The 70,038-nt window shown below is 45.7% G+C and overlaps 4 protein-coding genes and 1 pseudogene across 4 annotated transcripts; 2 read left to right on the plus strand and 3 right to left on the minus strand.

Annotated features, from left to right (window-relative positions):
- The first annotated feature begins 15,995 nt into the window (after positions 1–15,995).
- Pax4 (paired box 4) lies at positions 15,996–21,014 on the plus strand. Its single transcript, XM_035451392.1, has 10 exons — positions 15,996–16,008; positions 16,351–16,481; positions 16,750–16,965; positions 17,261–17,336; positions 18,091–18,216; positions 18,437–18,519; positions 18,878–18,947; positions 19,517–19,572; positions 19,866–20,007; positions 20,878–21,014. Exons 1-10 carry the CDS (start codon positions 15,996–15,998, stop codon positions 21,012–21,014), a joined length of 1,050 nt encoding a protein of 349 aa, XP_035307283.1.
- A 6,528-nt stretch (positions 21,015–27,542) lies between these two features.
- Fscn3 (fascin actin-bundling protein 3) lies at positions 27,543–35,623 on the minus strand. Its single transcript, XM_027391304.2, has 6 exons — positions 35,054–35,623; positions 32,692–33,388; positions 31,686–31,804; positions 29,289–29,448; positions 28,127–28,297; positions 27,543–27,794 (listed from the first exon to the last, which is right to left on the minus strand). Exons 1-6 carry the CDS (start codon positions 35,195–35,197, stop codon positions 27,589–27,591), a joined length of 1,497 nt encoding a protein of 498 aa, XP_027247105.1. The 5' UTR covers positions 35,198–35,623; the 3' UTR covers positions 27,543–27,588.
- A 1,056-nt stretch (positions 35,624–36,679) lies between these two features.
- Arf5 (ADP ribosylation factor 5) lies at positions 36,680–39,694 on the minus strand. The gene is made up of 6 exons (XM_027391325.2): positions 39,530–39,694; positions 38,928–39,008; positions 38,301–38,410; positions 37,872–37,943; positions 37,296–37,421; positions 36,680–37,175 (listed from the first exon to the last, which is right to left on the minus strand). The coding sequence occupies exons 1-6, from the start codon at positions 39,594–39,596 to the stop codon at positions 37,089–37,091; spliced, it is 543 nt and encodes a 180-aa protein (XP_027247126.1). The 5' UTR covers positions 39,597–39,694; the 3' UTR covers positions 36,680–37,088.
- Positions 39,695–41,589: 1,895 nt separating this feature from the next.
- Gcc1 (GRIP and coiled-coil domain containing 1) lies at positions 41,590–46,839 on the plus strand. The gene is made up of 2 exons (XM_027391324.1): positions 41,590–43,036; positions 44,235–46,839. Exons 1-2 carry the CDS (start codon positions 42,005–42,007, stop codon positions 45,537–45,539), a joined length of 2,337 nt encoding a protein of 778 aa, XP_027247125.1. The 5' UTR covers positions 41,590–42,004; the 3' UTR covers positions 45,540–46,839.
- Positions 46,840–67,818: 20,979 nt separating this feature from the next.
- Positions 67,819–68,337, minus strand: LOC100759391 (annotated as a pseudogene).
- Between the last annotated feature and the right edge of the window lie 1,701 nt (positions 68,338–70,038).

A 70,038-nucleotide genomic window follows, 5' to 3' on the forward strand; every position in this document is an offset into this window, starting at 1 on the left:
TAATTATTGTGTGTGTGTGTGTGTGTGTGTTATGTGTGCACACACATGAGCACCTGTGTGTATGCATGCCATGGCACATATGTGGTGGTGAGAGGACACATTTGTTTCTCCATGGTTTCCAGTGATGGCGTTCAGGTCTTTGGGCTTTGTCCAACACACGCTTTGTCTGCTGCACCATCTCACCAGCCCACTCTCCTCCTCCTCCTCCTCCTCCTCCTCCTCCTTCTCCTCCTTCTTCCTCCTCCTCCTCCTCCTCCCCCTTCCTTCTCCTCCTCCTTTTTAATTTTAATAATGAAGTCTCAACAACATGGCTGCTTTATAAGACCACCCTGAATTTTCAAGACTTCAATTTAAAGGTCTCCCAAAAGATAAGAATGGATTAGGAGAGAACATAGAAACTGGGCAGGTTTTTGGAGGGCATCTTAATTTCTCTATTTTGTCCCTATCTCTTTTGCCTTTTTTTTGAGAGAGAGAGAGAGAGAGAGAGAGAGAGAGAGAGAGAGAGAGAGAGTTTCCAGTTTCCAGCATGGACAATATGCCCTTAGCTATGTAGCTAGTATTTTCTGATTCCCTTGATGATATAGTTTATTTTAAAATGTATTTAAATACATGTAATTTATTTTAAAATTTTATGTATAATATATCATGTATTTTTACTTTATGTGCATTGGTGTTTTGTTCCATGTATGTCTGTGTGAGGGTGTAAATCTCCTAGAACTGGAGCCACAGACAGTTCTGAGCAGCTATGTGGATGCTGGGAATTGAACCTGGTCCTCTGGAAGAACAGTCAGTGCTCTTAACCCTTGAACCATCTCTCCAGTACCCTCTTTTACCTTTTTGTTGTTGTTTCTTTTTCTTTTTCTACTCCCCCCACCCCCAGACAGGGTCTCTCTGTGGCTTTGGAAGCTGTCCTGGAACTAGCTCTTGCAGACCAGGCTGGTTTCGAACTCACAGAGATCCACCTGTCTCTGCCTCCGGAATGCTGGGATTAAAGGCATGCGTCACCACTGTCTGGCTCTCTTTTACCTTTTTAAATCAGGCCCAAGTTCAGGGGCATTTCCTTCTACCCTGGAAAACCTTTTATGAGGTGGAGAGCTTCCCACCATCAATGCTTAGTGGAAGTGTTGGGCGTTTCTGTGAACTGAGTGATAAATTTCTCTTGCTCGTCTTCTCCCTGGTGTCGAGATGTGTGGACTATGGTTTCTATAGATGTTTCCTTGCTTCAAAGACCAACATCTGCAGACTTGATTTCATTCTTCATCTTCCTAGGGGGACATCTTCATTATTGCCCAAGCCTCATACACGGACATCTCCCTTCTCCAAAGCGCACCAAAGCTTTCAAAAGGCTTTCGTTGTTTATTGAGATTAGGGCGAGGAGAAAGGAGGGAAGTAGAAATGTGTAAGAACTTCACTCTAAAAAATACCTTGGTGGACTGGGGATATGCCTCGGTAAAGTAGAACTATTGCCTAGTATGAGTTAAGGACTTGGATTTGATCCCCAACAAATAGCACATAAATCTACTTACGTGTTGGCCCTAAAATTGGCAAGTTCACAGAGACAGAAACTAGAATAGACACTACTAACAGTGGAAAGTGGAGGTCGCTTTTGCTTAAAGAGCACAAATTTCTGTTTGAGGTAATGAAAAAGTTGTAGCGATAAAGAGTGCTGGTATTCATATAGCACTGTGACTGCACCTAATTGTACCCTTAAAGTATGGCAATCGCCCTATACGGTGATCACCATAATTAAAAAGGAAATAAAGTTCCAGAGGTAAAAATGTGCATCCTTTACTACTCATCAAACATAATCACTACATTCCCTGGGCTACTAAGATTAGCTTGTTGGGGCAATTATACTAGATAGTTTAATCGATCTTTTTAGTGCTTGTTTTGAAATGCACTCCTGTTTTCTCAAAAGATAAATCTATCCTCAAACTCAGCGTCCTCTAACTAAGCTTGTAACCCGGATGCCACACTGCTGGAGTCCGGAGCATCTTTTCAATTCCTTCCCTAGAGAAAGTCAGACGTGTGGCTGGCAAGGGATGGGTCTCTGGGGAGAAGCCGTTGTAGTCTCAGTGCTCTGTCTGTGTCTCATCTCTCATGCGACTCTCTTGTCACCTCTGTTAGGGTGCCAGATGCCTTTCTTGACACACCTCTTGCCGTCAGGGAAGGCATACAGAGGAAGAGTATGAAGGTGCTGACGTTGCCGTCCTCCCGTCAGTACGAACCGCAGGAAGACTGCAGGGGGCGCCCGGAGCTGACCCAATGCGACTGAACCAGGAGGCTGAGGTCAAGCAGCTTTGTCTCCAAATGCTGTTCAGTCGCAGCATTTGTAACTACACATTCAACTGTGATAAACTTAGGAGGAGGAGGAGGGAGGAGGAGGAGGAGGAGGAGGAGGAGGAGGAGGAGGAGGAGGAGGAGGAGGAGGAGGGGAGGAGGAGAGGAGGAGGAGGAGGAGGAGGAGGAGGAGGAGGAGGGAGGAGGGAGGAGGGAGGAGGAAGGGAAGAAGGAAAGAAAACTAAGAGAAAGAATGAAAAGGGCTGGAGACTGGAAATAACCCAGTGTATGAAGTGGAGAAAGGGTGGTCATGAAAGGTCTAAATGCTAGAGGTGCCGGGGCAGGGGGGGGGATGGGGGGATCAAAAGTCAGAGATAAAAAGCAACTTCCCTCAACATTGGTCGTCTCTGTCTCGAGGGGTGGATGGGGTGGGTGGGATAGAGCAATGCAAAATTTAGCCAGAGCTTAAAATGTTGACTTCCAGTGAGGAGAGGTGAAAGCATCGAGCTGATCTGATGTAGAGTCAAGAACATTCGAGGACTGCTAAAGTGGGAGTGAGCTGAGGATTAGGGCTAAGGGATGCCATCTGGGCTGGTAATGAAATCCATGGCAAAGGGTCATTCAAATCTGATTATTGTGTTTAATGGTGCCAAGCCAAAGGTAGTAATAAGACTTTATTTATAATTGCCTATCTTTACATAGCTCACTCTCTAAGTAGTGCAGAGCCTCTGTTAGGCTGAGCAGGTGTTGTTTTGGGGACCTTTGTGGACACAGTGAAGATGAAGAGCCCTGAATTTCTGGGACAGAAGAAGGATCCTTATCAGGAGGGAGGGAGTTCTCCTTCTCATTTCCGCAGGGTCTGGCTAAGCCGTGGAAGGTTAGCCAAGCTAGAGTACCCCAGATGGCAGATTATAAACTTGTTTTCAGTGAGGACTAAAGAAAACTAATAGAATCCACTATCGCTGTAACCTAGGCCAAAAGTCTACAATCTTCAGAGAGCACATAGACAAAACCCTTTGGATCATCAATAGATTGTGTTCCTCATCTCCTTCCTTCTTATAAACGCAAATGTAGGGGCTGAGGAGATGGTTCCCTGGTAGCTCTTGCCATGAAGCTCTTGCCATCTAAGTTGAGATCCTCTGAGCCCATAAAACCCTGGACACTGCAGGATGCACCTATAGTCACGGCACCACCACAGTGAAGTGGGAGCAGAGTCTTTCCATGAGTCTGGAAAGTTCACACAGCAATAAACAAAGAGACCCTGTCTCAAAAAAGGTGGAAGGCCTGGGACTGACACCCAAGCTTCTCTTCTGACCTCCACACTCATGCTGTAGCACGTGTGTCCGAACTCACATCTCTCTCTCTCTCTCTCTCTCTCTCTCTCTCTCTCTCTCACACACACACACACACAGAGAGAGAGAGAGAGAGAGAGAGAGAGAGAGAGAGAGAGAGAGGTGTCTTAAAATTCAACTTTTTGTAATTTCAAAGCCACCCAGACCCAGATGGATGGCGGTGGTGCACACCTTTAATCCCAACACTTGGGAGGCAGAGGCAGGTGGATCTCCATGAGTTTGAGGCCAACCTAGTCTACAGAGTGAGTTCCAGGACAGCCAAAACTGTTAACACAGAGAAACCCTGTCTTGAAAAACAAAACAAAACAAAATCTCCCCAAAACAATAACAACCAACCAAACAACGACAACAACACCCAACTATTTGCTAAGCAAGGTAACTCTGGGCCAACAAAGGGATTTCATAAGATAGGTCAGTGAACGCAGAAATCACAAGAGTCAGCTGAACAAGGAGAGAATCAGAAATGACAGGAGTATAGAGTTAGGGCAAAGAGATTGGCCTGAGAATCTCTTAGGCTAGACTGTAACTACTGAACTCAGTTAATACACAGCAACTAAACTATTGATGCATAATAGTAATAACAATAATAATTGCAAACACATAGACTGTTATTATATGTGTTAACTTATGTAATACAACAGTCCCAACGAGGCAGCCATATGCTTTTTCTTTTCTTATGTTGTTTGTTGGGAGAGGGTCTCACTCTGTGGCCTGGAATTCTCTTCATAGAGCAGGCTGGCCTTGAATTCACAGAGATCAGCCGGCGTCTGCCTCCAGAGTGCTGGGGTTAAAGGTGTGTGCCACCATGCTTGGCTCATTTTATAGATATTGGAAAAATAAACTATAGAGAGTTGTTCACTGAAACAAGAGAAGAAAGACAAAAGGCAGATGGCAAGTGTTTCGTTCTTTTTATTCACTGTTCTTTCCAGTCTGGCATGGGTTCTGTAATGATTTGCTGAAGTAACCCTTAGTAGATCCATGATCACGAGGCTGGCACAGCAGGTCTGAGCTAAAAACTGAGATGTGCTGGGTTAAGAAGTAACCACACTGTCCTAGGTACTGTTACCTGGGAAATGGCCTTGTCTGTGGTCCACTGGAGTTACATCTTCATAAGCCCTGTCCCATCCTCAAACCTGACTATCTGAGGGAACGCTTTCTAACTCACATAAATAAGGTCAGTACTACCCTATGCTGAGAGAGAAATATTGTAGGAAAGGAACAGTGCAGACATGTGTGTGAACAAATATATGAAAATCCTCAACACAGTGTGAACAAATTGAATCCAGCAGTGCAAAGAGAGCTATGCACCATGACCAAGTGGGATTTACTCCAACCAGGCAATGCTGGTTAAATATTTAATCTACCACATCAGCAAGTTAACAAAGAAAAAAATCATCAGTGTATCAAATGATATAGGGAAAGCATTTAACAAAATCCAATACCCATTCATGACAAAGAACAACAACAAAACATCAACCACCAACCTCAGAAAACTAAATAAAAGGTGAGTTTCCTCAATGGTTAAAAAAAAAAAATCCCAGGAATGGAGAGATGGCTCAGAGATTAAGAGCACCGACTGCTCTTCCAGGGGTCCTGAGTTCAATTCCCAGCAGGGATGGTGGCTCACAACCATCCGTGATGAGATCTGGTGCCCTCTTCTGGTGTGCAGATATACATGGAAGCAGAATGTTGTATACATAATAAATAAAATCTTAAAAAAGAATCCCCCAAGTCCCCACAGGCTCATCAGTTGTAGTAAGTGTACCATTCAGGTGGAGGCGCTGATAATGGCGGAGTGTGTATATGTAGCTGCAAATATAAACAGAATCTGTGTGCACTCATCTCTGTTGCGGACCTGAAACTGCTTTAAAACACAATACATCACACATACACTCAATTTTTAATTTATCCTGTCAACACATTTAACTTTTATTTTATTTATTTTGGTTTTGTAAGACAGGTTTTCTCCTTGTAGCCCTTGCTTCCTAGAACTCACGCTGTAGACCAGGCTGGCTTCGAACTCAGGGATCTGCCTACTTCTGCCTCCTAATGTGTGCCACCATGCCTGGCCACATATTTAATCTTTAAAAAGTTTTTTAAAAAGCCATAAACTGTTCAGCACAATATCAATGGAAAAGAATAAAGTTGGATAATTCACATTCTTTAACTTAAGACTTACTTTAAAGCTACATATAGCATAGTATTAGTGAAAGAATAGAGGTACAGATCGATCTCAACAACACAAAGATAAATAAATCCATACCAGTACTATCAAATATTCCTTTTCATTTTTCTAGACTTACTTATTTTATTTTATGTATATAAATATTTTACTCTCATGTATGTCTGTGTATCATGTTTGTGACTGGTGCCCACAGAGCTCAGAAGAGGGTATTGGATCCCCTGGAACTGGAGTTATGGATGGTAATGAGTCACCATAGCCATGCTGGGGAATGAAACCAGATTCTCTGCAAGAACAAGTATTCTTTTTTTTTTCTTTTTAAAGATTTTATTTATTTATTATGTATACAACATTTTGCTTCCACGTATATCTGCACACCAGAAGAGGGCAGAAAATCTCATTACAGATGGTTGTGAACCACCATGTGGTTGCTGGGAATTGAACTCATGACCTCTAGAGGAGCAGCCAGTGCTCTTAACCTCTGAGCCATCTCTCCAGCCCAAGAACAAGTATTCTTAACTGCTGAGACATCTCTCCAAGCCCCCAGTCAAGTACTCTTGATCAAGGAACAAAGGCAACACAATGGAGGAAGGATAGTCTTTTCAACAAATTTGAACAATTGGGATATTTTTAAAAATGAACATTGATATAGACTACACATTTCACAAATGTCAACTCAAAATTGGTCATGAACCTAAATGTTAAGTGCAAAACTATAAAATTTCTAACTGGCAGTGGTGGTGGATGCCTGTAATTCCAGCACTTGGGAGGTAGAAGCAAGAGAATTAGGAGCTCTAGGTCATTGTTGGCTACTTAGTGAGTTCCAAGCAAACCTGAACTTCAAGCAAACTTTGAAACCTGTTTCAAAAAAACCAAAAATGCCCGATGTGGCATCCTATGACCTCAGGAGATGGAGGTCAAGCAGATTCTGAGTTCCAGGCCATCCATGGTTACCTAGTGAGATCCTATCTTGATAAATAAATAGCCAAAACGATGCAACAAAAGAAAAATTACCACATTATCTGGGCTTGGTAGTGAATGTCTTTAATATTAGCAGTACGATTGGAAGAACCAGATGGATCGCTGTGAGTTCAAGTCCAGCCTGGTCTATGAAGTGAGTTCCAGGATAGCCAGAGCTACAAAACAGAGAGCCCCTGTCTCAAAAAACAAACATCTAAGCAGACCATAGCAATTGCTGGCAAGGATATAAAGCAACAGGCTCTGTCCTCTGCTATTGGTAGGGATGTCAAATGGGGTGGAAACATTAGAATATACTTTGGCAGGTTTTTTCAAAACTAAAAGCAGGCTCACACATGATTGAGCAATTGTGCTCCTAGTGTGTTGAAAAATTTGTGTGTACACTAAAACCTCCATGTAAGCCTGATTTACAATTGCTCAAACTATGCAACATCTCTCATTCGGTCAACAGGTAAACTGTGGTTCATCTATACAATAGATGATTAAGCAGTAGAAACAAAAGGACAACCAGGACATGAATAAATGTGAATGAATATGAAACAGACATTTGCTAACTGAAAGGGCGACATATTCCATGATTCCATTGTATGATATTCTGGAAGAAGCAAAGCTATAATAACGATAAAATTTCAGTGTTTACCAGGGGTTTAGGGAAAGGAGAAAGGTCGAACTTGGAACAACAATAATTCTTAAGTAGCAAATCTACTATTCTGTATGACATACAATACTGCTCATCTGGGATCTACAGACTGATACAACATAAAAAGTAAGCCCTAATTGTGCAATTTCAAAACCATCACGTAAGAGGTCAGAGGGACCTAACAAGGAATGCAGAATGTGTCAAGGCAAACCAGCTGCATTGGACATCTATGAACAACCCTAGCAGAAGGGGGTAGCAATAAAGTCACTACTTTGGGTGGGCGAGGGGTCTAAAATAATTAATGGCAAGAGACTTTGTATGGAGGCTGGAGATGTAGTCCAGTGATGGAGAAACTATCTAACATCGGCAGGTCCCTAGAAAAAAGCTCCAGCACTGAAATAAACAGGTGTAAATAAGCACTACACTCTGGTTGATAAGATCTTACCCAATGATGGTTGTGTAACCATTCTGATACAGCATCGGTGTGTCCTGGAACTGGAAAAATTGGAAAATAGATGGTGGGTTACATTTTACACTCAAACAGGAAAGAAACAGAAATGGTTCCTGTAATCATAGATTACAGTTAGCAACATCATGTTTATTTTACTACAGATTCAAGTGTTCACATATAGAAACATATATTTCTTTGTTCTGTCAGTCAACTGACAGAAACTAGAATCACAGACACCCCACTAGAAGCTAGCACCCTAGTGCCCAGATTTTGTTTCTCATCCCATCGTCCAATAAAAGAACCAGAGCTCCTTGGAGAAACAGCAAGTTTTAGGAGGGGAAAACAGACAAGATAAGCCTGGAGAATCTGTCTTTCAAGTGTCAGAAAGTAAGGAAGCACTGTCACAACCACTCCTAAACAAAAATCACACAAACTTACGTGGGTTTGGCCAGTGAGGTCATGCTGAAGGGACTCAGGACTAAAAGCAGCCCTGAAGCAATGAAGTAACACAATTAAGTAGTACATTTAGTTATACCCCAAAGAGTAAAATAAGTTTTCTTAGAAATAAATACATCTACATTGATACCTACAGAACTTTACATCACCAATAATATACAACAAATGAATTATTGGGCACATAAATAAGAAAGGAAACAAATTTTCACAGGAGAAGTCCAACTTGACTATGCGGACACTGTTCTCAAATAAGTGAACATAATTCCCTATCCTTTCAATGTGACTCACACACAGCAACTTCCTTTAGAAAATGACTGTGTGGCTGCCAGAGAAGCTAGTAAACAAGGAGGACCCTGAGAGAGACAGAGATGGTCCCCTGGAGAAGGGGAAAGGGACATGATCCCCTGAGCAAATTGAGAGCACAGAAAGAGAGGGGAGGGAGCTAGGAGAATGAGAAGGGAAGAGGAGGGATGCAGAGGACATGAGGGAGCAGAAAGGTTGAGTCAGGGGAAGAATAGAGGATAACAAGAATGGAGATACCATAATAGAGGGAGACATTTTAGGTTTACAGAGAAATCAGGCACTAAGGAAATGTCTGGAGATCTACAAAGATGACACCAGCCAACAATCTAAGCAACAGAGGAGAGGCCACCTTAAATGCCCTCCCCTGATAATGAGATTGATGACTGTCTTATATGCCACACGATAGCCCTCATCCAGCAGCTGGTGGAAGTAGAAGCAGACACCCACACCTAATCACTGAACTGAACTGGAACCCAGCTGCAGAGAAGAATGAGTGATGGGCAAAGGGGTCCAGACCAAGCTGGTGAAACCCACAGAAACAGCTGACCTGAACATCAGGGAACTCTTGGTCCCCAGTCTGATAGCTGGAATACCAGCATGGGACTGATCCAGACCCAAGGAACATGGGTTTCATTGAGGAAACCTCGGAAATCTACAGGACCTCCTGTAGTAGTTCAGTACTTATCCCTAGCATAGGTGTGGACTTTGGGAGCCCAATCCACATAGAGGAAAACTCCCTGAGCCCAAGACACAAGGGTGGGCCTAGGCTCTATCCCAAAGGATACGACAGAGTCTGATGACACCCTTTGGAGGTCTCTCCATCCAGGGAGAGCAGAAAGGATATGTGATAGGTAGGGTTTTAGTTGGGGAGTGGTGGTAGGGGAGGAGGGGAGGGAGAAGGGAACTGGGATTGTCATGTAAAACAATCTTGTTTCTAATTCAAATAAAAAAATCTGAAAAAAAATAAGAAAAAAGAAAGAAAATTACTGTGTGGAATGCAGGCGAGGTCATTTAACTGACACTGCTTCAGTTAGTGATCCACAGCAACAGCTACAAACCATGTTAGCTCAGGTCCCCTTACTCTGTGTGATAGAAACAAGACTGTGCCTCTTTGGTCTTCATCTCCTAAACCTAACAGTGACATGCATCTGAGAGTCAGGTGTGGTGACATATACCTGAAAAGCTCACCACTGGAGAGGTTGAGGTAGGAGTTCCAAAGATCCAAGGTCATTTTCAGCTGTATTTGAATTTGTGGCTAGCCTGGGCTACATAGGAGTCTGTCTCAAAAATCAACAAATAAACACCACATTAGAAAGGGCCCAGGAAAGGAGTGAATAAGGGGAGGTTAATCAAGGGGGCCTAAATAACAATTAGTTAGGAGCCAGAGGTCTGGAGTGCCACCATTGCACAGTCATATGTATAATGTAATGTATATTTCAAAAAAAGTAAAAAGAGAGGATTTTGAAAGTTTTCACTATGACAAAATATTAACTTTCGTGTGTGTGTGTGTGTGTGTGTGTGTGTGTGTGTGTGTGCGCGCGCGCGCGCTCGCGTGTGTGTTTCAAGACAGGGTTTCTCTGTATTGCTTTGGAGTCTGTCCTGGAACTCACTCTGTAGACCAGGCTGTCTCAAACTCACAAAGATCCGCCTACCCCTGCATCCGGAGCGTTGGGATTAAAGGCATGCACTACCAATGCCCAGCTGAAATATTAACTTTTGAGGAGATAGATATGTTTAAGCTCATTTAAAATTACACAATGGATGCATGCATCAGACATCACATGGTCCCCATAGGTATATATGATTTTATGCTTCCACATAGTGGAAAGATAAGTTAGAAGCTCTTTCAATCAAGGTGTGGTTTTTTAAAATACTTGATTCCTTAAAACCACCCCAGTTATTAAGATCAGAAGGAATCTGAGAAATAGCCTCAGGGAGCTGAAGGAAACATGATGACAAAGGTAAAGTGGTCTCCTGAATGGGATCCTGGAACTGAAAAGCGAACATCAGGGAAGAGTGGGGACATTAGGATTGAGTACAGACTTCAGGAAGAGATAACATCTATATTGCCTATTAATCACTGTAAAATGACGGGGGAACTGGATGTGGAGTATATATCAAGCCTCTGTACTATCTTCAACACTTCTCTGTCAAACATACTGTAAAACAGATAGCTGACTGTGGCTGTAGGGTCTCAGTTCCAGGAGAGTGAGGGCAGTCTTAGCAATTCCCAGGGAACCCCAGTTTGCAGGACTGGTGACTAGCACAGCATCACACTTAGATCTGTCTTACTGATTGCAGACACAGTGTTTGATGAGGGTAACCCTAGATCCATCCTTTCACACACAGTGGGCTTTCTTGTCTTGTCTCCAGTAGCTCTAGTCTCTCTCAACTTCCCGATTCTGCTGGGAGTCTGTCTTATGGAAGTACAGACTCACCACCCCAGCCGACCTACCCTAGTCTTGTAACAAACTTGGGTCAGGCTTCAGCTCAGACATAATGTGCTCGTTGTGAAAAACAGAAGAGGAAAGGATTTTTCCAGCGCCCTTACTCAAAGCGGGATGGAGGGTGCGCTTTTTGCTACCTTTCTGAGGGGAGCAGAGGAGGGACCCGGACCTTGTAGAATAGAATCTAAACTGAAGAGCAAAGGGGGTTGCAGGCAGACAGAGCTCTGACGCTGGACGAAAATCAGGTCTGAGGGAGTAGAATGACTGTACGGAATTTTGTGGGATGGAGGATACAACTTTAGCGTGACTTCTACGCTCAGGAATATCCAGGGAATTCGAAGAACTCCCATGTTTTTGCAGCAGAGGGACCGCTTGGACTTTAAAGTGAGAGGTGCCGGCTGCGGGAGAATGATTTTGGATAAGTGGCGTGTGCGCTCTGGAAAGCTGAGGGCTAGCAGGAGATGGGTCTGTCTTTAGAGAGGGAAGATGAGAACCAGGACCCCACAGCCTACACAAAGACACCATAGGGAGTAGTGAAACAGCCTGGGACTGGCATCACCCCCTCCAACAGGTGCCAAGAGCTCCCGGGAAGGTGCCAGACAAAGTCAGCCCGCCTGTGCGCCAGCCGCGCCCTGACCTCTCCAGCTTTACGCACGGGTTAGCTCGCCTTTTAGCCTCGTGAGGAAAGCAGGGAGGATCTCCAGCCTTTTCTACTAAGGATAGAACTTTTACCATAGTCACAGGCCACTAGACGAGGAGCTCCCCAAAGTCAGGATCCAACGGTCCAGGCTCTCTCTACATCCAGGTGAGGAAGGAGCTGGAATGGCCTTGGCTGGCCCAGGAGAGGGGCGCACAGCCTGGCTGGCGTGTGACAAGACCTCTGAGTTAATGTATAATTGTGAGCAGATGGCGGGGGCTGGCGGCAGCCTGGGGGCTGGGCTCAGCTAATGAGGGACAATTAGCCCCAAACACGGTGGGGGCAGCTGAGAGAGTCAGACAGTGAAGGCAGATATTTGCTCCTCAAACAGTCTGGCGCGTTAGGTAGAGGGCTGAGCAACGGAGCCTTTGGGCTTGCTAGGCCCCCCTCCAGGGCCCTTTCCCCTTTCCCCCTCTCCCTATCACCTCTGGGTCGAAAGCTTCTGTTTGTTCAGACCCAAGAGCCTGTTGTAAAGACTAAGCGAGAGGGTAGTTTATGGGGGAAGTCTCTGCCACCACCATCTGCCAGGGCTTGTCCTTTCTCCCCCCTGGCACCCCTACCTACACCCTCATGCAGCTGTCTATAGGAAAAGTCAGCCAGGGCATGAGCCTTGAGCTCCAAGACACACAAGGGCAGATCCAGAGAAAGGAATAAGGCAGGAGAGGGAGACGGAGAGCAGGGCTACCCTGTGCCTTCTTGGGGGACCTTATTTCACCAGTCATAGCTAAGTGGAGTGACCAGCAGCCCCCAGCTGCCCCTGGTGGAAGGACTCTCCTTGCCCTGGGGCTTGTGCTGTCCTGCCCATCCATGGTGCTGAAACCATCTGTTGCAGTCTTCCCTCTGCTCCAGCGCTCCAGCCCAGCCTGAAGATGCTGGAGCAGACAGGAAGAGGAGTGGAGTATGTCAGAGTAAGACTGAGAGTCCATTTCTGTAATACATTTGGCTTTGGAAGACAAGAGTTTGCAACTGCAAGCTCCAGGTTCATGTACAATAGCCACTTCTGAAACGTCACCAAACCCAAAGCATTTACCAGTGAGATCTCCTATCCTTTCCTCTGACTTCTAGGTCTAGTCTTAATGCCTTAATAAACTGGGGTTGCTTATTTGAATATCACTCCTGTGACTGAGTTACAGAATCTGAGATGGACCAAAAGGCTTTCCACATCTGCTCCTTCACACCCTTGCAAGGACCTGCCCACAACTGCAATAGCCGCAAGGCTACCAAGCACTGAAGTCTGTGTTCACGTCCTAAGGAACAACCACCTAGCCATGGCTTCCTCACCCCAGTGATGGCCCATACAATCTATGGTGTCTTTTGTGGGAACAGCAGTATCGTTTTTTTAAAAAATTTAATCTGAAAGTGCCAAATCCCAAGTAAAATAGAGTTTGAAAACATCCAGAGGTGAAAGAGGGAAGAATAAAGAGTGTGTGCCCCTAGAGAGACTGCATAATTTCCAATCATCCTCAGACACCCATGCCCACCACCCCAGCAATGTCAGTTTTCTCAGGTCCATGACGGTACTGTTTCTAGGCATGGATTCCTCCTTTGTGTCATTTCAGTCAAGGAAAAACTGAAGAATCAGTGAGAATCCTCTCTGGGGAGAACTGACATGTGACACACTCTCCTCCCTCCACTCTCCTCTCAAGACGCCAACGCAGTCTGTACTCCATCAGGCTATATATCATTTGTCTTTTGTAATAACACACATGATCTGGATGTTGACTCAAAAGCTCTGACATGTGTGTTATGGCTGGGAAACTGTATCAGTACTTCTGGAACGTTCTTTTGTGTTTCTATGCATATGAAACTTTGGGAACATAGTCTGAAGTTCTTCATCTTCCACAGTCCTCTTTCTTTTTAGGAATACCGGCCCATGCTTGGGTACACTCTGTGCTGGGAGAGCCTGTCTGGGGATGGCTCCATACTTCCTTCAGGCTAAGTAGACACAAGGTGGACTCTGAAACCCCACAGAAGGACACAGTGGGTCACTGCTTGTGGGTTGCCCTGCCTCAGGGCCAATATCAGCCGGCCCCATGCACACGTCCCTCCTCCTCCTCTGCTCATGGCCTGTGACATCACTGGCTACTCCCAGAAGGCTGCCCTCTGCTCCTGAGCACAGGCTCTGTGTTGCTCTGGCTCCCCTGGATGGACTGAAGCAGCAGCAGAGTGGAGACTGTTAGAAGACCACCAGCAACCCCTGGAGCTCGCACAGGAGCCTGAGACTGGAACTCCCACATCACTTCCTCTACCCAGGTAGCTCACCAGCAGGTTCATTGTCTGCTCTGACTCCCATATTGTCTCCATGTCTTTGTGTGGCCAAACACAACTTTCTCACTCTCCTGTCTTTACAGCTGTTCACCTTCCTGCCCCTTCAACCTCTTAACCTGCTTTCTCCTCTAATGAGTATTAGGTGTATTTTTTTCTGACAAGTTACAACAAATACTAGGAATGTGTGGGAGGCTACTGGAGATAGGGTTTCCTTTTGTGAGTTAGGGCAAGATTCATTTTGGTTTGGAGGTCTTTTAGATGTGGACATTGAACCTGCATTCCACAGTAACTCCGACCCAGGGCACTTGGGAAGATAAACTCTTATTCAAGTTTAGCTGATTGTCTAAGCCCTCATCCTCTGCCCTTTGCATCCCCAGCGCAACCTTCCCTCTACATTTCTTAAATGGCAATTGCCCAAGTATGGAGCAGGAGTGGGGACAGAGAAAGAGAATTTGATGCTTTGGAGTTAGAAATTTTTACCTCCGTCAGGAGCTGGCTTCTGAACCTTGAGTTTTATTCTCTGAGGAGGTATTGGTTTATTTTAATCTTAGTCTGTGCCTCCGTTTTCTTTGGGGCCTGGGGGAATCTGACTTTCTTACTGATTTTCTGGAATGCTGAGAGATTGAAGGGGTATGTCCTTAGACACCTAAATATAAATGAATGAAAGCCACCCTTGTTACTGAATTCAGTGGGCTCTGGATTCATTGGTGTTTTGCTCCTGTTAATTTCCTCTTCCTGTTGCATTGTATTCTCCATTTAAAGGGAAAGAATCCTATCAAGCATTCAGATGTGGCTGGGTGTTCTAAACCTGTTCCTTCTCCTGGTAATTCTTCACATGCTCAGCTTGCCTCTGTCTTTTTCCCCCCTCACTTCATCCCAAACAAACAACTGTGTGCTCATGCCTAATACCCCATCCACTAAGTAATTGCTGAGTTAACTGAGCCAAGGCAGCATGGTTATTTCAGGAAAGTTCCATGGTAAGCTGTTCCTAGAGTCACCTACAGCTCTGCCAAGATCCCAGGCACAGAAGGAGACAGCTTCAACTACCTTTCAACTGCTATTGAAAGCAGCAAAGTTACACAACTGTAGCTGTTGCTGCACAGACTCTCTTGTGCTCAAGAGGGCTTCTGCTCCTATAAGAAGACAGCATCAGCATCCCTTCCTTTCAAAATGCTATGAGGAAATGTTAGTAAAATATGCAATGTCTGGAAGGCAGCCATTGAAAATGAAGCTTCACTGTAGTAGCTAGACCTCTTCAATGTTCAAAAGAATCAACAGCTCCAAAAACCTTAGAAACTGCTATGAGGTGTGTCTTCTAGTAGAAGCCATCATCTCAGGCTTTATGTCTCTCTTTCCAGTGTGTGGGACCAGATCCCAGGGTCTGAGGGTGGAGCTGAGCCCCAAATTTACCTTCAGAGCTTCCTGGAAAACACAAAAAGCAAGGGTAAGGATTTCCTTGAAGTGCGTTGAAGGAATTGTTTGATGGGAGTTTGAAGAACTGAAGCCAGGACTTTCTGATAGCGAAACCTGAACTTGATATCCATAGTCCCTGCCTCAAGTGTGTTGATCAGGCTTACCATGGGCCAGGTACCACGTTGTCCACTTGGGGAAGAGAAAGTCTGAGCACCTCTCAGGCCCTCTTTAATAGATATGTTGAAGTTAGTTCCTACTCCCCCTCCAACCTCTTACCAGGAAAGATCCAGCCCTCAGCTGACCTGATGATGTTCATCGCATGAGATCTTAACAGCATTTTAATGTTTTAGTGTTAGCCAGCCTGCTGACCTTGTTACAAACATTCCATCCCTTGACCATTTCAAGAGACCACACATAAATAACCCTATATTGTTGCAGAACCAGATCAGAAGGGAAACTTCTAGAAGCTCCCCCTCCCAGCCTGCCAGCTGGCTTCCTGTCTTTCTGTGAGGAGGACCAGTGGGAAGCATGCAGCAGGACGGTGAGAGGTCTGGGGAAAGGTGGATGAAGGGTTCAGAGACAGAATACTGCCCAGGTCTTGGCTCGCAACAACACAACTTCATTTGTCCTTAGCCAATGCTCTGGGCATAGTTTTCTTCAGCTGCTCTCTCTCTCTGCTTTTCTCAGCTTCCTTTGGATTAGGACATAATCAGCTCCTAAAGAAAGTGGCTTGTTTTGAGGACCCTGGGAAAAGGTGGGCGCAGTCTCAGAGAAAGGCATACTGTGTGGTAGCAGACCAGGATGAAAACATGAGTGGCCTTCTGCAAGGGAGGGTGAGGACCTGGACACGTGCAGTGTGCTGAAGTTTACTTCTAATACTCAGGAATCAGCAGTGTGAATCAGCTGGGGGGTCTCTTTGTGAATGGCCGGCCTCTTCCTCTGGACACCCGGCAGCAGATCGTGCAGTTAGCAATGCGTGGGATGCGACCTTGTGACATCTCTCGGAGCCTTAAGGTAGTGCCAAACCCTTTATCCCGTGATGGAGACAAGAACCAGGCACCAAGGACCTCTCTTAAGGCAGCAGTTTGGGGCTGAACCCCCAAGGGTCTCCTCCTAGAAGACCTGCTTGGAGCTCGGGAAGTAGAGTTTTAGGTGCCTCTCAATTCCATGGCTTGATTCAGTAAATCTCTCTTTGCCTTGTAGCTTCCTTCTGTCCAAGCAGCGCTCAGCTTCCTTCTACCTATGTCTTTTATGTCCCGTTCTTGCTTCTCACCTGACCCAGGTATCGAATGGCTGTGTGAGCAAGATCCTAGGACGTTATTACCGCACAGGTATCTTAGAACCCAAGGGTATTGGAGGAAGCAAGCCACGTCTGGCCACACCGGCTGTGGTGGCTCGAATTGCTCAGCTAAAGGACGAATATCCAGCGATCTTTGCCTGGGAGATCCAACGCCAGCTTTGTGCTGAAGGGCTTTGCACCCAGGACAAGGCTCCCAGTGTAAGTGCCTTCTCCCTACCCTGGGATTTGGTAGTAGACTGTCTGGGGGAGAAGAAAACCCCCTTTTTTATTTGTAATTTTGTAATCCCAGATGGTGTTAGGGGAAGCTGGAATTAGCCTTTTGACTCCCCAATTTCTCTTCTGAAAAGTGATGTTGGTTAGGGAACTGAGGAGGAAGTTTGGGGAGACGAAGGGGGGAAGCTGGGCTTGGGAATGGCGAGTGGGGCAAAGGATCTACAGGATGCAATCCTGGGTGTATTCATCATTTTCCCAATGTGTACCTCAATACCCCTAGGTGTCCTCTATCAACAGAGTCCTCCGGGCACAACACGAGGACCAGAAGTTGCACTGGACACAACTCAGATTACCAGGTGGGTCTTAGAGTTGCCAGCAGAGAGAGCAGAGCCACATTCTTAGCATTTTCTAGCTCTTCTTTCTGCCCATCATGAGGAATTCTCTCTTTTTTCAATCACTCTTCCAACACTCCCTTTTTTATTTTATTTTATTTTGTTTTTGTTTTTTTGAGACAGGGTTCCTCTGTGGCTTTGGCGGCTGTCCTGGAACTAGCTCTTGTAGAAGAGGCTGGTCTCCAACTCACAGAGATCCACCTGCCTCTCCCTCTGCCTCTGCCTCTGCCTCTGCCTCTGCCTCTGCCTCTGCCTCTGCCTCCCGAGTGCTGGGATTAAAGGTGTGCACCACCAACACCCGGCTCCAACACTCCCTTAAAGAGGGTCTAGCAGGTGTCTTTATTCTCTCCAAGTAGAATATGGAAGTTCAGGAAAATGAAATTACTTGCTCAGTCATCAGTCAGCGGTTGGCATGTCTCAGAACAGAACCTAGATTCACACTAACTGTAAGGGCAAGGCTAGACTGGGCCTGTCACACCCTTCCTCTGCTTCCTGATTAGCTTCTCAGAACGTCATCCATATTCTATGGGGTTGTTCAAGCGTGGAGCAATTCTGTTTTCCCCGAGTAGCACCGTGATACTGAGCACATTGTATAGCAACTACCAAGGAGCTGCATACCCCTCTAAGCGTCTATGCCTGTGTTGTTGCCTAGTGAGAGGCCCCATATAACCAGAAAGTCAACATCACAAATGCCCTAAGACATTGTCCTCCTTTGCAGCTCTTTTGGCTCCAGCTCTTCCTAGTCCCCACAGTAGCTGTGAGGCTCCCCGAGGTCCCCATCCAGGGACCAGCCACAGGAATCGGACTATCTTCTCCCCAGGCCAAGCTGAGGCACTGGAGAAAGGTGCTGGGCTGGGGTGGACAGTGGAGCAGAAGGCCCTTGGTATGGCAACAAGGCTACAGTCTTGAGACTTGTGGAAAAGGCTGAAGGGTACAAGTTGTGGGTGGCTTGGCCTTGGGAAGGAGGCTTACTTGGGGTCTTTAGAGGTAGGGAGTGGGGATTGACAAGAGACCATGCCTTACTCCCTCCCTTGCCCTCACTGTGGGAGCCTCTGTCTCTACAGAGTTCCAGCGTGGGCAGTATCCAGACTCAGTGGCCCGTGGAAAGCTGGCTGCTGCCACCTCTCTGTCTGAGGACACAGTGAGGGTGAGTGATCTCTGTAACACAGTGTGAGCAAACTGTAAAGGAGAAGAATGTACTGACCAGGGTTAGGGTCTGTGAAGGGTGAAATGGCAGCAAGAAGGTGGGGAAAAAAAAACTTGTTTAGAAAAAAAAAAAAGAGATGAATTCTTCCTTGTTTTTCTGTTGATAGCTCTCGTCCTTCCCCCACCCAAGCCTTTTAAGGGAGGAAGGAGACAGAGAGCAAAGGCCAGAGCAGGGAGAGAGGGTGTCAGAGTGAAGGAAGTCTCTACTTTCTGAGTCCAGGCCAGGGACATGTGGTGAGAGCAGCTGATGCCAAGTGGCTGAAAACACAGCCAGTGATATAGTCCCTGTTCTCTCTCAGGTCTGGTTTTCCAACAGAAGAGCCAAATGGCGCAGGCAAGAGAAGCTGAAGTGGGAAACACAGCTGCCAGGTGATTTCTGTGCATATCTACCCACCCACCCACCCATTCATCCATCCACACATCCACCTATCCATCCATCCAACCATCCATCCCTCCATCCATCCATCCATACATCCATACATCCATCTACCTACCCACCCATCCACCCTCCCACCCTCCTACCCACCATCCACACATCCATCCATCCCTCCATCCATCCATCCCTCCATCCATCCATCCATCTACCTACCCACCCATCCACCCTCCCTCCCTCCCATCCATCCATCCATCCATCCATCCATCCATCCATCCATCCACATTTACATAACAATCCTCATGTGCCTGGCTCTGTACTAGATCCTGGGCAGGCACAGACCCTGTTCTAAAGGATTTCTCAGTCCCTAGGATCATCTCTTGAACTCAATTATTATGTCTAGTTTCCTAAGACCTGTTCTGGGAAAAAGACAGCCTAGTTTGTGACATCTGCCTCTCCCAAACTCTGCAGGAAGCTGCTATTTTTCCTGGCACCTTTGTCTTTTACCACTCCCTGGATCCCATGCCTATTTCTCCCTCTGAGTAGATCAACCCTCACTTTGTAGGTGCTTCTCAGGATCTGATGGTACCAAGAGTTCCCCCAGGGATCACCTCTGCACAGGTACTTGGGAAGAGAGGGGAGTTTATGAATTGGGAAGACTGAAGAGCTCACATGGCCTCTCCTATTTTTGGTGAAGGCCTGGGTAAAATGCATGGATAGCCATGGCCTTTACAGTGGATTTCTACAAAGTGCTATTCCCTGGTCTCCCACATGAATGGCATCCTCTGGACTATAAGACACAGCCTGGGGGGCAGATGGTCTCGGGGGTCATACAGTCCAATCCTGGTTCCCAGGCTTTCTGAATAGGAAGACTCACTAGCACTTGGGAAGACACTCAACTTTGCTTTCTCTAGCAGTCCCCTGGCAGTGTGCCCTCAGCAGCCCTGCCTGTGCTGGAACCACCGAGTCCTTCCTTCTGTCATCTGTGCTTGGGGATGGCACCAGACAGGTGTTTCAGTGACATCCCATCCCAAGCCTGTCTCCAGTCCTCCTGGGGTAAGAATGGAGAGCAGGGTGTGTGTGCCCAGAGCCTAGTACAGATCCTGGAGGGTGTGGGAAGGGGTAGTTGTGGGTATTCTTCACCTTCTCTGTGGGAGGGTATGGTTCTCCAGTTGGGGATACCAAAGGAATCTCTCAAAACAGCTTCCCTCATTCCTTGTGTGGCTCTTAAAGCTGGGAAGTCCATAGTAGTTCTGACACCTACAGAAGGCAAAGGAAGTGGTATTGAGATCTGAATGTATATACCCTTAGGTAAGTATGTCTCAGCCTTCCTCCTCAGTGACTTTGAGAGGCCTGAAGGACCAGTAAGTCCGACTCTTGCCAGCCAGATGCTCAGCAAGTAAAAGCACTTGCTACTGAGTCTGATCCCAGAAACTCACATGGTAGAAGGAGAGAATCGACTCCCACAAGTTGTCCTCTGGCCTCCATGTGTGCTTTGCACATGCTGTGCACATACAGGCATTTGAACACACAAATCAATGGATAAATGTGTGTGTGTGTGTGTGTGTGTGTGTGTGTGTGTGTGTGTGTGTGTGAAAACCTAAGTTCCCCTGCTTGTGCACAAACAGGCATGCTTTGAATACATACATACATACATACATACATACATACATACAAGCATGCATGCATGCATGCATGCATACATACATACATACCCACAGTGAATAAATTAATGTGGGGGAAAAGCCCAAGCTCCCAGGAGTCTTGCATGGTGTTATCCCAATTGTCACCTTTGCTCTTCCTGCCAATGGCCCTGTTGCTAGTCTGGTGCCACTAATCTGTCTGGTACCCCGCTGTTGCAAGCTTGGACTAAGGTGAGAGACCCAGAGATAGGTAGGATCTAATGCCGTTATTTTCCCCACACAGATTGCCACTCCCTTCTTCCTGTGGCTTCTTCTTCATATATGGAATTTGCCTGGCCCTGCCTCACCACCCCTCCTGTGTATCATCTGATTGGAGGGCCAGGAGAAGCAGCATCGACCCATTACTCACACTGGTCCTAACAGGCCTCCACTTGGCAGTAATAAAAACTGTTTTAAAGTTAGCAACAGTTCTTGCTATTATTATTTTTTTTCTCATGAACACCAATGTCTATCTATCTATCTATCTATCTATCTATCTATCTATCATCTATCATCTGTCTATCTCCTATTTCCTAATTATGCATTTATGCATTGTATGTATGCATTGTATCTGGTAATATTTATCTGTATAGAAATGATTCTATCAATCCCATGTATGTAGGTGTATATTGATCTATTTAGCTGTTGGGGTTACACATGCACACACATCATATTACATCATAGCACTTCATCCTTCAGTTCTCTAGCATAGGTATACAGAGAAAAAATAAATCAGAGCCTTACTTATATAACTAACCATAATAGCCATACCTAAGAAAATTTACTATAATTCTTTTATTTATTTGTTTTTACTTGTTTGATTCAGGGTCTCACTATGCAGCTCTATCTGTCCTGGAACTCACTATGTAGACCAACCAGGCTGGCCTCAAACTCATCGAAGTCTGCCTGCCTCTGCCTCCCAAGTACTGAGATTAAAGGTGTGTGCCACTACACCTGCCAAGACAATTTACTAGAGTTTTGTTTTTAATCTAAACAAATGAACATCAGTTTCCTAATTGCATATGTCTTTTTGCCATAGCATCAGAGTGAAATTGACATTTTGAGATTCTGCTTTCATGTTTATACACACTCCAGGGACACACTTGAGTCCCAAATCTTCTCGAGTGTTTCTGCAAAGAAAGTTCCAGACATCTCCTAGGTGGTCTTGGGATGTGCGGGGGGGGGGGGGGGGGGAAGAAGCTATAGAAAAGAAGCTGAATAAAGGGATATTTGTAAAGGAAGACTGGCTTGTGTTTCTAAATTCTTTGTCTCTTCCCTTTCTCCCCCTCCCTCTCTTCCCAAGTAATCCCAGCCTGGCCTTGAATTCATGATCCTCCTCCGTCGATCGCCCTAGTACTAGAATTACAGTCATGGGCTGCAAATTCCCATCCAATCCTCCCTCTTCTGAGAGGCAGAGGGTGGATAATGGTGGTGGTGATGGGAGTTGGGGTGGGGAGCAAACAAGTCTTATTAGCAAATGCCCCAAAGCTGGCTGTTGAGGAACTAGTGAGCAACCGCACATCTGTTTGCATGTAATTCACATTAAAATGAGCAATTAAAATGAACCAGCCACACTGCAAATACCACATGTGGGTTGTGGCTTCTGCTCTGGACAGAACAGATTATGGAGCATTTCCACCAACAGAGAAAGTTTTATGATGGTGTAGCCCTGGACGCCATCTGATGACTAACACTACACAGCCTGCTCCTCCCTTGACTTCTCTGCCTTAGAGATGGAGTTCTGCTTGATAGAGCGGCCCAGGAAAATACGCAAGGTTATGGGAAGACTGTACATAGCACAGTTGGAGAACTCACTTCAGCAAAAGCCCCGGTGTCAGCAATGGTCAGAGCTGTTTTATTTCAGCTGAGGCCCATGAATGAGCACAAACAAGCAAATATGAAGGGTCACTTGTGGGGAATTGGACATGATTGTGTGTGTGTGCTCATGTTTGCACAGAATATGTTTACCCCTGCACACACCTTCCTATGCTTGTGTGTGTGTGTGTGTGTGTGTGTGTGTGTGTGTGTGTGTGTGTGTATTTACAGAATGCTGAGGAAGGGCTTTTGTATTAAATGACCTGCAAGATGTCTTTCTTATCTCTTTAGACAAAACCTGTTTTGCAGCAGAGTCTCATACTGCCCAGTAGAGCCTTGAACTCTTGAGCTCAAGTAATTCTCAAGCCTTTCAGGTTGCTGGGGCTGCAGGCACACTGTCTGCCTGGCATAGGTCTGTGTTTAATGCCCTCTTGGAAAAGAGGCTTCCTACTCTCTAACACTTTCTACTTAACGTTAAATTAAAAATGAAATCTTTCATATATTTTCATGTATACTTTTTTTTTTTTTTGAGACAGGGTTTCTCTGTGTAGCATTAAAGTCTGTCCTGGAACTTGCTTTGTTGACCAACAAGGCTGTCCTTGAACTCACAGAGATCCGCCTGCCTCTGCCTTCCCAGTGCTGGGATTAAAGGTGTGCACTGCACTGCCGGGCTTCTTTCATGTATCCCGAGAAGAAATAGTGAAACCTAATGCCATTTTCCTTTGTTCAAATTGAGTATCTTTCATATTTTTTATTTCAGCTTTTCTTATCAGAGGACTTTAAAAGTAAGCATTTACTGCCATAGGGAAATTTGCCCAAAGTTGGGGACAAGGATGTTGGTTTTAGTTCTAAAACACTTCCAATCCTGATTGTATCAGGAGAAAGTTTCACCCGGGTCCATTCAGTACCCCTGTACACAGCTGCTTAACCTTAGCAAAAGGAAAGAACCGAGCTCAGTTTGGGCTGGGAGGAGAAGTCTAAACTAGGATTTCAGGGTATTGCTTTGTTTTTTTCATTGTGCTTATTTTTGTAGTCACTTTGTATTTATGGCAAGTGATTTGGGTTTTGTTTTATGACAGTGATAAAAATATTCCTTTCTAAAATGAATGTATTTAAGAATCAATGTGAATTAAACCATTAACAGGACAAGTGGTAGGTAGATAAAGGCTAAAATAACGAAGGCAGCACAAGACAGGCATACATTTCGGAAGTCCTGCTGTGATGGCAAGAACAGCAGGCACCAGTCACATTTGAGTTAGAGGCTGAGCTCTGCTGCAATGAGTTATGGGCCCTTGGCCAAGCACTCCAGCTCCCTGCAGAGGTTAGAAATGGCGAGGGAATTACTCAACTCCTTATGCCACTGCATCAAAGCCAATGATAGCTCAAAGAGACTTGGTGAACAGCCAGGGAGGTGAAAGGGAGGGCTGTGTGGACACAGATGTTAATACCTGTGCCCATGTTCATAAGATAACATTGTTTCATTTGTTCTAGACCTAAGGGCATTTTTATAATATTCTTTGTTTTCTGAAATTGTAATATGACCATGTTATTTCCACCCTTTCCTTTCCCATATACCCCCTCCCACTCTCTCAAATTCATAGCACCTTTTATTTAAATATGAGAATGGGTACAAGATTGTTTTATTTTAATTTTTTTGAAATTAATATAATCGCATCATTTCCCTTTCCCTTTTCTACTTCTAAACTCTCTCAAGTACCTCCTCCTTGCTATCTTGCAAATTCCTGACCTCTTTATTTTTTGTTTATTTATTTAGTTAGTTAGTTTGGTTTTCCGAGACAGGGTGGAACTAGCTCTTGTAGACCAGGCTGGTCTCGAATTCACAGAGATCTGCCTGCCTCTGCCTCCTGAGTGCTGGGATTAAAGGTGTGCGCCACCACTGCCTGGCTCGACCTCTTTATTCTTTAATTTCTATTTTTTATTGTTTTGTTTTGGGGGGGTGTGCGCACGCTCGGGGTGAGTGTGTGTGTGTGTGTGTGTGTGTGTGTGTGTGTGTGTGCGCGCGCGCGCACTGTGTGTGTGCACTGTGTGTGCACTGTGTGTGTGAGAGCTGTGTGTGTATTCCTACATATGTAACTACAACCTCCTCTTCATCTGCATGCTGTCACTTGTGTGTACATTTTTCATAGCAGACTATTTGGCATTAGATAACAATGGGTATGTATGTATGTGTGTGTGTATGTTGTGTATGTATGTATGTGTGTATGTATGTATGTGTACACACATTAGTTATTCTGCTCTCTCTTCTTTACTTGCATTCTCCACTTGTTCAATGCCCTCTTCCTTCCCTTCTGCTTTCACGGCACGTACATGCATGTGTGTGTATATTTAAATCCAAATTCCACATACGAGAGAAAACTTGCAACATTTGGCATTCTTCCCTGTCATTTACCCTCCCTTTCTCCTTCCCCCTCCATGTCAGCCTCTCTTCCTTCCTCATAGCCCCGTCCCTGTTTATGGCATTCATATGTATGTACATGCGCATTCTACAATGAAAATGTGACAGTCCAGACCCCATGTGTCATGAAACAGACATATATTACGTCTCCTGAGTAAGACACATAGATGGATCTTGGGGGTGGCCTGTTGTAAGGTATTGTCGCTTGAAACAGGTGTTTCTCTAAACTCGGTAGGAAAAACTGTACAACATGTATTCTTCTCTTGGATCTTGATTCTGGGTCTCCTGTACTGTTTAGTTAGAAGTTGTTCCTGGAGGCCTGAGGGATTTAGAGTCTGGCAGGCAGCATCCCATCGACCTGGAGAGGGAAGAGGGAATGGACCTTCAGCAATCCTATGACAGGAGAGAGAATAAAGTGACCAATCTCCTTCTGTATGAGGATAAACATTAAATTAGTGTGTGATTAATTTATAGGAAAAAAGCTGGATGATGGTGCTGCACGCCTTTAACCCCAGCACTTGGGAGGCAGAGGCAGGTGGATCTGAGGCCAGCCTGGTCTAAAGATCGAGTTCCAGGACAGACTTCAAAAGCTACAGAGAAACCCTGTCTTGAAAAACAAAAACAAGCTGGGGGTTGGTGGCGCACACCTTTAATCCCAGCACTAGGAGGCAGAGGCAGGTGGATCTCTGTGAGTTCCAGGCCAGCCTGGTCTCCAGAGCAAGTGCCAGGATAGGCTCCAAAGCTACACAGAGAAACACTGTCTCGGGAAAAAAAAAAAAAAAAAGAAAAAGAAAATTATAGGAAAAATACTGCGCCCCCCCCCATAAGAGTTCAGAGAAAGACTGTATAGTTAATAGGAAAGTGTTTACAAAGAACTTGTCTTTTTGTGTATTTGTTTTGTCTAGTTTTAATGCTGGCACTGTACCCAGGGCCTCCCAGCATATTAAGCACAAGCCCATTTCCTAAGAAGAAATGACTACTGACTTCTGATAGAATGAGAACATAGTAGATGCCAGCTCTCGAAGAGCAGTTACTATCTTATGTAATACTCACAATTCCCTCCAAGGTCAAAATCATACTCTTGTTTCCCTTCGAGGAGAAAGTTTTGAGTCTAGGTCTGAGCTCTTATGCCCTGCAGCACATTGTCTACCAGAATGTGGGGTTTGAAAGAGCCTGAGAAATTTATGTCAGATCAAACTCTTCATGAAATAGATACAAAAGTTGAAGCCTAATGGGATATTTCATTTTATTTTTCTCAGTTTGTGCACAATAAGATGGCTGTGTAGAGAAAATGCAGAGAAGACTGACCGTATATGGAGGATCTATATAGCTACTTTCTGATTGGCTTCTAGCCTTGATAATACCTATGACATAGATCACTTCAAGGAAACAGAGGTCTTGAAATGTGAAAGCAATTTCCCTAACGTCATAGTACTAGTTAGAAGAATACTTGCCTAGCATTTGTGAAGCCCCAGGTTCCATCTCCAACACTACATAAAACCAGGTACGGTAGAACTTGCCTGTAAGCAGCACTCACGAGGTTGAGGCAGGAGGATCCTGAATTCAAAGTCATTCCTGACTACAGAGTAAATCGAAGGCCGGCCTGGGCTATATGATAACAATAGCAGGAACAACACAAACATCAAGTACTTTTTATAAGGTTCATTTGGCCTGTGGAAGGGCCAGTTTAAGAACAACAAGTCCCCTGGGGTTCTGAACAGAAAATGGTGAAACGGCGGAGGCAGCAGGTTAAAATAAACTTGGTGTGCAGGCTGGGCCCAACACTCAGGAGGCCTCAGGTGGATCTCTGTGAGTTCGAGGCCAGCCTGGTCTACAAAGTGAGTTCCAGGACAGCCAGAGTGTTTACACAGAGAAACCCTGTCTCAGAAAACCAAAACCAAAAACCAAACCAAACAACAACAACAACAACAACAACAACAAAAAACCTTTGTGTTCAGAAGAGACTGGATTGGGCCGAATCTGGGGCCGGGGACTGTTACTGAGGGGCAATAGCAGCAGTACCTAGACTGGTGATGGTCGTCATAAAACAGAGTGCACTCTAGGGACATCCGTGGGTAGCACCCAAAAGTTTGCACAGTTCGATGAAGGCAGCCAAAAGGGGTTAGAGAGGCAGTACAGGGCCTTGACCCCGGCCATCAGAAGGACTGTAGGGTCAGGTGGGAGGGGTGGTATGGCAGAAGAGAATAGCCTCAGCAGGAGGACTATGGAGTGGAATCAGTCATGCTGATTCAGAGGGACTGGAAAGCTGAAATCAAGTCAGGTTGGAGAGAAACGAGGTTGCATTTCAGAGAAGAATCGGGATTGGAGATAAACCAAGGGGTAAGGCCTGAAATGCCCCTCCCTGTTTACATAGATCCTCAAAGTCACCCATCCCCCCACCATGGGGTAAAATTCTGCATCTAAACGAAGACATGGGGCACCCAGGACAGCTTTAGGTCCACAAGTCAGTGCGGCATAACATTAAGAAGCTCAGACATGATGCTTCATGCTTTTCTTCCCTCGCTAGAAAGACCAAGTTTAGAAGCCTGCAAGGAATGGGGCAGATTTAGAATAAATGCCTGGAGCTGGTCGGGAGCTCATTCCCACATTTTGATCTTTGCACAAGCCTCCCCCAGACCAGCACCCCTCTTCCCCCCAGACCCACCTCCATTCTCCTCTGGTGCCTCTGCTCCTGCTTCCCAGACTGACACCACTCTCCCTTACCTAAAATTCCCAGATACATTCTTTGGTAATGTCTCCGCTGTCTGCCAATAGTGTGCCACTTCGGTCGGCTCGGATGTAGAAGCCATTGGGCGCCAGCACCGTGAGCAAGTTGCTGCCCTGAAGTTCTATACAGAAGTTGAGGGCGAACTTTCCCCAAGGGCGGAAGGTGCCAAACGATGTAATTGACCAGAAGGATCCACCCTGTGCTGGGGGAGGGAAGAGCTGGGGTTGGTTGTCCATTTGGAAAGCAGTTTTCTAAGCAGTGAAACCTCCAAGCCGGGTTCCCTGAGGCATGCAACGCCCCTCCCTCATCCCTGGGGCTCATACTCTGCCTGCATTAAGTAGGTCCCTCTAGAGAAATGCAGAAGGACCACCGGGAACTTCACCCGATCCTACGCTGCTAGCCCACCCTGGAGCCTTGAAATATGAAAACCAGCTGAAACTCTGTTTTTATGTTGAGTAGTGTCTGGAGTGGCAGATCTCTGAGTCTGGCCTGGGGAGGATAAGGATCTCTGGGTGGGGAAGAGGAACCACTCACCCTGAAAGTGATAGATGCCTGGGCGGCAGGGCAATAGTTGAATAAAGTCAGGGTGATCCATGTTGCACTGCATCAGGTCACGTTCTGAGGAGGAGCCCACATACCCATACCGACCTCGTAAGACGAGGAAGGAGCGGTTGGCAAATCGAATCCCCAGTTCCTCGTTTGGGCCTAAAAGGCAGGAAGGAGTTATCTGGGTAGGCTGGCTCCCTCTAGGGCTTTCCCAGAGGGAAGCAAAGGAGCACTGAGGATGCTGGATGATGATGCCAGCGTTTTTTCTGTGTGCTTGCTTGTGTGTGTGTGTGTGTGTGTGTGTGTGTGTGTGTGTGTGTGTGTGTGTGTGTGTGTGTGTGTGTAGGTCAAGCCAGAGCAGGGTATCAGGTGTCCTGCTCCGTCACTCTCTGCCTTTTCTCTTGAAGACTGAATCTATAACTCAGGGTTTTTCACAAAGGTTGGCAGCCAGCAAGCCCCAGCAATTCTTTGGTCTCTGTCCTGCTCCTCCCGAGCACTGAGGTGACAGGCACCCACACCACATCCAGCTTTTCATGTGGGTGCTGGGGAATCAGAACTCAAGTCTTCACAATGGTATAGTGCAGCAAGCGCTTTGTTCACCGAGCTGTCAGTCACTGTAGCCCCAGTACACTGTATTTTAACTTTTACTGAACAGCTGCTGTGTGCCAGGTCTTACCACTAGGTGCTTGTGAAATGTTTGCCAGGGCACTGAGCAGAGCACGGAACACAAGAAACCTAAATATTCTTTCTTTGAGACGTGTTAGTCTATTTACTCCTCACCTCGACCCTATGAAGCAACAGAATAGAATCCTTGGTCGCAGACTTAAAACTGAAGCTCAAAGTGGGTCTGTCCCAGCAACAATGTTTGGCACCTGAACGGGATACACACAGCCAACCCTTCTGATGTCAATTCGGCGCTTCCCAAACCTTTTAAAAATGGCTCAGTGGGTGAAAGCGCTTGCCACAGAAGTCCAAGGATGGGACCCATGAAGAGAAGGGGAAACGAAGACAACAGACTCCTGAGGTCTTCTGACCGCCATATTCTTCCTCTTTCTCTCCTTGCACATGCGCTACACCATTTATGATAGAGCTCCCCTCTCACAGCATCCCTGGCTTGGGTGAGCCTGGGAGAAGAGTAGTGTCAGCTCACCTGGGATGGAGGCAGTTGCCGACATCAGGCCATTGGATGTTATGCTCAGGAAACGCCCATTGGAAGACTGAAGGATGATTTTGCCACAATTCCAGCGCACACGGAAGAAGGTTTCAGACTCCATGGGATGCCCATCAGCTATGATGGCCCTGTGGCGCCTCTGGAGAAAATGTGGGTCCAGGGACCAGGAGTAAGGTTAACAACCTCAGCTTTTCCCCCATCAATTTTAGTCCTGGACCCTGTTCCCATATCCTCCCCCTCCCCCAGCCCAGCCTCTGCAATTTTCTAGAGTATGCCTTATGCTTTCAAAAATCTTTTTTAAAAATATAATTTTCAGATTTATTTATTTGTATGAATGTTTTACTTGTATGTCTATGTACCACATGCCTGGTGCCCATGGAGCCCAGAGATGGTGTCAGATCCCCTGGAACTGAAATTACAGACAGTTGTGAGCCACCATGTTGGTGCTGGGACTGAACCCAGGTCCTCTGAAAGAGCAGCCAATGCTCTTAACCACCGAGCCATCTCTCCAGCCCCTCAAAACTTCTTCATAAGGCAAAAAAAACAACAAAAAAACAAAAAAACAAAAAACAAAACCCTCCACAAAAACAATTTATGACCTCAGCTCTCCCCCCTCCATCTGCCTGCATTGTAACCCAGTGAAAAGCATAAAACAATGGGGTCAGGATATCATAAAAGTAGAAATAAACTTTGACCCTGGCACCAAAATAATTTTGAAATGTTTAAAGTGAAAGTTATATTACAACACATCTAGAAGACATGAGAGAAAAACTTTGCAACTTGGGGTTGAGCAGTGATTTATTGGGATGGAAAAGGATTAAACATCTAAACCTTTGGCAAATTGGACTTTGTAAATGAAAAAAATTGCTTTTCAAAAATGTCATAAAAAATGCAAAGGAGTCTGAGTGCATGCCTTTAGTCCCAGCAGAGGCAGAAGGATCTCTGTGAGTCTGAGGCCAGGCTAGTCTGCATAGTGAGTTCTAGGACAGCCAGAGCTACATAGTGAGGCCCTGTCTCAAAAAAAAAAAAAAAACCCAAAAAACTAAATAAATAAATGAGAAGATGAAAAGGCATAGACTGGAGAAAGCATGAGCAGCACATAGATTTGGCAAAGGACTTGATTTTAGAGGATATTAAGATCTCATACATTTCAGGTATAAGACTATAAGCCTGGTAACGAATGGGCAAAAATGTGAAGACACCTTGCCAAGAAGACATATAATTAGCAAATAGATATGCAAAGAGATGCTTAAATAAGTACATATAAACAATATAAACACAAACTGAAGCACAGTAAGATTTTACACAGCTCCTGGAGTCGCTACATTGAAAAAGATAGGCAACAGGAGGTGCTGGCTGGTGAGGGTAGGCAACAATTAGAACCCTCCCACCCTGCTGGACAAATATAAAAGGTAGAGTCACTTTTGAAAACTTATATTTTCTGTCCTTATTTTTCTTGAATATAGGATCTTATGTAGTTTAGGTTGGCCTCAAACTTGGTATATGACCAAGTCTGGATTTGAACTCTTCATCTACCTGTCCTCTCCAGAGGCATGCAACATCACACCCAATGAAAACTGCTTAATACTTTATAGAGGTGTTCAACTCACATCTGTCATATGACCCAGTAGTTCTACTCCTAGGTGGTTATCTAAGATATAGGAAATTAAAAGCCTGCAAAAGACTTCTTATACAAATGTTCATAGCAATTTTATTCATAATAGGCCAAGTTGTAAACAGTTGTTTACAACAACAACTGAATGGATCAATAAATCATGCTTGTGAATAGTATGAGAGACTCCTGCACATTTGATGAACTGCTGATATGTGCAACAACATGGGCAGATCTTAGTAAAATTCTGCTTTTCAAAAGAAGGATAGAATAGATACCATATGTGTTTAGATGAAACCCTAGAGCAGGCAAATCTAATCTATAACGGCAGAACAAACACAGCCCAGTGCTGGGAGAAGACCCAGGACAGAGGAAAACTGATTGAGGAGTAGTTGGGAATTCGTATCTGGGCGAACTATTATCTAACTTGTGGTATGGTTGCAGGGTTATATACATTTGTGAAAGTACATTGAATTTTACACTTAAAAGTAGGTCAATTTATTTATATAACATCATTCGTATATTTATACACAGTACATATTACATATATCATATCATTTACATTTGTTGAAATTAATGCACAGTAAAATTAAATTTTTTTTCTTAAGGGAAAGAGGGCCCATTGGAGGAGAATGAATGTTTATTGGGTAAGGCCTCCAGCTCACTAATCTTCTCTGGCCATACACACTAAGGAAGAAGAAACCATGTCTAGACAGGGAGAGCTCAGTCTTTACAGTTTCTTGCATTGAAAACCAAAGTCTCACCTGGGCTAGGTAGTAGCCATTGGCTGAACGGAGTTGTAAGGTAGGGCTCTCATTGTCACATTCATACTGGAACAAGGACATCGGGGTCAAGCGCTCAGAGGCAGCACACACTTCAGCATCTGAAGAGGAAGTCCACAAAGCAGCCTTTTAGCTCAATCCCAGCCCCTTCTCCATGCTTATCGTTGGGTTTTCCTGTATTTTTCCTTCCTCAACTTATGCTAGATCATAATAATCTGGAGAAGCCCAGACGACCTTCCCTTAAAGTCCTATCTTTATCTGTTAATCTGCCCTTCAAAATGTTTTCTTGGGGGCCCAGGGTCTTTCTTACAACTAGTTTGAAAATTTCGTGCTTGTCCTGTGCTACTTAGTATTTTGTTGACTTGACACAAGCTGGAGTCATCTGGAAATAGGGGATCTTAGTTGAGAGATTGCCTGTAGGAAAGTCTGTTGGGAGCGTTTTCTTGATTAATAATTGATGTGGAAGGGCCCAGGGCCCAGCTCACTGTGGGCAGTACTACCCCTGGGCAAATGAATGGTCCTGGGTGGCATAAGAAAGCCAACTGAGCAAGTCACAGAAGCCAGCTAGTAAGCACTGTTTCTCCATGGTTCTTTCTGCTTGAGTTCCTGTCCTTACTTCCCTCAGGGCTGCACTGTGACATGGAACTTAAATAAATAAAAAACAAAACAGAACAAAACAACAAAAATCCCTCCCTCCCCAAGTAGCTTTTGAACATGGAAAACTAGAAGCCGGACTGTGGTGGCGTACTCCTTTAATCCCAGCACTTGGGAGGTAGAGGCAGGCGGATCTCTGTGAGTTTGAGACCAGCCTGGTCTACAAGAGCTACTTCCAGGACAGCCTCCAAAGCCACAGAGAAACCCTGTCTCAAAAAATAAAAAAAAAAGAAAAGGAAAAAAAAGAAAACTAGAACACAGTTTCTCCCTTTTAGCACCTTGTGCCTCTGGCCCCGCCCCACCCCCCCATGGTGGTATTTGACCCAGTACTTGCCATAGATGACTGAGATGAACCTCCTTGTCTTTGACCGCAGGGTGACCCAGGCTGGGAAGTGCTGTAGAATGAACCACTCCTCACCTCTTATAGGATTGGAGCCCAGGCCCATGAGTAGATGTGTGCCCTGTGGATATAATGTGCCTCCTTCTCCATCACACAGTGCCACAAGGCCTCTAGGCCGCACTTGCATGTAAAAAGCTGTCTGTGCTGAGCGGTGAGGGACCAGCCGGTCTACATGAGACAAGAAATGGTGTGTAGAAGTCTCCAGGTGGTAGCATCCGTCTTGGAAATGTAACAGGAAACCACACTCCTCTAGGCAGGGGACTGCTGCATCTACCCAGATTCGGCCCACAGTGTGGTCAGCTCGGGCATAGGTGCGGTAGGTGGGGCTGTAGAGGATCACATGGATATGCAGGGCTGGTCTGGGGGTCCACATATGGTAAGCTGAGAGAACCCTGGAGTTGCAGAATACATCCTCACCATGGGACTCCAGATAGCGACCAGAGACAATGCACTGGAGGGTCCATTTGCCATTTCGGTGGAAACGGAGCAGGAAGCATCCATGGTGGCTAGACCTTGGCCTGCCGTAGCACACAGTACCGTCTGATTCACACAGCAGGTAGAGGCCCTGCAAGCTCTTTAGTCGTACCACAGCCTGTGCATCATGTTCATTGCTTACCAGGAGCTCCCAGGTCTGGAGGTGTCGGGAGGAGGAGGGAAGTGAGTGCTACCAAGTTAACAACTGAAAACCAGAACCCTTGGTACCATCAGCACCTCCAGCAAGACTAGACACCCTCCCTTCCATACCTGCCTTGGCATCTCCTTGCTATAAACATTTCTACTTGCTCAATTAATATAACTTTAATTTCAGCACTCAGGAGGCAGAGGCAGAGGCAGAGGCTGAGGCAGGTGGACCTTGGTGAGTTCAAGGCCAGCCTGGTCTGCATAGCCAGCTCTATACCAACCAGGGATATACATAGTGGGAGCCTGTCTCAAAACAAAGCCAACAAAAAACACAACAACAAAAATTTTATGGGTTGCCCACTTCTAGAGTCATAGGCCATCTTAAAATCCAGTGGGGGCCAGAGAGATAGCTCAGTGTTTCAAACACCTGCCAGCCTGGGGTCTATCTTGAGAACCCACATTTAAAAAGCTAGATGCCGTCGGGTGAGATGGCTCAGTGGGTAAAGGTCCTTGTTGTCAACCCTGATGACCTGAGTTTGATCCCTGGGTCCCCCTTGTGGAAGGAGAGAAGTGACCCCTGCAGGTTGTCCTTCTACCGCCCCATGGTAGGAGGGTGTCATGGTACACCTATACGCATGAGCACACACACAAATGAATAAACAAATAAAATGCAATAATTAAAAAGAAAAGCTAGACACAGTGGCAAGCATCTGCAATCCCAGCACTCCTATGGCAAGATGGGAGATAGAGACAGGAGAATCTCCTGGAGGCTCATGGGCCAGATATCCTAGAGCACACAGTGTAGGCAAAACCAGAAGAGATCACCTCAAGGTGGAAGGAGAAAACTGACTCTAGAAAGTTGTTTCTGACCTCACATATATGGTACACACACACACACACACACACACACACACACACACACACACACACACACACACACACACGCACGGGAGCACACAATGAGAAATTCTAGATTCCCACCTCAGAGAAGTTAACCTTCCTCTCTTTCCATTGCTCCCATCCTTCAATATCTAAAAGAAAACAAACTTTGCTTTGCTTACTTCTTTCACCCTTTCCACAGACCCTGGATAGCACAGTACTCAGAACCTGCACCTTCAGGGTCCACTTCTCCAATAGAAGTTCAAGAAAGCATCCTGGCTCTAGGTATAGATGTTGAGATACAATTTTTTAGGTTCACTGTGCTCAATCTGGTTGTAAGGGAGAAGACATTGCTCCTATTTTCTCTCTAAAGCAGAGACCAAGTCAGCAAGCATTTTAAAATATTACATTATATTCTCCAGATCAGAAACATGGGTCCAGCTTCCTCTGGATGCCTGATTCTGCCTTCCAGCCTGGACTCCCCGCCTCTCCTCTTTGTGATGACACAACCACACTGTACTAGGATGGAGGGTAGGAAACCCTGAAGGCGAAACAGCAGGTCAGCACTGACACTTCATCTTACAGAAACTATTGTGAAAGGTGGAGCAATGAAGATCCATGAACAAAAGTCTGGAGTAGAAGTGTCTTCACAGAGACTATGCCAGCAGCCAGCAATTAGGACGGGAATACAACACACACACACACACACACACACACACACACACACACACACACACACACACACATGACCTCTGCCACTCAGAAAATTGGTTCTAGTCCAGGTTCGCCTTGTTACCTGTCTCCTGCCCAAACTCTTTGCAGCAGCTGTGATTGTACTCTTATATGCTTCAAAGGTGAGGTAGGTTCCTGCCCAGCTGATGAGCCCAACCCTTAGGTCCTCGGCTTTAGGATGTCTGTGTATCCAGTCCACCTCAGCCATGGGGCCAGTGCCACAGGTGATGACTCTGTCCGGCCCAGGCTTCCCCCCAGTGGTAAGGTCCCACAGGCCATATGGCCGGGAATAAGGCCCGTAGTACCCACCAGAAGCCGTTCCTAGAGGAAACTTCCCAGGCAGAGGTCTGGCCTAGGGCCCAGCACCTCTGTGACCCGGGAGCATTGTGACTGAAAAGGTTGCCTCTTATCCCACCACAGTGGGGAAAGGGCACTGTCCTAGTAGCATCAATCCATGGGCCAAGGGAAGTGGGTCCAGAGCTTTTGGCATGTCTTCCCGACCAACTCCAAGCAATGAGGTAGGACTAACCTGGGCATCAATACTGCAACCTGTGACTTTGGGCCCATCCTTCCCTTTCTTATTAACAAGATAGGAATCAACCTACTTGCTTCCCAACAAGAGGGTTCTGCTAGGTTCTCCATAGCCCAAGTTTTCTCCCTCCCTCCCTCCCTCCCTCCCTCCCTCCCTCCCTCCCTCCCTCCCTCCCTTCCTTTTCTTTTTTTTTTTTTTTTTTTTTTTTAAGTTCAAGTTCAAGTCTTTACGGACCTTGAGAAGACAAGGTCAAAATGTTTTGGAAACTACTTTGCAATGAAGGTGAGGGAAATGGATACATAACCATTGAGGATGAAATTACTCTCATAACTTCAAAGGCTCAGAAAGAATGACTTAGGTGGAGGGAACTCCAGCACTGTGCTTCACCAACCCTGGCTGTGGTACAGGTGAACCCACTGGGCAAAAAGCCAGTTCTGCCTGAAAAGATACCAGCCCCACTCCCAAAGGGCTCTGCTGGATCACTTCCGGCAAAGCTCAAGGAGAAAACCTCAGCTTAGAGCCTAGACAAACCGCAAATATGGAAAGAGGTACATAAAAAGAAACAGTGGGACAACAGGTCTTGTTTAAGCTTCGTTGGGATCCACAGGGAAAAAGGCAATCAACTTTGCTTGGAGACTAGCCCAGAGCCATGGCATTTACATGTCCTTCCTGATTCTGCATAGATGGGGTCTTCCCAGGTATAGCGTCCCAGTGGTCCCCAGCAAAGGCTCCACTGGTGTTCCGTAAAGAAAGGCTAATAGATGCTGCCCAGTGCTGGAATCATTTGGGTAATTTTAAACATGTATGTTGTTGGGGAAGGCTTCAGACCAGATCGATCATTTTTCTTAAGAGTGTCTTGGGACTAATCTTTTTAATGTCCATTTCTTCCCCGTGTACAAAGCTACCATGAAGAACTGCTACACAGCTGGGTAAGAGACAGGAAATAGTAGGCTCTGTGGTTTGTGGAATGAGGTGGACTCACACTCCTAAATAACCGTCCTCAGAATGGAGGATGAAGTTGATTTCCTCCCCTGGAAACACTACAGGGAGAAGCTTACATGTGTTGACTTCACAACTTCAGGGGCTTTAAGCCTCTCCCATATTGTCTTTTTGTACCCACAGTAACTCAGCTTTCCAACTTCCAGGCTACAGACAACACCGGGTACAAACCACAGCAAATTTATTACTCAATATCCAGTTCCACGTCATAGCACCACCCGGAGCCCTCACTTTCCTCCCCCCAAACGTGGCCCCAAGGGTACACCCAGAACAGAAAAAAAAAAAAATGAAATTAAATCCAGATCCCTGCTCCTCCCCTGGAAGAGGGGGCCTTGGCCAGGAAGCCCATCCACAGGTCCCAGCAGGCAGGAGAGCAGAGCCCTCTGTGCCCAGAGAGCGAGGCTCCAGGCTCCCACGACAAGAGAACATGCAGGCAGGAGCAGGAGCAGAGGCCTGTCTGTGGGGAGGAGGAGTGGGAAGGAAGGGCACTGCCTGAGGAGTCCGGGAGTCTGGTCATCCCGGGATGCACGCGGGAGCTTCCGGGCAGCAGGGGCCTGCCCCTGGCTGGCTAACGCTTTGACAGCTCATGGGACAGCCAGTCCAGCCCATCATACAGGCCCGTGCCTTGGGTAGCACATGTGGCCTGGACATACCACTGTAGGAAGAAAGAGAGGTAGATCAGCATCAGGGAAGACAAGGAGTACCTTTCTACCTTGGTCTAGCCTGGGGATCCTGAGAAAGACCAGACCCAGTGCAAAGGGGACAAGATCCTTACCGTGCGGCTACGCAAGTGCTGAAGCCCCAGCTTGTCAGTCAGCTCGCTCACAGGCATGGCATTGGGCATGTCCTGCTTGTTGGCAAACACCAGCAGCACGGCATCCCGAAGCTCATCCTCCTGCAGCTGAGACGGGAGAAGACAGGGTGGAACTATGGCTGCAAAGACCCTGGGCCCCCTGCTGACTATGTTGTAGCAGGGTTCCCTACACAGAGTACTATGCAGCTTATTGCTGAATAGAAGGCAGTTATAAATGAGCGCAAAGCCCCTAAATTTTACCCCTAAATTTTACCTCCAGAAAGCCTTCAAACAAAATGCAGAACATTAAAAAACAAAGAAAAACAAGAAACATGAGAGGTTGTTTCTCTTTACCACAGATAACCCCTCTTCCTCTCCCCAACTGCTTAGACTCAGACAGAAAGGGATTTAAATGAAAAAGTCCTGCCAAACTGGGTGAGGTGCAACTCATCCAGTGCCACAAAAATCTCCTATTCCCCACCCACAGAGTACTGGACTTCCATACCACCTCAGAGAACTGTTTGTCACCAAGCTCAGTTCTCTGATCTGGACACTCACCATCTTCTGCAGTTCATCAGCAGACTCCTGGACCCGCTCTCGGTCATTACTGTCTACCACGAAGATGAGGCCCTGAGTGGGAAGGAAGAAAGGAAGCAGGAGAGATCACGCCCACCTACGCCCAGCCCCAATGTGGCTTCTTCTCATTTCTCCCATCTTTAGTGGTATGAGCCTTTCTCATCCAGTACATTTCTATTAAGGATCTGTGCCCCAAAGACAGAGGGGACAAACAAAAAGATGTTCTGTTTGAGAGCTAGAGGAGGCAGCATAGCCCAGAACCCTGCCTCCCAGAATAAGATGAGGGTGAGTTCTTAAGGAGGAGTTCTTAAGGGGAGAGGGATGAGGGCCCAGGACTCAGCCAATACTTCATTCCAGGCCCGTCCCACCCTCTCCCTGGGGTTGTCCCTCTACCCTCGGTCCCCACCCCACCTGAGTGTTCTGGAAGTAGTGCCTCCACAGAGGTCGAATCTTGTCCTGGCCTCCAACATCCCAGACTGTGAAACAGATGTTCTTATATTCCACTGTTTCCACATTGAAGCCTGCAGACAATGTTTTTGGAGAGAGAGAGAGAGAGAAAAAAAGTCCTGAAAGGAACTCACTAAAACCACTTGGATCAGCTCAGCAGTGGTGGCACACCTTTAATCCCAGCACTCAGGAGGCAGAGGCAGGTGGATTGTGAGTTCGAGGCCAGCCTGGTCTACTGAGAATTCCATGACAGCCAAGGCTACAGAGAGAGACCCTGTCTTGAAAACAAACAAACAAAAACAAGAAAACAAGAAACAAACAAACAAAAAAACCCCACTCGGATCTCTACAGGCACACAAACTCAGGGGGCAATGACCAAGGCCAATGGGAATAGAATCCAGAAGGACCGGAGGTCAACAGATATGCTAGGCTCATGGTCCACGCCTCAGGCACCAGCAGGCACGCAGAGATACCGTGACCCACTTCTCAAGTAGCTGTATCTGGTGTCAGGGTCAGGAACAGATAAGGGCCTCAGCAGCACCAGGAGCAGACCCCGAGAAGGCCCGAGGCGACATTCGTTCCCGGGCTCACCTATGGTGGGAATGGTGGTGACAATCTCCCCCAATTTCAGTTTGTACAGGATGGTAGTCTTGCCAGCCGCATCCAAGCCAACTGCAACGGAGAGGGGCACAGAATGGAGACGGGAGCGAGGGAGCCCCCTAGAGACCAGGGACAGGGAGAGGACTGGCCAGCTGATGGTGATGGGGGCGGAGAGCGGGAGAGCCTCCAGGTGCGAGCCGTTCTCCACCTTCCGGGCCTTGAGGGCAGTCTGGGTGGCGAGTGCCAACTCCTGCCGCCCAAGCGGCCGAGGGGCGAGAGGGGCAGGAGAGGTGGGGGGCCCGGGAGGAAGGCCGCGTTCCTTTGAAAAGTCGTTTCCAAGGGCGGAATCCTCCCTGCTTAGCAGCCGGGCTGGGGCGGAGGAAGCGTCACCCCACCCAGGCCCCAGCTCCGGGTTCCAGGCCCGGGGCGGACACCGCAGATCCCGGCCTGCACCCGAGCGCAGCCCCAGAGGCTCGGGCGGTGGGGTGTCTCGGGGTCAGGGTACCAGGTGAGCGGGGCTGGAGGGACGCGGGGGCGGGAGGGTTGCGGCGGGGCCGGCGCCCCATCCGGGCCGCGCGCTCGATCTGCCTCACCCATGAGGATCCGCATCTGCTTCTTCCCGAAGATCCGCGAAAAGAGCGCGGACACCGTGAGGCCCATGGTGGGGCCCGGGGCGGGGGCGCGGGCAGGGACGCGGGGTGAGGGCTGGAACCGGCCGGTCGCGGGGGGATGGGGCGCAACAGCAGAAGGAGGAGGCGCCGCCGCCGCCACCGCCTCCGCGCGTCCGGGCCCGCCCGACGTCACGTGGCCACGCCCCTCCGGGCCCGCCCCAGCCCCGCCCCCAAGCACGTTTGCGGAAGAACTGAAGTCTAGCGAGGCCTGGCTACCTTTCCCTGGCCGAGGCTGGAAAGGGCGCAGTAATCCTGGGTCTTAGGACCACTGCGGGATTTTGCTATGTTCTTCGGTCATAGACTTGAATTCCTAAGAAGGCCCTGACAGGTTCGAAAAATAGCTTTAAAAGATTCTCAGAGTAGGGGCCGCAGAGACGGCTCAGAGGTTAGGAGTACTGGCTCTTCTTCCAGAGGTCCTGAGTTCAATTCCCAGCAACCACATGGTGGCTCACAGCCATCAATAATGAAATCTGGTGGCCTCTTCTGATGTGTGTATACATAATAAATAAATCTTTTAAAAAAATTCTCAGAGTAGTTTATTCTCTTTTGTTTGGAGACACTGTGCCCACTACGTCACTAGCTTTGGGTGGCCTGGGACTTGCTGTGTAGACCCGACTAATCTCGAACTCACAGAGATGCGGCTGCCTTGGCCTCCCGAGAAGATTCTTAGAACAGAAATACTCTCTTCATCCCTGTTGTCACTACTATTTCACTAGTCTCTTTTTATGCCTGAGTCTCCTCACAGGCTTCCCGCCCCCTTGGTGCCTTCACAATGTCACAGGAGCCTTGCTTTTTAGCCCCTCCCCACTTTTATTTCTCGTGTGTGTGTGTGTGTGTGTGGGGGGGGCGTGGTGTAGAAGTCAGAAGACAACCTCCTGTGGGATGTGTTTTCTTCTTCGGCCATGTGGGTTCTCTTGATAGAACTCTGGTCAGGTCGTTGGGGCTTGGTGGAAAGTGCCTTTACTGCTGAGCCATCTTACAGGCCCCACAAGAGTCTCGACGGTGTCCTCTTGAGATTAAATCTTTTAATGTGTCGACGCCCGAGATGAAATGCCTTTAAGTTGGGTCCTACCTGTTCCAGCCTCATCAGTAGCTGCGCCTCTCTCACCCCACGCTACTGTTTAGGAATGATTCTTGTAAACTTTTCCACTTTCTTTGATACTGGTTTCCCACGTTTGAATTTGCTTGGCAGTCTTTACTCATTCTTCAAATCCCAAAAATGTTCTCCCCGAGAATCCCCATCCTTCTAGACAGGCATCTTCATCTCTTTTATACCACTTTGACGATGCCCACACATTCCAGTGTGAGGGCAGGGTCTACTTGTTTGCATGTCTGGTTCCTTGCTGTGACAAGTTTCTTGGCAGCAAGACCATGTTTCTTCAGGGTGCTGCCTGGCGTGGCACTTAATACCTTGAGAAGTGGACCGAGGTAGGATTCTTAAACTTAGCAGTAGCTGAATGGCTTTGGATAAGTCACCTCTGTGCAGTGTATGCTTCCACAACTGTAAATTGGTGTTTATGATATCCTCTGAACAGAATAAACAGCAAAAACTCTTGTGAGACCCCTACCATATACCAATATTCAAGATAAACCTTATAGCTATATTAGTGTCCATCTAAAAGCAGAACTAAGGAAGCGGGCTATTTTTGCTTTATGTTAGCCAGGTGCTGGGCTTGTTTTTCTAGTATGAGTCCTGTTGCTTTTTAGGGATATATTGGACATTGCCCCAAATAGTTGTACGCTTCTTTCCAACCCGGGATTTTTGGGGCAAACGCAGTGCGACGTCGCCCCCTGTCGCTCGCTGGTGGTAGTTTGGGGGCAAAGTTAGGCATCTTCTCCAAATCACTGCTCAGGTGTCCCGGACTTGGCTTTTCCCAACCATCCCCTCTGGTTACTCCCTCTCCAGGCTGTCAGCGCACCCTGGCTGCGGAAGCCCCGCCCACCTCGCGCATCTTGGAGGCGGGGTCTGTGGCGTTTTGCTGCCGTCATTTCCAGTGGATCCGGAAGCGGTGCTGCCAGCCGGCCGGAGTTAGGAAATCGAGATGGATCGGAGCTTAGTGTAAACCCTGGGCCGATCCTGGGCGGAGGTGGGCGGGCCTGGGTTTGGTGGTCAGCGGAGCGGCTGGGGTGGAGCGGCCTCTGGGCCAGTGTTGGAGAGCCGAGGCTGAGCGCTTCTGCTGGGCCAGCGTTGCCCCGCCTCCAGGTTGGAACCGGCTTCCACCTTGGGTCCGGCTCGGCAGCGCTTTTGCCTGGCTACCGCGGCCCCTCAACCCGCCCGGACAGCTGGGTGTGCGGCCTGCGGCCAGACGGTCCTCTCTACTTCACTTGTAGATGTTTTTGAGGCTCTGTCCACGGCTGCCAGAACACTGAGGTGGAGCAAACCGCTCCAGAACCCCCATGGAGAAGTTTGGAATGAATTTCGGGGGCGGCCCAAGCAAAAAGGACCTGCTGGAGACTATAGAGACACAGAAAAAGCAGCTCCTCCAGTACCAGGCTAGACTCAAGGATGTGGTCCGGGCCTATAAAAGTCTACTGAAGGAGAAAGAGGCCCTGGAGGCCAGCATCAAAGTGCTGTCGGTATCCCATGAGGCGGATGTAGGCCTTGCAAGTGTGCAGCCTCCAGGTCTCACGCTCCCTGACTCTGTGGATGATCGTTGCTCCACTCACAGTGAGGATAGCACCGGAACTGCCACTAGCTTGGATACTGCAGCCAGTCTTACGAGTATCAAGGGTGAGTTTGGGGTCGAAGATGACAGAATGGCCCGTGGACCACTTCCTCTAAAGTCCGAAGAGGCCAGTGGGTCAGAGAGTGGCGTTAGTAGTAGCAGTGGGGATGGGCCATCTGCGGGGAGTGAGATGGACAAGAGACTACATCAGCTGAAGACTCAGTTGGCTACTTTGACTAGCTCCTTGGCTACAGTCACCCAGGAGAAGTCCCGTATGGAGGCATCTTACCTGGCAGACAAAAAGAAGATGAAACAGGACCTAGAGGATGCCAATAAAAAGGCAGAGGAAGAGAGGGACCGTCTGGTGGGAGAATTGAAGGGGCTGCAGGAGCAGATAGCAGAAACCAAAGCCCGACTTATCACACAGCAGCACGATCGCGCCCAGGAGCAGAGTGACCACGCTGTGATGCTGCGAGAGCTGCAGAAGCTGTTGCAGGAGGAAAGGACCCAGCGTCAGGACCTGGAACTTCGGTTAGAAGAGACCAGAGAAGCCCTGGCAGGGCGGGCATATGCAGCTGATCAGATAGAAGGCTTTGAACTGCAGACCAAGCAGCTGACCCGTGAGGTAGAGGAGCTGAAAGGTGAGCTGCAAGCCATTCAAGATGAGAAGAACCGACCAGACCCGCGGCTGCAAGAGCTTCAGCAAGAGGCTGCCCGTCTTAAAAGCCATTTCCAGGCCCAGCTGCAGCAAGAAATGAGGAAGGTAATTATTCTCATATCCGTCAAACCATTATTTTAACTTAACTAGGGGCAGGCGCAAGCCTTTAATCCCAGCACTCGGGAGGCAGAGGCAGGTGGATCTCTGTGAGTTCAAGGCCAGCCTGGTCTCCAGAGCGAGTGCCAGGATAGGCTCCAAAGCTACACAGAGAAACCCTGTCTCAAAAAACCAAAACAAACAAACAAAAAAAACCCAAACAACAACAACAACAACAAAAAAACCCAAAAACTTAACTAGGAAATACTAGGGTTTTATTATTGTTCTCTTTTGGCCATTAGAATAGATTCTCTCTCTCTCTCTCTCTCTCTCTCTCTCTCTCTCTCTCTCTCTCTCTCTCTCTCTCTCCCTCTCTCTCTCTCTGTGTGTTTCATGAGGCAGGGTCCCCCCATGTAATCCAGTCTGGTCTTGAACTCACAGAGATCTGCCTGCTTTTCGCTACAAAGTGCTGGGGACTTGACTAGTTGCTTTAGTCAGGATGGCCTGGTGCTTGTTGGCCTCTTGAGTGCTGGGATTGCAGTCCGGTTCCACATTCCCAGCAGGCACTCACACTCTGATGTTTGATGCCAACTGAAAAATTCCAGCAGTGCGTCCTAGGAAGTCTTGTTTTGTGTACTGTCCTTGCAACAGGATGAGGAGTTTCTGAGTATTTCTGGGTCCAAGCCAGGTAGCCTTATCTAGGCCTCTGGGTGCTGGCGCCTTACCAGCTGTGCTGTTTGAGGCAATATCGTGACAGCTGTGCAGTGAAAGGTTACGTATGTTTTGAGAAGTATGTGCTTATAGGTAGAGGGACTGAAGGAGGCAAAGGAGATTTTCCCAGAAAAAAAAAAAAAAGTATGCCTTCGTCTGAGGTTTACCTGTTTTGGAAAACTCCTGTTTCATAGTGTTTCCTTTCAGTGTAGAGAGGAAAAGGAAAAAGAAGTTACACAACTTGTTTAAATAATCCGAGAAGCACATGGTTAGTAGGAATGTACTTTGTATTCAAGCTCAATAAAAAATGGAAAGCTGTCCTAGAAACTGCACGTCCACAAGGGAACTTCAATTAAAAATCCCAGTTCCCACCACTTCCAGGACACCCTAATCCCATGACCCATGACTTCCATGTCTTGCTCCTCCACACCCAGGTGACTGTAGTAGGGTTTTGTGCCCTTTCTGGAAGCATCACCACCTGTCCTTTGCTTTGCAGACAGCCCTTGCGGAGGACCAGCTTCGCCAGCAGTGTCAGGTAGAAGAACAAAGGGTTGCAGCCCTGGAGAATCAAATCTCTGAGGTGTCTGAACTGCTGGGCACCTATGAGAAAGCCAAACAGAAAGACCAGCTGACCATCCAGAAGCTGAAGGAGCGGATTCTGCAGCTGGACCTGGAAAACAAAACACTGGCCCTCGCGGCCTCTAGCCGGTCCCCTCTCGACAGCCATGGGGATGAATCCAGTCTGGATATCAACGTCTTGAAGGATAAGATGGAAAAGCTCAAGAGGCTACTGCAGGTTGCAGCTAGGAAAAGCCAGGTGACCCTGGATGTGGAGAAGCTCTGTGACCCTGAGATAATGCCCAGCTCAGAGGCTGCTGATGGGGAAAAGGCTACTGCACTCTACTACCAACAGGAGCTGAAGCAGCTGAAGGAAGAGTTTGAGCGCTACAAGATGAGAGCCCAGGTCGTGCTCAAGAACAAGAATACCAAAGATGGGAGCCTGGCGAAGGAGCTGGAGGCAGCACAGGAACAGCTTGCTGAGCTGAAGGAGAAGTATATCTCCCTGCGGCTGTCCTGTGAGGAGCTTGAAAGCCAGCACCAGCAGGAGGCTGAGGACTGGAAGCAGGAGCTGGCCCGGCTGCAGCAGCTCCATCGGCAGGAACTGGAGCATAGCCAGCTGGACTTCAGGGACCGCACACTGAAACTGGAGGAGGAGCTGCATAAGCAGCGGGACCGGGCCCTGGCCGTGCTTGCCGAGAAGGACTTGGAGCTGGAGCAATTGCGTTCCGTGGCCTTGTCCTCTGGGTTGCCAGGGCGCAGGAGCCCTGTGGGTGGAGTGGGTGGTGGAGGTCTTGGGGACCCTGCTGACACAGCTTCCTCAGATAGCCTGACCCAAGCCTTGCAGCTCGCTGCAGCCAATGAGCCCACTTTCTTCCTTTATGCTGAGCAGTTGGCCCGAAAGGAGGTGGAGATCACCTCACTGAGGAAGCAGAAACACAGGCTGGAGATGGAGGCCCACCAGCTGCAGGAAAAGCTACTGGAGGAGGGGGAGCGGCACCGAGAGGAGGTTGGAGCACTCCAGAGCCACATTGAAAAGAACATCAGGGACCAGAGCAGGGAAGGAGCCAACCTGGAGTATCTCAAAAACATCATCTACCGCTTCCTGACCTTGCCGGACAGCCTGGGCCGCCAGCAGACGCTCACAGCCATCCTGACTATCTTACACTTCAGTCCCGAGGAGAAGCAAGTGATAATGCGGCTCCCAAGTGGCGGGGGCTGGTGGCCTTCTGGCAAGAGATGATGCCTTTTGCCAACTCCTGAGATCTCTGTGCCTCTTTTATGTGGGAAGGGCAGGCTCAGATTTTTACGCCTCGTCTCTCACATTCTCACTTATTTCTTCACTGTGTTGAACTCACAGCAGTTCAAAGTAGGATGGGGTTTTCTGCCAAGTGCCATTAATGCAACCCTATTCTTGGGCTCTAGGGATACTGCAGGTGTTGAGACAGCATCTTCTGGGGGTGTGTATGTGGAGCAGAGTAGGGAGAGAGGCTGGGGCTAAGAAGTGCAAGTTAGGGAAGTGGTGAGAGTCTTTAGGAATAAGATGTTTTATTATGCTCCTAGCTCGGAGTTAGGAGTAATGTCACTCCCAGAGGAGCTCATCTGACTTTGGAACATACACAATAACTATGTGTGTATTTCTTGTCAGAGTCTGGTCTACTTTTGTCCTAATTTTTCTGGGGACATAAAATCAAGCTAGAAAGAGACCAGGAAGTTAGAAATAGTAAAGGTTTGTCCAAAGGGCTGTGGCATGGTAGAGTTCATCCCAGAACTTGGAACCTTGGTTCCAGGGACCAGCCCACCATTCGTGACCATCCTAGAGAGGGTCCTGAGCACCGATGTGACCTCAGAGATTTCCCAAGTGATCTGATATGGGCCAGGACGGGATTAAAAAGAAACCTCTTTTGCTCAAGCTGTCTGCCTAAGGTCAGCCCGAGAGTGAGAGTCAGTGACTTTACTGTCTTTCCATCAACATTGAACTTGAATTAAGAAATGAAACCCTAGCTTCTTACAGAGCATTCAGACAGTAAGCTAGGAGCCTCCTTGGACACAAGGAATTCCTGCCATGATAAGTTCCCAGCTGTTTGCTTTTGCAGGGACAGGAAAGAGGAGGTAATTTGCTGCAGATTCCAAAAGATTGCTATGACCCTCACAGGAAAAGTGACATTCAGTTGAAATACTTTGCGCCCTGTGAGTGTTGGCAAAGGTTAATTCTCTCCTTTAAGGAAAGATAGCTCTCAGAAAACTGAGGTCAAAGCAGTATCAGTTGCCCAATTCTTTTCTTTGCTTAGTCTGCTCTTCCTGGTTATAAAGACCTTTGGACCTAAAAGACCAATGTTGGAACATTAATATGTATTTTTTTTTGTTTTTGCTATTTTTGTTATGGAGATCTATTTTGCAAAAGTTTGGGGTACAGAAGACTTCAGTTAACAATGTTTTGGATGGGCAGAGGTGACCTGATTATCTTCATGAGCAGACTTGAATGGGACAAAAGTGCTATCTTTATGGTAATACCAATGGTCATTAAACCTGAGTGACTTGAACTGTGTTTCTTTAATGGTGGTGTCTCTACATCTGAACACAAGTAGAGTATGAATGTAAATGGCGAATGAGAAGGCTAGATATATATAGTTCCTTATATTGCTCTCTGAGCTCGAACCCATATTCCATTCTGCCAATCCATGAGCTTGGCTCCAGGGACAAATACCTCAGGACTTTAACTGCCTCACATGGAACAAATTTCTTAGCCTGGTGTTGTGTGTGTGTGTGTGTGGGAGGGCACTGCAATGGAAAATCTTTTCCAGTGGGTTTAGTGTGTGGGCTTGATGTGTCCATAATTACTGCTTCATACTCTAGAAGTAATCTGTGTACGTATGCTTCTTTATCCTTAAAATAAGGCTTCATGATACCCTGCAGAGTTATCTCAGGACATTTACACTTCCTTCATTTCTTTAAAAATAGACTTCTTCCATTTCTTTACCTCGCTTTTCTAATTGTAGGATATCCTGTGATTGCTGTTATTTCTAGGTGGTTCTGGGGAGAATAGTAAGATCCATAGCTGCAGTTGCTTTTCCAGAACTAATATTTGCTGTGCTTAGATTTTTTTGTTTGTCCATTTCATGCATTTATACAATGAAAATTACTCATTTTTACCACAACTTCAATTCCTTCTGTCTTCATTCCTCTCTGTCTTCCCCTGGAACCTTCAACAAGTTCTCCTGCAACTTTCATGTTTTCTTTTGTGAGGCTCACGGAGTTTAATTTAATTAGTCTCCCTCCCTCCCCCCCCCCTCAGTTTTTTTTCTTTTGAGACAGGTTTTCTCTGTGTAGCCCCTGCTGTCCTGGAACTTGGGTCAATGCAGTATCCGTTGCCCAATTCTTTCCTTTACTTAATGTGCTATTCTTGGTTCTAGAGACCTTGGGACCTGAAAGACCCTGCATAGACCAGACTGGCCTCGAGCTCACAGAGATCTGGTTGCCTCTGCCTCCTGTGTGTTGGGATTAAAGGCATATACCACCACTACCTGAGAAGTTTTTATTTTTTTAAAATTAAAAACAAAAACAAAACAACTTTGTTTTTATGTGTAAGGATGTTTTTCTGGCAAGTTTGTCTGTTTCACGTGCAAGCCTGGTGCCCCCAGGGTTCAGAAGAGGTTGTCACATCCCCTGGAACTGAGGTTACAGGCAATAGTAAGTTCCCAAGTGGATGCTGGGAATTGAACCCAGTTACTCTAGAAGAGCAGCAATTGCTCTTAATAAGCCGTCTCTCCAACTCATTTCCCTCTCCCTCCCTCCCTCCCTCCCTCCCTCCCTTTCTCCTTCCTTCCTTCCTTCCTTCCTTCCTTCCTTCCTTCCTTCCTTCCTTTTTTCTTTCTTTTGGGACAGGGACTATGTAGTCCTAGCTGTCTTGGAGTTCTCTATGTAACCTAGTCTGGCCTTGAACTCATAGCCATCCTCCTGTCTCTGCCTCTCAAGTGCTAGAATTGAAGGCAAGTGCTACCATGGCAGGCTGAATATTAAATATCTTTAATAAAATAGTAGATTTTCATTTGGCTTTTTCATAGATTTTTAGTTTTGTTTATCCTTCCAACCCCAGACCTCCTCTTTGTCTTCCAACCCCTTTCACTATTTAGACCTTTCTGCCTCCAACCCCTTCCTTCCATTTGGCTTTCATGTCAGATGAGTTCTGTCTCCCCTGCCTGTCATGGCCTACTTCTGTCTTTCTGGCCTTTCTTTTGTTATGTTTGGACTTCTCTGTATTGTTCCAATTTTAGTATATGTGCTGCCGAAGCAAGCAAGGACTTCCAAGAAAACAATAATCAGGCCAATTTGGGGGGTAGAAACTTAAATTATTTTTGAGACAGGATCTTACTATGTAGTCCAGACTGGCCTGAAACTTATTATATAGACCAGGCTGGCCTCGAACACCCAGAGATCTTCCTGCTTCTGCCTCTGCCTCTGAGTGCTGGAATTAAATAAACCATGCCCAGCAATATTTTTATTTTAAATAAGTACCACTAGTATCATAATTAGTAATATTAATATAGTCATCCAAATTTAAGTTGTTATCTCCTATATTATGTGACTTTTTTTTTTTTTCAAGACTGGGTTTCTCTATATAACAGCTCTGGCTATCTTGGAACTTGACTTGAACTCATAGAAATCCGCCTGCCTTTGTTTCACAAGTGCTGGGATTAAAGGTGTGCACCACTGCTACCTAGCTATTTATTTATCTATTTTTTTGTTTTGTTTTGTTTTTCGAGACAGGGTTTCTCAGTATTGCTTTGGCGCCTGTCCTGGAACTCACTCTGTAGACCAGGCTGGCTTTGAACTCACAGAGATCCACCTGCCTCTGCCTCCTGAGTGCTGGGATCAAAGGCATGCACCACCAATGCCCAGCTGTTTATCTAATTTTTGTGTATGGGTGCTTTGTCTACGTGTATGTCTGTGTACCATGTGTGTGCAGTTCCCACAGAGACCAGAAAGGGTGCTGGAGCCTCTGAGTTGGTGTTGAAGATGCTTGTTACCTATCATTTTAATTCTCCTTTAACTGCTGAACCATTTCTCCAGCCCTGTTTTTGTCTTACAGAGAAAGGGTCTTGTGTAATTGACCTTGAACTTGCCATATAGCCAACGATAGTCTTTAATGCCTGATCTTCCTGCCTCTATTTCCCAAGTACTGGGATTATAGTCTATAGATTTTTGTCTGTTATTTATATTTATATTTCTTCTTTTTTCTTTTCTTTCTTTTTTCTTTTTTAAGACAAGGTATCTCTGTAGCTCTGGCTGTCCTGGACCTCACTCTGCCTCTGCCTCCTGAGTTCTGGGATTAAAGGCCTGTGCCTCCAGCAGCAAGAAGCTGCTTGCTTCTTTACGATGAAAATATTCAAGAGTCCTAGCTGTTCCCTGCATCAGAGCTTGGAGAAGAGGAGGAAGGAGCAGTGGGTTGCCAGTGCTGAGGCAGTGCTGGCTGCTCAGTTCAGTTCACAGGGATTAACCTGGGCTTGTGGGGCTTTGCCCAGGGCTGGGTTTCAGGCCTGTCTGAATAAGTTTCAGGCCAGTCTGGACTACATAGTAAGATCCTGTCTCAAAAATAATTTAAGTTTCTACCCCCCAAATTGGCCTGAAGTAAGACTAAGGTCTGGACTTCATTCCTTCTCACGTTCTCAATTTTTGAAAACTTGATTTTGTCCTTTGGCAGAATCACACGCATACGATTCCTTCTGGACATCCTCCACTCAGTAGTCTCCCATCTCTTCCCCACATTCATGACTTTGCCTTTTGTTTTGTGACCCACTGAGTTTAGCGAGGGCCATCTGTGTGACCCTGGGTTTGAGACTATCCACCAGATCTCCTGGGCTCAGCTGTAGGTGGAACTGGATGTGATTATAACAGAAGACAACGATTCCATGCCTCCTAGAGTTTGTCATAGCCCAGCAGTAAGTAGTGGCCCACAAGCCCCTCCCTCACCTACGGCTAACAGTTGGCAGGGCCGATCTTGTGCAAGCCAGGTGAGTTCATGATTGCAGTGGCTGTGCTGTACCTACAAGGTGGCATTTCACAGACTCCTCCCTATCTTGCGCCTCTTGAATTGTTTCTGCCCTCTCTTGAGCCTTGTTCCTTGAGCCTTAGAGGGGGTGATGTAAATGTCTTGATGAAGGCTAAGTCCATGAGCAGTGTGGCCTGGTCATATGTTAATTCTCTGCCGAGTGTTTTGAGCTTGACTTTGAAAGAAAATGTTCTGTGTTCTACTTTATAATTTCACCAGCAATGAATAAGGGTCTCCCTCTCTCACACCAAATCGGGATTTGCTGTCGTTAGTGTTCTTGATGTTGGGCATTCTCATTGGGTGAGATGGAATCTTTTTGTTTTTTGTTTTTGTTACTTTGTTTGTTTTTTTTCGAGACAGTGTTTCTCTGTGGCTTTGGAGGCTGTCCTGGAACTCCAGAGTGCTGGCATTAAGGCATGCGCCACCACTGCTCGGCAAGATGAAATCATTTTTTTTTTTTTTTTTTTTTTTGGGACGGGGTTTCTCAATGTAGCCCTGGCTGTCCTGGAACTCATTCTGCAGACCACATTGTCCTTGAAATCACAGAGATCTTCCTGTCTCTGCCTCCTGAGTACTGAAGTGGAAAGCATATGCCTCCATGCCCAGGTCCATGTTGAACAATTAAAGTGTTTACTGACCATTTCTATTCCTTCTTTATAGCCCACTTTTAAAATTAGGTTGTTTTGTTTTCTTGGTGTTCAAGTTTTTGAGTTCCTTGTATATTGTAGACACTAGCTTCTGTCCGAGGTAGAGTTGATAAAGGTTTTCTCCCATTCCAAGAGTCTAGTTGGTAGTTTCTTTGCTGTGCAGAGGTTTTTAATTCCACGAGATCCCATTTGTTGATTGATTGTCTTGTGCCTTTGTTCCCAGGCCCTATTCAGGAAGTCTTTACCTATGTCTGTCTAGAAGCTTTTGGGTATCTGGTTTCATTTATGGTAAGGTATCTGATCCATTCAGTGTTAAGTTTTGTGGGGGACCACATTGAAAATTATGACACAGATTCAAATGTGAACTTGAGTAGCGTTAATTCTGTTTTTCCAGGGAACCCATATCTGTTGGGTAATTTAACTATTAAAGATCTGGCAGACAGTGCAGGGAGCTCAAAACCAAAAGACATTTAGGAATTATGATCTTCAGTCTTAACAACCAACTTGACAGGATACAGGAATGTTTAGGGGATTTATAAGTTGCATGTCAGAGCATGTCTTTAACAGTGTTTGTAGAGACAGTTGGGTCACAGAGACATGGGCTTACTGAATGGATTAATGACTTGATTGATTCATAATATGACATTATAGGGAGGTGGGTCATATGTGGAGGAAGTAGGTCCCAGGGCATATCCTTGGGGTTATATGTCTTTTCACTGGCCCCTTCCAGTAGTCCTTTCTTCTCTGCTTCCTGTGAACAGCTCTGCTCTGCTATATGTTCCTGTTGCCAGAATGTTCTGACCAGGTACACAGGGCTGAATGTCCATGGACTAAAGCCCTTGAAACCATGAACCAAAAAAAAAAAAAAAAAAAAAAAAAAAAAAAAAAAAAACCCTCAAGTTAACTTTGTCAAGTATCTTGATTATCGTGGTGACTGGGCTGACATAGGTGACACAGAAGGGAACCCTCATAAAGGAAAACCTTACCCTTTGACTTGAGCAAGGAGACAAGCTCCAACCCAAGGCAGCTCTGTCTGTCCCTGTGGTCCAATAGGTACCTTTCTGGTATTCAAGAGAACAAATCTGAATACACAGCTTTACAGGAGCATGAACACTTCACTTCATGAAGATAACATTTTTTTTTTATTAACTGAGGCTGGGGGGTTTGGGGGAACCCCTGTTTCACCTGTAGTTTAACCGTTATCAGGCCCCAGTGATGAGCGTTGAGAATAGGATATCTCAGGTCCTTGTGGCCATGTCATCCTGGTCTCATATTCTGTTTGTCTTTCTGGAATGTCTTCCCCACATAGAGCCTCTCAGCCAGATGGGGTATGAGATAAGTCTGGGGCCAAACTGATTTGGTGGTGGTTTTAAATTTCTAGATCACCTACAGATGAATTTTTAAAAATTTCAAATGTAGGATTCTAGATACACTCACTGTCTCTTTCAATGTCCTTTCCTACACCCTGCCTCCGAGTATGTAAAACTCAGTGAGATGCTGCTTCCCTGTACAGACTTTTCTGGTACCCAGAGATGCTCAAGTGCTTTCACCATTCAGTTCTTAGTATTTTGTTCATGATGACCTTTGACCCAAAAGGGAACAGCCATTTTCCTTTCCTTTCCTTTCCTTTCCTTTCCTTTCCTTTCCTTTCCTTTCCTTTCCTTTTCCTTTCCTTTTCCTTTCCTTTTCCCTTCCTTCCTTCCTTCCTTCCTTCCTTCCTTCCTTCCTTCCTTCCTTCCTGGTTTTGTTTTCTAAGACAGAGTCTCAGACAACTTAGGCTTGTCTAGAACTTTCTATGTAGCCAAGGATGACCTTGCACTCCTGAACTTGCCTGTTGAGTGATGGGATTATAAGCATGCACCAACCAAGCCTGATATGTCCCCCCCCCCCCAATGTTGGTTTATTTACTGAGACAGAGTTTTGCTACATATCCTGGCTAGCCTCAAACCCATAGCAATCCTACTTCTACCTTCCAAGTCTTGGGACTGGAGGTGTGTGCAAGGACACATGGCTCCTGTCTATTTTTAGTACACTTCTGCCTTGGCTGCTATATTAGTTACTTCTTTGTTGCTGTGACAAAGTATCCCACCACAAGCAACTTAAGGAAGAAAGGCTTTCTTTTGGCTCACAGTTCCAGGTTATGGTCCATCATGACAGAAAAGACACAGGTGCAGGAGAGAGGCAGTGGTTCACATAGCACCCCAGTCAGGAAGCAGGGGAAGAAGGATGCTGGTGCTCAGCTAGCTTTCTCATTTTTATGCGTCCTTATCCATCAGCCCAGGGAATCAATAGTCAATGAAGTCTCTCATGGGCATGCCCAGAACTTAGTCTAGTTGACCTAACCCTCACATGCATGCCTGGATGCCTGGTTCTTTGGGGATTCTACCAGCAAATCCCTCCAGGTCGCATTTCACACCCCACTTTTTTGTTTTTTATGCTCTAGGAATTTTTTCTAGCTTAGTATATGGTGTCTGATAAATAACTGGATGAATGTACAAGAGACCAAAAAAACCCACTGATTTCGGGCCTTCAGAGTGAGGGATTTAATCTTCCTGGCTGTGCTCTCCACCTAGGGGCTGCTTTTTAAGACACATTGGCGGATCTGCTTTGTTCACTTGGGTCTCTAGGAGTGTGACTAGAATTGACTTCTGGTATAGTAGCCTCCTTTGGTTGTTAGAGGAGTTAGGGATCTAGACCTGGTACCATCAGTGAGTTCCCTTCTCTAGCAGGAAGACCACTGAGAAGAGGAGAACATGTATAGGCTGTGGCAACTGCTAAGGTTCAAGTGCAAACCCAAACATAGGGCCTCGGCCTTATTCTGAAGAACAATATCCTTCTCTTCAGGATGGTGTCCTTGCACTTGGAGGCTGAGTAGGAGGAAAGGAACCTCCACTTTTTGAACTTAAGGAACTTAAAAAAAATGGCCTTCTATGGTTATGGTAAAGTTCTTAGCAGAATTTTGTTCACTCTCTGATGCTTAGGCTCTAGTCATAAAAAATGTGGATTTTCAAATGAATTCATTCCTCAAACTAGCACTCAGTGTCTAGGGAGAACAAAACCCAAGATCTGCTTGCCTGGTGTGTAGCAGCAGAGTAGTACAGTCTTTTGGTGAGTGATTCTGGTGAACTGTCTGCCATTCGGTCAATACTTGTGGATGCTGGTGGCCCGTGAGTTTCCCAGGCATGGAAGGGAAGATGGTTTTCAGTGATTAGTGGGCTATCCTTTGGAGATACATTGTTGCCCTCCCACTCATCATAGGAAGCCCTATCCCATGCATGACTCAGGTCATATCTGGATGTGTGCAAGTCAGAGAGATAACCCTGTGATCCAAGGGGTGGAGGGAACCGGCCTGGCGACCAACCAGAGTGGATTTTCTACCCTGTAATGAGGCATACTGCCTGTGACCTTCTGTCTTCTTTCTCATTCCAGCACTAAATTCTGTATACGAAGAGGCAGATGACCAACGGGTCATATATGCATGAGGAGGCAGGGAAGAACAGAAATGTTAGGATGAGCAGGGCTATGAGCAATGAGCAGCTTTTCTCATACGGCTTAGGTTGTGAGAAGCACATATCACAGAGGAAAAAGACACGACCCAGAAACCTAGATTACGCAAACTCATTTAGCTTTTTGAGAGATGGTCATATTCAAGAAGGTGCTGGAAGTTAGATCTGAAAGGAATAGTAGGGCTCGTCTAAGCACATTTCACCATGCCCGCTCACCAGAAGAGGAAACCAAGAGACATACAGGACGGATTGGCATGGCCACAAATGGGATTTAGTTAAGTGAAGTGGAGCTTCTTGGAAGGATGATGAGCAGGGGCTGCATGGCAGGTGAGTGGTCACCAGATCCATGATAGATTGGTGCACTGTGGCCTTGGGCTAACGGCAGACTAGGCACAGAGGCAGGCAACAGCTGCAGCTATAAGGCTCCATGGGTGAGAGATTCTCCTCTTTCCTCTTCTTCTAGTGCTCCGAACTCTCTTACAGAGATACAAGAAGAAAAAGGTGGGGAAACCAGAAGGGTAATGCTACTTGGCACAGCCAACTAAGGGTGGCTTACTCAGAAACGCCCACCTGTGCGTGCTGTGTTTATGTACCGCAATTCAGCTAGCTTGCAAGTGAAACCCGCAACATTAGGTTAGATCACTGTTGATCTGTCCATTTAAAAAGATAGTGCTCCTATCCTAGGAACTGCACTAGGCATAGAAACGCATCTTGCCAATGTTACTCACAGGGCACAGGTTCAAAAGTAATGGCTATAGTTCGTCGTGGCGGGGTACAGGGGGACTCGAGACACTGAGCTCAGTCTGTGAGGAACCAGAGCTATGTGAAGGCGTGGGTGGAGTCGAAGAGCAGGGATCCGCCGGTCTTGTCTGCATGGGTGGGCTGCAGAGGTGAGAATGAGTGGGTATGCGTAGCACATACAGGACGTTTCATCTGACATTTGTTCTCCATTTGATGCAACTTCCCGAACTGCAGAAAGTAGTATGCTAAAAGCAATGTCAATTTCTCTTGCAACTCGGGTGCCAGAGGAAGCCAGATTCCATCAGAGGTTGGAACTGGAAGCAGAGTAAAATGGGAGAGTGGGTGGCATGCGACATTTCCATTGTTCCAGCACAACTCTGACAGGAACCAGGAGATGCTGCGTCTTCCTTGTTCCCCAGGTCATGGCAAAGGCATTTGACTTCTGGGATCTAACATAAGCAACAAGAGGGGACAGTGCCTATGTCAGAGGAGACCAGATGCCTTCAAGATGGGGAATGCTAAGTTGGGAGCACACCAGAGTCGTTATGTGTAGACACGAATTAAAAATAGTATGTGGAACTCTGCAGTTAGGAGGAGAGAGAAAGATTTGGGGCCCAGTATTTTCCTAAGTGGTTTACATTACTCTTGAATGGGTATCATACAGAATTTTCAGAGAAATGGGCCAAAGGAGACACCTTTCTCACTAAAGAAAATTTTAGAATATTACTTTCACACTAGGGACTGCTGAGATGGCTCAGCTAAAGGCACTTGCCACCAAGCCTGATGACCTAAGTTTGATCCTTAGAAGCCACATACAGGTAGAAGGAGAGAATGGACTCCCAAAAGCTATCCCCTGACTTTCTGCACACATACTGTGGCATGCATATGCTTGTACATACATAAACATATATGTGAATAAAAATATACAAACGTAATTTCACACTAACTACAAAGATTTCTGAGCAGTGCACTCATATATCTTTATCCGAACTCACCCATGATTAGGATTTTATTCCATGGGACTGAAGAGGTGGCTCAGTCATTAAAAACATGTACGGGCTCTTACAGAGGACCTATGTTCAGTTCCCAGTACCCATGCTGGGTGGCTCACAACTGCCTGTAACTGTAACTCCAGGGGATCTGACATCCACTTCTGGACACCACAGACACCTGCACACACACACACACACACACACACACACACACACACACACACACACACACACACACACACTAAATAAATACATATTGAAGGCTTATAATTATCTTTAGTTGTGTATGTGTTTATACATGTGTGCAGTTGATTGCCGAGACCGAAAGAAGCCATCAGATGCTCAGGAGCTAGCATTACAGGTGGTTGTGAGCTGCCTGATATGGGTTCGGGGAAGCAAACTTAGATCCTTTGGAATGGCAGCAAGAGCTCTTTGTCACTTAGACATCTCTCTAGTCACCAATGAATGTAAACCTTTAAAGAATTTTGTTCTATGTTCTTAGTCATTTCATATACTCTGTACAATCATATTTTTCTGAACCATTGAGAGTAAATTGCAGTATGTATCACAATCTTTACCCTTGATGGCATCAATATTTCACAAGAATGAGGCTATTTCCTTGTAGTAGTACACTTATCAAGTACAGTAAATTTAACATCTGTGTAATACCACAATCTACCATCTGCATTCCAGTTTATTAATTAGCCTAAAACATCTTTTGTATATTCCCCCTCTCTCTACTACAGAATTATATCTAGAATCATGCTGTATTTATTGTCATGTTGCTTTCATTTAACCAGGAGTATTTACCCCCCTTGTTTTTGATAATAGTTTTACATGTATTTCCGAACAATGACAGACAGAAGAAACAATGACAGAAAGTGAGATTGATTAAAGATAAAGATTAAAAACTGCATGTATACTGGCAGTCAGAGAAAGAACTGTGGGGTGGGGGGCAACCACAAGGGAATCAAAAACAATTTTCAAGCTGGGAGGTGGTGGTACATTCCTTTAATCCCAGTACTCGGGAGGCAGAGGCAGGAGGATCTCTGTGAGTCTGAGGCCAGCCTGGCCTCAGGTTAACTCCAGAACAGCCAAAGCTACAAAGAGAAACCTTGTCTTGAAAAAAACCAAACCAAACCAAAACACCATTTTTTTTTTCAAAATTGCAACATTGCTATGGAGCTCTTCCTGCATGTGTACAATATAGGAAGTAAAAGAAGCCACTCACAAATGGCCACAGAGTATATGGTTCCTCCTATATGAAATGTTTGGAATAGGCAAGTCGATAGATGAAGTCAGATTAGTAGTTGCTAGGGGCTGGGAACAAGAGAAAGGAACAGGGAATGACTGTGGGTGGGTATAGGCTTACTTTTGGAATAGTGTAAACCTTCTAGATATTAGGTGGTGTCATAATTACGAGAGACACTACGATCAAAGCTACTTATAAAAGAAAGCATTTATTTATTTATTTTTAGTCCATGCATCTTTTTATTTTATTTTATTTTATTAGTTCAAATTAGGAACAAGCTTGCTTCAGATGTCAATCCCTTCTCCCTCCCCTCCCCCCCAACATCCCACCTGCCCCTAGCCATCCCCCCTTCCACTCCCCAAGCAGGGTAAGGCCCTCAAAAGGGGCTCCCCAAAGTCTACCACATCATCCTGGGCCAGGCCTAGGCCCTTCCCCATGTGTCCAGGTCAAGAGAGCATCCCTTCACATGGGATGGGCTCTCAAAAATCCCTTCTTTTTTTTCTTTTTTTTAAAGGTCTTACATATTTAATACAGTGTGTTAACCCTGTACAAATGGAAAAAAATTAAGTTCAACATTTCTAGACCAATATGGCTGTTAATTTTTGTACAATGCCAACTCAACACGGTAAACTGGGATACTTTTTTCCAAAGTTGACAGCACAGCTAAAGTTTCCAAAAATTCAAATTATATATGTACATATATTTATATTTATATTTAAAGACCAATAATGGCAGTATGTTATGCACCAATAGTAGCAACAGCTTTTCCAGGTTCTGCAGTCATTTGAACAAAATTGTAGAGACATCCAGCACACTCCATTTAAAAAAAAAAGTAAAAAACAAAATCCCAGAAAAATAGCACAGTTCTGTTACTCTTGTGGTACCTGGCACCATTTTTTTTTTTTAAATTAGCTTCTCAGTCATCATCTGGAAGGAAACCATTCTGAGCAACAAAATTAAACATCTGATAAAGCAGTCACTACTATGTATCATAAAGCAGGTCCACATATGAGTGAGTACATATCATGTTTGTCTTTTTGTGATTGGGTTACCTCACTCAGAATGGTTTCTTCGAGTTCCATCCATTTTCCTGCAAATTTCAAGATTCCATTGTTTTTTTCTGCTGAGTAGTACTCCATTGTGTAAATGTACCACATTTTCTGTATCCATTCTTCAGTTGAGGGGCATCTAGGCTGCTTCCAGTTTCTAGCTATTACAAATAATGCTGCTATGAACATGGTTGAACAGATGTCTTTGTTATATGAATGTGCTTCTTTTGGGTATATGCCTAGGAGTGGAACTGCTGGATCTTGTGGTAGACTGATTCCCATTTTCTTGAGGAGTCGCCATTCTGATTTCCACAGTGGCTGTACAAGTTGGCACTCCCACCAGCAGTGGAGAAGTGTTCCTCTTTCTCCACATCCTCTCCAGCATAAACTCTCATTGGTATTTTTGATTTTAGCCATTCTGACAGGAGTAAGATGGTATCTCAGAGTTGTTTTGATTTGCATTTCCCTGATGGATAAGGATGTTGAACACTTTCTTATGTGTCTTTCAGCCATTTTAGATTCCTCTATTGAGAATTGTCTATTTAGTTCTGTACCCCATTTTTTAATTGGATTGTTTGGTGTTTTCGAGAATAGCTTCTTGAGTTCTTTGTATATTTTGGAGATCAGCCCTCTGTCAGATGTGGGGTTGGTGAATATCTTTTCCTAGTCTGTGGGCTGTCGTTTTGTCTTGCTGACTATGTACTTTGCCTTACAGAAGCTTCTCAGTTTCAGGAGGTCCCATTTATTAATTGTTGATCTCAGTGTCGGTGCTACTGGTGTTATGTTCAGGAATCGGTCTCCTGTACTGATTAATTCAAGGGTATTTCCCAATTTATCTTCTAGTAGGTTCAGTGTGGCTGCCTTTATGTTGAGGTCTTTGATCCATTTTGACTTAAGTTTTGTGCAGGGCGAAAGGCTTGGGTCTATCTGTAGTCTTCTACATGTTTGCATCCAGTTATGCCAATACCATTTGTTGAAGATATTTTCTTTGTTCCATCGTATATATTTGGATTGTTTGTCAAAAATCAGGTGTTCGTAGGTGTGTGGTTTAATTTCAGGGTTTTCAACTCTATTCCATTGGTCTACCTGTCTATTTTTGGGCCAATACCAAGCTGTTTTCAGGACTATAGCTCTGTAATAGAGCTCAAAGTTAGGGATGGTGATGCCTCCAGAAGTTCCTCTATTGTACAGGGTTGTTTTGGCTATCCTGGGTCTTTTGTTTTTCCACATAAAGTTGAGAATTGTTCTTTCAAGGTCAGTGAAGAAAGAACTGTGTTGGGATTTTGATGGGGATTGCATTGAATCTGTAGATTGCTTTTGGCAAGATTGCCATTTTTACTATGTTGATCTGCCTATCCAAGAGCATGGGAGATCTTTCCATTTTCTGGTATCTTCTTTAATTTCTTTCTTTAGAGACTCAAAATTCTTACAGTACAGGTCTTTCACTTTTTTGGTTAGTGTTACTCCAAGGTATTTTATGTTGTTTGTGGCAACTGTAAAGGGTGATGCTTCTCTGATTTCTTTCTCCACCAATGTGTCATCGGTATATAGTAGGGCTACAGATTTTTTTTTTGAGTTAATCTTGTATCCTGCCACTTTGCTGAAGGTGTTTATCAGCTGTAGGAGTTCCCTGGTTGAGTTTTTTGGGTCACTTATGTAGACTATCATATCATCTGCAAATAGTGAGAGTTTGACTTCTTTTCTGATTTGTATTCCCTTGATCTCCTTTTGTTGTCTTATTGCTCTAGCTAGCAATTAAGGACAATATTGAAGAGGTATGGAGAGAGTGGACAGCCTTGTCTTGTCCCTGATTTTAGAGGAATTGCATTGAGTTTCTCTCCATTTAATTTGATGTTGGCTGTTGGCTTGCTGTATATTGCTTTTATTATGTTGAGGTATGTTCCTGTTATCCCTGATTTCTCCAGGACCTTTATCATGAAGGGATGTTGGATTTTGTCAAAGGCTTTTTCGGCATCTAGTGAGATGATCATGTGATTTTTTTCCCTCAGTCTGTTTATATGGTGGATTACATTGATGGATTTTTGTATGTTGAACCATCCTTGCATCCCTGGGATGAAGCCTACTTGATCGGGATGGATGATTTCTCTGATGTGTTCTTGGATTCGATTTGCCAATATTTTATTGAGAATTTTTGCATCAATGTTCATGAGGGATATTGGTCTGTAGTTCTCTTTCTTAGTTGTGTCTTTGTGTGGCTTGGGTATCAAGGTTATTGTGGCCTCATAAAAAGAGTTTGGTAATGACCCTTCTGCTTCTATTGTGTGGAATACTTTGAGGAGAATTGGTATTAGCTGTACTTTGAATTTCTGGTAGAATTCTGCACTGAAGTCATCTGGCCCTGGGCTTTTTTTGGTTAGTGGACTTCTAATGACTGCTTCAATTTCATTAGAGGTTATAGGTCTATTTAAGTTGCTTATCTGTTCTTGATTTAATTTTGGAAAGTGAAATCTGTCCAGAAAATTGTCCATTTCCTTTAGATTTTCAAATTTTGAGGAATATAGGTTTTCAAAGTATGACCTGATGATTCTCTGGATTTCCTCTGTGTCTGTTGTTATGACCCCCCTTTTCATTCCTGATTTTATTAATTTTCATGTTCACTCTTTGTTGTTTGGTAAGTTTGGATAAAGGTTTGTTTATCTTGTTGATTTTCTCAAAGAACCAACTTTTTGTTATATTGATTCTTTTTTTGTCTCCTAGTTTCCATTTTATTGATTTCAGCCCTCAATTTGATTATTTCCTGGCATCTGCTCCTCCGGGGTGTATTGGCTTCTTTGTTTTCTAAAGCTTTCAGTTGTGCTGTTAATTCTGTAGTGTGATTATTCTCCTGTTTCTTCATGTGGGCATTTAGCGTTATGAACTTTCCTCTTAGCACTGCTTTCAGAGTATCCCATAGGTTTGGATATGTTGTGTCTGCATTCTCATTGAATTCTAGGAAATCTTTAATTTCTTTTTTTATTTCTTCCTGGACCCATGAATTGTGCAATTGGGTGTTCCTTAATTTCCATGAGATTGTAGGTTTTCTGTAGTTCTTATTCTTGTTGAATTCTAATTTTAAAGCATGGTGGTCTGATAAGACACAGGGGGTTATTTCAATTTTTTTGTACTTGTTGAGGTTTGCTATGTAGCCAAGTATGTGGTCGATTTTAGAGAAGGATCCATGTGGCGCTGAGAAGAAGGTAAATTGTTTTGTATTTGGGTGGAATGTTCTATAGATATCTGTTAAGTCCAATTGCGCCATAACTTCTATTAGTTCTTTTGTTTCTTTGTTAAGTTTCTGTCTGGTGTTCCTGTCCAGTGGTGAGAGTGGGGTGTTGAAATCTCCCACTATAAGTGTGTGCAGTTTTATGTGTGATTTGAGTTTTAGTAAAGTTTCTTTTACAAATGTGGATGCCTTTGTATTTGGGGCATAAATGTTCAGAATAGAGACTTCATCCTGATGGATTTCTCCTGTGATGAGTAGGAAATGACCTTCTTCATCTCTTTTGACTGATTTTAGTTTAAAGTCCAATTTATTGGATATTAGGATTGCTATCCCCGCTTGTTTCTTGGGTCCAATTGATTGGAAGATCTTTCCCCAACCTTTAATTCTTAGGTACCGTCTGTCTTTGAGGTTGAGGTGAGTTTCTTGTAAGCAGCAGAAGGAAGGATTCTGTCTTCTTATCCATTCTGCTAATCTGTGTCTTTTTATAGGGGAGTTAAGACCATTAATGTTGATGGATATTAATGACTATTGATTATTGTTCATTCTTGTTTGTTTTTGATTTGGTGATGGTGGCAAGATTATGTGTGGGTTTCTATCCCTTTTTTCTTTTGACAGTTGGTAAGTTGGGATTAACTATTGCCTATGTTTTTCTGGTTGTAGTTAACTTCCCTGGGGTGCAGTTTTCCTTCTAGTATTTTCTGTAGGGCTGGATTGGTGGATATGTACTGTTTGTTTGTCATGGAATATCTTGTTTTCTCCATCTGTAATGATTGAAAGCTTTGCTGGGCATAGTAGTCTGGGCCGGCATCCATGGTCTCTTAGTGTAGGTAGAATATCGATACAGGACCTTTTGGCTTTCAGAGTTTCCAAGGAAAAGTCAGGTGTGATTCTGATAGGTTTACCTTTATAGGTTACTTGACCTATTTCCTTTGCTGCTTTTAATATTTTCTCTTTGTTGTGTATGCTTGGTGTTTTGATTATTATGTGGCGAGGTGACCTTTTTTTTTTTTTTGGTTCAGTCTATTTGGTGTTCTGTAGGCTTCTTGTATTTTCATTGGCATGTCTTTCTTTAGGTTGGGAAAGTTTTCTTCTGTGATTTTGTTGAATATGTTTTCTGCACCTTTGAGTTGGATTTCTTCACCTTCTTCTATACCTATTATTCTTAGGTTTGGTCTTTTCATGGTATCCCATATTTCCTGGATATTTTGTGTTAGGGCTTTGTTGGACTTAAAATTTTCTTTGGTTGATGAATCTATTTCCACTAGTGTGTCTTCAACTCCTGAGATTCTCTCTTCCATCTTTTGTATTCTGTTGGTTATGCTTACATATGTAGTTCCTGATCGTTTACTCAGCTTTTCTATTTCCAGCATTGCCTCAGATGGTGCTTTCTTTATTGTCTCTATTTCAGTTTTTAGGTCTTGAACTGTTTCTTGTATTTTTTGGTTTGTTTTATCTTCAATTTCTTTAAGGGATTTTCTCATGTCCTCTTTGAGGTCCTCTATCATTTTCCTGAAGATGTTTTTAAGGTCATTCTCTTCTGGTTCATCTGCATTGTGATGTTGAGGTCTTACTGGTGTATGGTTCCTAGTCTCCGGTGGTGTCATATTGGGTTTTCTGTTGTTGGATGTGCTTTTACCTTGTCTTCTCATCCTTTCTTCTGTTGGGTGTAGCAAGTGTTTCTTGTTCTCCTGGTGGGTGTGGGACCACGGTTCCCTTCTGGTAGATGCAAACAGATCCAATACTCTGATGTTGGTCCTCTTCTCGTGGATGGAGTTGTCACTGTTACCTGGGTGTTGGCAGTGTTCGGGAATGCCAGGTACCGCCGGGCCAGCAGTTGGAGGCAGAGCTGTCACCGGGCCTCGGGGTGTTGGATCCCGCTGCCGAGTATGGCACTCAGGTCGCTTGCCTCAGATTAGTCCATGCATCTTTACTTGCAAATGTTCATTGCAATGAGTGAGTATTGGTCTGGTTCAAGGCCTCTGGCTTTCCATACACTATCAACACTGGGGTTCCTCTTGGATATTCTGTGTCATGGAGATTCTACAACTTTGGGTCTGCAGGACTGGCCCCTTCATGTGCTCCAGCAGATCATAGATGGCGTGGATGTTGGGATGGGCCAACCCTGGTTCTGGGCCTGTGTAGTTGCTGGGTTGGTCAGCCTGCCAACTTTCCCTCATCCTCAACACCAGGGTGAGCACTTTAGCAGCACCCAGGCTATCACCCTATGTAAGAAGCAGCAAGGGGCAGAGCCAGTTCTCCCGCTCACATGCCCTGTGGGGCTTGGCTAGCCCACACCTACGTCACCTGGGCCAGCTCTACTGTGTTGCCCAGGCAAGGTGCAGGGGCCACTCTGCCAAGTGCTGCAGCTAGTGGGAGGCAGAGCCAGCTCAAAGAAAGCATTTAATTGGGGGCTGGCTTACAGTTTCAGAGTGTGAGTCTATGATCATCATGATGAGATCCTGGCAGCAGGCAGGCAGGCAGGCATGGTGCTGGGGCAGTAGCTGAGAGCTTACATCTAATCCACAGGCAGCAGGCAGAGAGAGGGATGCTGGGCCTGGTCCCACCCCCTCATTGACACACCTCCTTCAACAAGGCTGCAGCTCCTACTCCTTCCCAAAGGGTCCCACTACCTGGGAGCCAAACATTCAAATGCATGAGCCTGTGGGGGCCATTCTATTCAAATCACCATAGGTGATGCTTGTCGAGCAGCTTTGAAAGCACAACAAAATCCCTAAAACCTACTGAACTGTACATTTTAAATGGGTGAATTGTATGTGAATCACATTTTAATGGAGTTGCTGAAAATACTAAGAGGATGAAGGAGGCAAAAAGGTTGATGACTATTATGGAGCATGAAGAAGGACCCCGCCCCCATGCTCAGTTCTCTCTCCAGAGGTCTTTACTTTCTTTCCCGCATACCAAGTCTTTCTTCCTCCCTTCTATGAGAGTCAACAGACCACTCTCTGAGGCCGACCCGAGGTGTCATGGAGCTAAAAATGGTTAACCTGCTAATATGGAGAACCAGCAGGGCTCACACCACTACGTGTGAGCTATGCCTACACGAGAGGCATCTCCCTGTAACTCACAGCACAATTCGTTTGTTTGAGGAGACTTTAGAAGTCAAGGGATAGCAGGAGCCATCCGATCCAGGAAGGCTCTTCTCCGGAACCTTCAGGAGGAGCACGGCTCTACTTACCCCTTCATTTTGCATCCATGGCCTCCAGAACTATGGAAGACAAAGTCTTTGTTGCTTCAAGCAGCTTTTTCTGTAGTTCCCCCTTTTATTGCAGCCTCCAAAATGTATACATTTGGTGAGGATGTTGGAGGGGAGTGGTGCTTCGTAAGTACCCAGCTAACCGTGACCTTAGGAGAACCTACGGTTAATGAGATTCTCATTTCCTAGACGTGTGCCAGGCGAGAAGGTGGTGCTTACACTTGTGGGTCTTGACACAATCAAAAATGAATTAATAATTAATTTAGGCGATAAGTAAGTACTGCCACCTTCCACTTCCTGCAGTGAGCGCTTCCCCAGAGGGGATTTCTCTGTGAAATCTTGCACAGAGTCCTCCTGAAAGACTTCCCCAGGTTGGTGTTTGCCTTCCCTTTCCCTTTCCCTTTCGCTTTCCCTTTCGCTTTCCCTTTCCCTTTCCCTTTCCCTTTCCCTTTCCCTTTCCCTTTCCCTTCCCTTCCCTTTCCTTCCCTTCACGTCCCTTCTTCTCTAGCTTACAGTTCACACCCTCTTCAGAATCAATGATTTCTTGGCTGCTGTGGTCCAGGACTCTATTAACTCTTCCTGAGCCTTCCTACGCATCAGCGTCTTTTTCTCCTCCTGGGATTTATCTCTTATATTTATGACTGAACTGTCTCTTTTCTATTACCCTCACTAAACCCTGATGTTTATTTAGGTAGCATATTTTGTCTTTTCTTTACACTCTACAACTCTCTTGAATAATTGTCCAGTTTCCCCAACTTTATCTGTCACCTACGGTGCTTCCCACTTCTGTTACAGTTCAGAATTCTCCCGGACTCCAGCTCCTGCATCTTGTGTAGAGCTTTTGCCTGGGATGCCAGTGACTTCCAACTTTCTTCACTCCAAGCCCTCTCCTCATTCATCATCTCTTTTGGTTGGAGTCACAGAATCCCCTGTTTCAAAGTGAAAGTTATGCAGAGGGCTTCCTCCTCCTCCTCCTCCTCCTCCTCCTCCTCCTCCCTCCTCCTCCTCCTCCTCCTCCTCCTTCTTGAGGCAGTGTCCCATATCCTTTTATTTTTGTGTATTGTTTGCTTGTTTTTGTTTTTATGACAGGGCAAACTACCCAAGCTGACCTTGAATTTGCAGCAACCTTTGGCTTCCAAGTGCTAAGATTACATGCACGAGCTATCATGCCTGACTAGAGGGTTTTTTTTTTTGTTTGTTTGTTTGTTTGTTTTTCGAGACAGGGTTTCTCTGTATTGCTTTGGAGGTTGTCCTGCCTCCAAACTTGCCTCTAACTGCCTCGAACTCACAGAGACCCACCTGTCTCTGCCTCCTGAGTGCTGGGATTAAAGGCATGCGCCACCAACACTGGGCTCTGGCTAGAGATTTTATTGATTCAAAAGCTAGATATCGAGCAGTTTTGGGAGAGAAGTAAAAGAGAATGAAAGCTATCCAAAGAATTATGGCTGGTGGCATTGCAGGCATTAACCAATGGACAGTCTATGGAGGCGTATCTCCACCAACTTTAACGTGTTACAGGCGGATTTTAGGTTGCAAAGTATATACTATAGAAGAAATCATAGACAGAAATGTGATCTATCCTGCATCACCTACCTTCCAGATACTTTTGAGTCTCTCCATTCCGTTTTCAGGCAGGACACAGGGTAACTCTTTTTGGCCACCTTGCCTCATCCTCATGCCAAGCTGAGCCCTGGAAGTTTCTCAATGGGAAGAAAGTTAGTTTGTTCTGACCCCGATCCTTGACCCTGTCCTTCCTCCTGTAACGATACCCTCTAGCTCCTGCTCTTCATGTATTATTCCAGGGCCAAATGAATCTAGAACCTTTTGTTAGGTCCTTGAGTTTTGAATCCATCACTCCTCTTACTCCACCTACTCCCTTAGCTCAGAGTCAGCATGTCCATGAAATCAGAGGCAAAAAACAAACAAAAGCAAAATGTGCAATCGTTTAAGTTTTCTATTTTATTTTTCAGGGTGTTGGGTATAACAGTCACTTTCTACCATGGAGTTCCAGTCTAACTCCAAGGGCCACTTCCCTTACAAACCAATTGTATTTATGGAACCAGAGTGAGCTTAGGAGTTGAGAGGTAGAATATGAACCTACATAATAAGGTCTGGTTTCAAATGTATGAACTCATCTTATTCCAGCATTCTGTTGCTAAAGATAGTGAAGTTTTGACAGACACAAGACTCCAGAATGTACTGATGAAGATGCCTGCATGGCTAAGACTGGCTATTTCCCCTGGTATATTAGTGTATGGCGTGCTTTTGAGACACCCAGTAATGATTATTACGGTGCCCCTAAGCATCTCTGGCCTCGTTTCTGGCAGTCATGGCTTAATTAGGTGGGTTTTGACTCTTCATTATTTAGTTACCATGTTTTCCTTAACAGAATACTTTAGTTATTTTATGCAATTAGAAAGAAGAGGCCCACAGAAGTCATCACATTACAAAATAGATATGACAGAAAAGACTATTAGTGCTTCCTACTGTCCAAATCTCATCAGTAATTAGGGACTTACATAAACAGCCCTGCTTACATTATTTGGTTGACAGTCTCTAAGGACAATGTCAGCAGCCTGGCACACTTTTGCTCTTCATAAAAGCAAAAGTGATTAGTCTGCTCTATAACCTAATCATCTGAAAAATGTAATTCCCACAGCATCGTTTGTTATTGCTGCTTTTGGAAAAGGGCAGCTGGCAGACAGAATTTTGACACACTAGATTATACTGCCACACACTAGTCAAACGAATGTTTCTCCTCGAGGGGGCTGATATCTACACTGTCCCTGAAGGGGCTTCCCCTGAGAGCAAGGTGAGGGGAATTGAATCTTAGCAAGTTCTCTTTTACATTTTTTTTAGCTTATACAAAGCAATTTATTAACAGAAAATAATTTGAGAAGTCCTGTTCACAGACGGCGACCACGATGACCACCCTTCTTTCGGGTGCTGTCAGAGGGGATGGGGGTGACATTCTTAATCCGCCCAATCTTCATCCCTGAACGAGCAAGAGCTCTGAGGGCTGACTGGGCTCCAGGTTCAGGGGTCTTGGTCCTGTTTCCTCACATAGCTTGGAGTTTGATATGCAGGGCAGTGATGCCCAGCTCCTTGCACCTCTGGGCAACATCCTGGGCAGCCAACATGGATGCATATGGAGAAGACTCCTCTCTGTCAGCCTTTACTTTCATTCCACCAGTCATCTGGCAGATGGTTTCCTTGCCAGAAAGATCGGTACCATGGACAAAGGTCGTTGAAAGATGCAAAAATGTGGCAGACACCGAATACATTCTCTCCTTCAGCCACTTGAGGCCGAGGCTGGTGACCTCCTGGTCTTCCTTCTTTTCCTTCCCCTTGCGCGGTGCCATTTCTGAACATCGTCTCAAGACTTCTTCACCAGAAAGAGCCTCTTTTACTTTTCATCCATTGGATGGATTGTAGGAACAAATGCCGAATAAACTGGGGGTAGGAGTAGTTCCACAAAGATGTTTGATGTGCATTTGAAACATTGAGGAACTTCTGGAGTTCTCATCCAGCCAACATCGCATCTTTCCTGGAGCCTTGGACATGTGTGCGCTAAACGCTGATACGAAGGTGGGAGAGTAGCTAGCCGCAGGGAGTCTTCCAGTTACTCTGGACCATTAGCCACCGACGTCTCCAGTTCTTTTCCTCAGAACTGGTCATCTGATTGAAGTTATATTCAGCCATGCCCTTTGCTTTAACCTGTTGGACTCTTTTGGACTAAGTCTCACGAATTGCTAAATTCATGGAAACCCTAACTTTCAATGTGATAAGAAGTTGGGTCTTTGGGAGATTATTAGGTCATGAGAATGTGGCCTCCCGGGTAGTATTGGTGCCCTTTTAAAGAGAGCCAGGGAGCTTGCTCCCTTCCTGTGGGTTTCTGCCATGGGAGGGTACAAGTGAGGAGGAGCCATCTGTAAACCAGAAGGAGACAACTCACCAGACAGGCCTTGACCATGGACTTCAAACTTCTAGAGCTATGAACAATAAACTGTTGTTTAAGCAATCTATGCTAGGTGCTCAGTTTTAGTAGACTTAGTGGGTTTCCAATTTCCCCCCTTATCCTCCTTGTAAAATGATCAGTGAGTTTTCTTTTTACTGCATCCAACTATTATCTTACTTATGGCAAAGTAGACTTTCCATTGCACTTGATGACCGATAACCAATGGCATGATATATTAAAAATATTGTATTTGATATATAGTAGATCTTGGTAAGGGGCATTTTCTTTCTCATTTCCCTTTGTCAAAACATTATACATCTGACAGAAGATTAGTACATTTCCCAACCTTCACCAGAGAAGCTTCTTTTTGCAGTAGATGGTGTTTGATACAGAGGCCCTCAACTGGTCAGCTGGCAGGCATAGAGACTGCAGAGTGCTTTGCCCTAAATGGGATACATTCTGAACTCCCCGAGGCTCAGAAGTCACCATGGAAGAGGGAACAGAAGGATGATAAGAGCCAGAGGTAATGGATATCTTCCTAGACATGGCAGGGCCATTGCACACATGAACTCACAGAGGCTGTGACTGCATGTATAAGACCTGCAGACAAATCCTAGCTTGCACAGATCAGTGGCTCATGAAGTCCTACCCCATCTAAAAACCAATCGATGGCTGCTGAGTGGGGGAGTGTGGAGAGTGAACTTTCTTTAGAGATGCATCCCCTGGATGGCTACCCATGGCTAGTAAATGGTTCTATACCCATGCACACACAGGCAGCACTAAGTGAACTCAATAACTTAAGAGAGAGAAAGACCATGAAATTGGGGGGGGGGAGTGGTAAGGGAGTTATGGAAGGAATTGAAGGGGAGGAAATGGGGCATTTTTTGGTCAAAACACATTAGAAGCATGTATGAAATTCTCTATTTTTTTAAAAAGATTCATTTCATGTGCACAAGTGTTTGCTTACATGTATGTCTGTGTCCATATCCATGCAGTGCCTGCAGAGGCCAGAAGAGGGCAGAAGATCTCCTGGAACTGAAGTTACAGATGGTTGTGAGCCATCATATTGGTGCTGGGAACCAAAACCAGGTTCTCTGAGAACGGCCAGTGT

This window comes from Cricetulus griseus (genome assembly GCF_003668045.3).
Source record: "Cricetulus griseus strain 17A/GY chromosome 1 unlocalized genomic scaffold, alternate assembly CriGri-PICRH-1.0 chr1_0, whole genome shotgun sequence".
Classification (NCBI taxonomy): domain Eukaryota; kingdom Metazoa; phylum Chordata; class Mammalia; order Rodentia; family Cricetidae; genus Cricetulus; species Cricetulus griseus.

Bases quoted from the DNA above. Each gene is read 5' to 3' on its own strand.
- Arf5 (XM_027391325.2), bottom strand. From the start codon at position 39,596: ATGGGCCTCACGGTGTCCGCGCTCTTTTCGCGGATCTTCGGGAAGAAG. The intron at 38,411-38,927 runs GTGAGCCCGGGA...CATTGTCTGCAG, and splicing joins CACCACCATTCCCACCATAG to GCTTCAATGTGGAAACAGTG. The intron at 37,422-37,871 runs GTGAGTGTCCAG...CTCCCGTCTCAG, and splicing joins CTGATGAACTGCAGAAGATG to CTGCAGGAGGATGAGCTTCG.
- Fscn3 (XM_027391304.2), bottom strand. From the start codon at position 35,197: ATGGCTGAGGTGGACTGGATACACAGACATCCTAAAGCCGAGGACCTA. The intron at 33,389-35,053 runs GTAACAAGGCGA...CGACACCTCCAG, and splicing joins AGAGTTTGGGCAGGAGACAG to ACCTGGGAGCTCCTGGTAAG. The intron at 29,449-31,685 runs GTGAGACTTTGG...CATTTTCTCCAG, and splicing joins ATGGCTACTACCTAGCCCAG to AGGCGCCACAGGGCCATCAT.
- Gcc1 (XM_027391324.1), top strand. From the start codon at position 42,005: ATGGAGAAGTTTGGAATGAATTTCGGGGGCGGCCCAAGCAAAAAGGAC. The intron at 43,037-44,234 runs GTAATTATTCTC...TTTGCTTTGCAG, and splicing joins TGCAGCAAGAAATGAGGAAG to ACAGCCCTTGCGGAGGACCA.
- Pax4 (XM_035451392.1), top strand. The intron at 16,482-16,749 runs GTAGTGCCAAAC...CACCTGACCCAG, and splicing joins ACATCTCTCGGAGCCTTAAG to GTATCGAATGGCTGTGTGAG. The intron at 18,948-19,516 runs GTGATTTCTGTG...CTCACTTTGTAG, and splicing joins GTGGGAAACACAGCTGCCAG to GTGCTTCTCAGGATCTGATG.